Below are 71,416 nucleotides of genomic sequence, written 5' to 3'. Positions count from 1 at the left end.
AGATAAGTATTTTAGAAAACACATTGTTGGTACATTTCCCAAAGGTCTGGGTTGCCTTACCATGTATGATTGTAGTTGAGAGGTAAGTACAAATCAGTGGAACCTACCAGATTGAGTGGCAAGGGCTGAGAGTTATCCTGGAGGCAGCTTATAACTAGCCAAGTAAACTACGGCAGGAGGAGGCCCACCCAGAACGCTGTGAGATATAAATCCCCACTTACTCAACACCTATGTGCCACACCCACTAATGGACAACATTCAAGGCCAGTATCACTGTGCTACTTTAGTCGTGAGGTTCAGCAATGGGCTGAGGTCACATTGCATGTGGTAGAGCAAAGTCTAGATTGGAGGCTTTTCTCCAAAGTCCTTAGTATTTGCAAGTGTCTCTAGGTACCCAACCATGCTTTCAGAGCACAGCATCTGGAAGTTAGTAGTGGAAGAGATCAAACTTGAGGAGAAGCCTAAGTATTTACTTGAGGGGCTAGCCAGGGCCTTCTCCATGACCGGGGCCACGCGTGCTGCCTTGTCTAAACACCTCCATCAAGTGAAGCGAAGGAGAATAATCCATTGGAAGAGTGAATTTCCAGGAAGCGAGAGTAACAGGTGCGCCTGTGCACTGGTTTGCCACTGGAACAGCCGTAGGATGCAGGAGTCAGTTCAAAGGGTTCGCAGCCGGAGGAACTGAGGGTTTGGGAGGGCAGGGGCCAGGAAAGAGAATGAAGAAGGGCAAGGAGACGGTGATCATTACCATGGGTAATTTGTTAATTTGCATTAAAAATTAATTTTGAGATATAATTTACATACTTTATATAAAATTCAGTTTTAAACTGTAAATTCAGTGACTTTTAGTACATTCACAAGCTTGTGCAACCATCACTATTATCGAACCCAAAACACATTCATCAGCCCAAAAAGAAACCCTCCTATCCATTAGCAGTCACTCCTTGTTTCCTCCTCCCTCCAGGCCCTGGCAACCACTAATCTGCTTTCTACCTGGATAGATGTCTTTTCTTGAGATTTCACGTATGTCAAGTAACACAATATATGACCTTTGTGTCTGGCTTCTTTCATTTAGCACGTTGTCGAAGTCCATCTTGTTGTAGCATGAGTCAGCACTTCATTCCTTTTCATGACTATATAACATTCTATGGAATGGCTCTACCACATTTGTTTATCCATTCAACACTTGATGGACATCTGAGTTGTTTCCACTAGCATCTTACATTTATTGAGAGTTTATTCTGTGCCAGGCAGCACCAGGCTAACTTATTCACCCCATTTCACAAAAAAAAAGATAGGTTTGAAGAGTATCAAGTATTTGCCCAAGATGAAGAGCTAGCAATTGGGAGAGCTGTGGTTGGACTCAAGCAGTCACACTTCAGAGGTAGATTCATATCGTATTACTTTAGAAAGGTACAAAGGGTACTCAGAAAATCCACCCTTTTCCTGAAGTTCCCCATCCACTAATTTCTCTCCCCCCTTAAAGACATTACTTTGCCATGCTGTGAATCCTTCTAAAGGAATTATTTACACTCCAACATATATGAATAATTTATTGATGAGTCTGTCCCACTAATCTGAAATGTCACTTTTATGGTATAATAAATCTTCATATGTCTTTGTATTACTCTTCAGTACTGTCCTGCTTTACTGAGGCTTATTTTTATATTAGTCGTTTCTCTAGTTCCTTTTATCTTCTTTTTGATTTTGATTTTTTATTTTTTTTAAATATATTTTATTGATTTTTTACAGAGAGGAAGGGAGAGAGATAGAGTTAGAAATATCGATGAGAGAGAAACATCGATCAGCTGTCTCCTGCACACTCCCTACTAGGTATGTGCCCGCAACCGAGGTACATGCCCTTGACCAGAATCGAACCTGGGACCCTTCAGTCTGCAGGCTGACGCTCTATCCACTGAGCCAAACCGGTTTCGGCTTCTTTTTGATTTTTAAAAATGTTACTCTTTTCTCATGTTTCCTTTAAGGCATTATCCATTTTGATCATACACTCTTATTTTTATTTCTGAAAAAAATTTTTTTTAAAAAAAATATATTTTATTGATTTTTTACAGAGAGGAAGGGAGAGGGATAGAGAGATAGAAACATCGATGAGAGAGAAACATCGATCAGCTGCCTCCTGCACACTCCCCACTGGGGGTGTGCCTGCAACCAAGGTACATGCCCTTGACCGGAATCGAACCTGGGACCCTTGAGCAAACTACGGCCCGCGGGCCGGATCTGGCCCGTTTGAAATGAATAAAACTAAAAAAAAAACCCCCTTTTATGTAATGATGTTTACTTTGAATTTATATCAGTTCACACAAACACTCCATCCATGCTTTTGTTCCGGCCCTCCGGTCCAGTTTAAGAACCCATTGTGGCCCTCGAGTCAAAAAGTGTGCCCACCGCTGGTCTATCCACTGAGCCAAACCGGTCAGGGCCCGAAAATTTTTTATTGTTGATTCTGTTGAGTTCTATCATTTTACCTAGTGCTGATTTATGTAGTTCTTTCATCTTTCCTTACAACAGTAAAATATGTATAACACTAACACACAATTTACCATTTTAACCATACAATTCAGTCACAGTAAGTACATTCATTATATTGTGCAACCATCACTACCATCTAAAATTAATATAATGATGTCAAATGTCAGAGCAGGACTTCATAAAGATGGAGGGAGCAGGCCAGTTTTTGAATCTCCCCAAAGTATTTACTGACGTTGGGACTGGAAAAAGCCCCTCCCAGTCTCAGCTGCTGTTCTCAGCTTGGCCCGCAGTGCTCTCAGGTGATGACTGCTGGCACTGTGAAGGCCTCCTGTGCTCACGCCCATCAGATGCTTCCTCCTGTCGGACACTCCCTCTGGTGCGATGCTGAGACCAGGCAGGTCTGTGCCCGCTGGTGGTTGTCTGCTCCACCCTCTTACTTTGGGGCTTCTACTTTCCTGGTAAATGCTACCCATGGGCGTTTAGTTTGGATTTATCTAATGCCATCAGAGGGTTTGGGGAAATTAAAAAGCAATGCCACTGCCTCTATCTTCCTTAAAATCTGCTCATCCTTTGACATGATTATTTTAAATCTGACAGCCCTGAAATTATCAGTCCCCCAAAGCAGAGCTGCAGAGCCCATCTGCCCTACCCTCGTAGAACTCTGGGTCAGACAAGGCTTTCTGAGTCTCTTCTGTCTAAGGTGGCACCTCATGCTTGTATTTGCTCGGATCATGGTTTGAATAAGAAGGCAAAACACAGCTACCTGAAAAGCTCATGGGTAGAGGGACATTTGGCCACCATGAGAGGGGAATGAACCTGTGGGCAGGGGGAGAGTCTGTAGGCAGCCACTGGTCAGGAATGTGTACCTTTTCATTCCCTCTCTTCTTCTTTTATCTTCTTTTTTAGACATGTACAAAACTGCATCTCCCATCTGCCCTCCTCCCCAGCCAAACATATACACAAACAAAACAAACAACTGATCCATGCAGTTTTCTTCATCTCAATTCATGGTAATGCCATTTCCCAAGTTGCTCAGTCCGGAAATCTTTGAAATCATATGACTCCTTTCTTACACTCTCCATCAATTCATCCAGATCATCAGCAAATTCCATCTGCCTTACCTTCACATTGTATCAAGGACTTGTCCACTTCTGACCATTTTCCTCCACTTCCACTATAGTCCAAGTCTCCATCATTTCCTGCCTGGATTACTGGGACAACCTCCGAACTTGGAGTTTCCCAATCTTTGTAGATTCACAGAGCCCATGGTGTCTCACCTCTATGCAAAAATAAAAACAAAATAAAATAGTCCCATTTGTTAAGTGCCAACATTTAATGAGTATTTATGCCTGTAGTAGGCTGGGACATGGCCAGCCAAAGACAGCAGGTGCTCATCCCTGACACCTGTAAGTATTACTGTTTTACTTAGAAAAAGTGTCTCTGTGAATGAAGGGTCTTCAGGTGGGTGAGCTGGGCCATAAATGCAATTTATGCGCCCACATCAAATGGAGGCAAAAGGAGATCTGATGCAGACACAAGAGGGGAAGGTGATGTGACCATGGAGGCAAGAGGGCTCCAGGAAAGATTCCACACAAAAATAGAATCAAATGTGTGCATCCTAGCCACATTAACAGAAATGTTCAATGGTGTTAGAGATGTGGAGGAAGAATTGGTGATTAAGTCCATAGGGAAAGAGACAGACAAATGAGACCAGAATGAGGGGGACAAAAGTAGTATAAGAAAGGAAACATAATCATGTACACTATGGCTCAGAGCTGTGTATTTATCTCATACATAACTTGAACTTAGAATTTCTGATTTAACGAAAAGTTGGGGAACAACTATACTAAAAGGATGAGGTAACAGAAGTATGTGTGTCGTGGGTGTGAAAAAGCTAAATCCTCATCTTCCACTGTAAGAAGTCAATAGCATTAATGTATACAATATACACTACTTAATTATAAATTCTTTTATTTTTTCCTTGTATAATAGAGCATTACAATGATTTTTTTTTCTTTAAAACTAAGTATGGAAGTAGGTTGTATTTACCTATGAATTTCATTTCAGGACAGTAAAAGGCAAAATACAAAGTATGTGATATAAAAAGAGAAAATGGAGTGTGATGGGATAGAGAATCACTGTTCTACATGGTGAATTCAAATTTATAAAGGAATATTGAATTAATTTTTGCTTACCTTTTTTAAAGGAAGTTTGAAAGCAACGTTGGAGTCCCAGGCATCCTCCGTCCAACAGGGAGATAGTCTTGCCACCTGTTAATACATTTGTGTTAGCCAAATTCTCTCAGCCTTTCTCCCAGCACACACTGAGGACTCCTCAGTCCCCTCTTCTCTTTGCTCTGCTGCTCCACTTAGTCACCCGCACCAAGTTACCTGTACTTCCCCTCTTCCTGTTTCCCCATCTTGAAAACACGTACAAGGCAACAAACAGTGCAAAGGTCTCAACAAATAGGAATGCCTAACACCAGAGATGGCCAGGACTTCTATATCCCCGATCAAACCTAGCCTGGTCCTGAATACTAAGGTGGCATAAATACACAGATGTTAACTGAAATAGTTTAAACTCAATTCTTTCACTTCACAGTTCATTTTTAGTCCTCACACAACTGATGCCATCATTATTGGATCGGCAGGGAACTTCCAGTTCATACGGTAAAAAGAAAACCCCATAGAACGGTGACACTGAGCTGTGCTTAATGAGGCTAGGAGTCACAGTGAGAAGTAACATTTGAGCTGACTTCTGTCGGATGAGTTAGAATGAACTAAGGTTGATTTGGTGTGTCTGAAGCATTGGAAGTGAGGGCAGAAGTTGTACAAGTTGAGGCTGGAGAATCAGGTTGGGTTCTAGATAGTACAGCGTACAGAGTCTTAAAGGCCGAGATAAAGAGTTTTTTACTCTTTTTAAAATATATATATATATATATATATATATATATATATAATTTTAAATATATTTTATTGATTTTTTACAGAGAGGAAGGGAGAGAGATAGAGTCAGAAACATCGATAAGAGAGAAACATCGATCAGCTGCCTCCTGCACATCCCCCACTGGAGATGTGCCCGCAACCCAGGTACATGCCCTTGACCGGAATCGAACCTGGGACCTTTCAGTCCGCAGGCGGACGCTCTATCCACTGAGCCAAACCGGTTTTGGCAAAATATATATATATTTTTTATTGATTTTAGAGAGGGAGGGAAAAACATCAATGATTAGAGAGAATACCAATCGGTTGCTCCCATATCCCACACCTGGGATCGAGCCCACACCCCGGCACATGGCCTGACCTCCAGGTTCATAGGCAGACGCTCAACCATGAGGCACACCAGCTGAGAGGCTCAGTGACTGATGTTTTGAGGGATATTTATGAGCTATGGTCCAATTTGCCCACTAAAAAGATCTGTTATGGGAAGAATGGACTGACTGGAAGGAAACAAGAGATGGATATACATGCACTAGGAAGGACCTAACTGCAATCCGTCTGGCAAGTTGCAATCTGTGTAAGATGCTGGAGGAGAAGCTGGAAGTCAAAAAGCTTCCGGGAGACAAAACCAAGAGGCCGTAAAGAGGCACGAGGTGGAGGAAGGAAGGTCTGGAGGAATAAAGAAGGGTTCACTGGCCCTCAGCCTATGAACCAGGTCACGGTTGGGGGCGAGCAGGAAGCAGCAGATCAGTGATTCTCATCATTGATGTTTCTATTCCTCTCTTCCTTTCCCTTCCTCTCTGAAATCAATAAAAATATTTTTTAAAAGGAAATAAGCAATAAGCAAAGGATCCACATTAATAATTTGAACTTAGAGAAAAAGATCACTCAAATGAGCCGTTAGGAAGCAACGGTGTGGCCTTTTTCGGTTAAAACAATACAAACCAACTTTTTCCATGAAAAGTTCAGCGGTACTGGTGGGTTTCTTCCCCAATTTTCGTAGTCAATACATTTTAAAATGCCACAACTTCGGGAATTAAGGGGGACTCTATTTTGGTAATAAATGGGTGTCCCCAAAACTGACAGTCCCATCTTTTTTTTTTTTTTCTTAAAGGAAAGGTTTTTTTTTTTTTTTTAATTGATTTTTTTACTGAGAGGAAGGGAGAGAGATAGTTAGAAACATCGATGAGAGAGAAACATCGATCAGCTGCCTCCTGCACATCTCCCACTTGGGGATGTGCCCGCAACCCAGGTACATGCCCTTGACCGGAATCGAACCTGGGACCCTTCAGTCCGCAGGCCGACGCTCTATCCACCGAGCCAAACCGGTTTCGGCGACAGTCCCATCTTTAAAAGCAGTCCCTCTGCATTTTCCCCGAAGGGCAATGGCCAGGCCTCGCTTTTTTATATTTTTGCCTTTTTATTTTTAATTTATTTTTATTGAGCGTATTACAGATAACCTCACCACCACCCCTCTCTTGGCAGGACCTGGCTTTCTCAAGGATGGAAAAGTCAGAAACGCAGATGGTCCCATGCAGCTCCTGTGGGCGGGGCAGCTACAGGATCAGGGCCTTCGGCAAAGGGCGGACCGGCCGAGCGCGCGGCCAGACTGATGGCAGAGACCGGAGAGACGAAGCCCAGGCCGGGGTCTGGGGGCTGGAAGGGCCACGCCCAGGGGCCAAGCCACCTTACCTTTCGGGGATGTGGTTCCCGCCCTTCTTCTTGGCCGACGAACGTCCAGAAGAGGCGCGTCCCCGGCCCCAGCGGCTGTGGGCACGATGCCATTGGCTCATGTGGACCCCGAGAGACCGCCCGCCCGAAGCCAAGAGCGCCCACGTCGCCAGCCCAACTTCGTGGAGCCAAAACAAGGTCCTCCACCGGAAGCTCCTACACGGACACTGCGCACGCACCGCCCACCAGGCTCCTGGCTAACGCGCACGCGCCTCCCACCAGGCTCCTGCCTAACGCGCACGCGCCGCCGCCCGTGACGATGACGTCACGCGCAGGATGAATGAGAGGCGGGATCAGTAAACAGGACTCTAGTAGGGGCTGTGGCGCCCTCCTTAGCCGGCGGCCGGTAGCACAGGTCCATGAGTTCATGTACAGACCCTGCAGAGTTCAATGCTGCAGCCTATGCAGTGAAAAGTTAAGTCGCCCCTGCCCAGTTAGTTCCCAGCGCGGTCCTTCCACACATTTTCCAAGCGCTTACATTCACACTTATTGTCTAGTCTAGTGTATATAAATATTTATTAGTTCAAATATAGATACCCTTTATTTTAGATAAACACAGCATACTACATCTATTCTACAATCTAACTATCAAATTTTTATAATTTCCCCAAAAATATATGTGTAAATCTATTTTTTTAAGGTTGCATAGTATTCTACTGATTGTAAGTTTGTACCATTATTTATATAACTGGTGGACTTTTAGTTGTTTGCAGCTTTTTTAATCCTCCATTACAGGCAGGCTGCAATCTAAACATCCTTAAACATATATACAACTATGTCTAAATTCCTAGAAGTAGAATTTCTGGAATGAAGGATATGCAAACTTAAAGATTTGATAGATACTTCTTAATTACCCTTCAAAAATATTGTGTTAACCTACACTCCCACTCACCATGAAACTCTTATGGAGTATCAATCATGTGCCAGGAAGTATGTATTTACATTTTTAAAACTGACCCCCAAAAAAGAATAACTGAGAGAGCCCTAGCTGGTTTGGCTCAGTGGACAGAGCATTGTTCTGCCAACTGAAGGGTGTCGGGTTCGATTCCAGTCAAGGGCATGTACCTAGGTTGCAGGCTCAATTCCCCGCCCTGGTTGAGCTACGTGCAGGAGACAACCAATCCATGTGTCTCTCTCACATTGATGGTTCTCCCTCTGTCTCTCCCCCTCCCTTTCATTCTCTCTAAAATTTTATGGAAAAATATCCTGGGGTGAGGATTAACCAAAATACAAGCATAGAGAATTGTATCTGTTTCAAAACCTCTCAGTTCTTCTAGAAGTGAAACAACAAGTAACAGCATGTCCTAGAGTAGGTCTGGAGGCAGAATAAAATGCCAATGTTCAGATTAAACTATAGATAATTATAATAGCAAATGTTTTGGGTGTTTTAATTTTTAGTTTCTAAAAGTACCTTATATACACTGTTACTAATCCTTACAACCATTTGAGATCTGGGTAAACTGAGGATCAGAGAGGTCAGTTATTGAATAAAGGAATGAATGAATGTGTAAAAAGATCATTAGTTTTAACATTTCTGGGACAATCATATTCTAACAAAGTTTACATGCACTAGCATTTATAATTCTGAAAATTTCCACATAATTAAAAATAGGTAAGGGGGAGAAACTAAGATGGCGGCATAGATAAACACCGGGAAATTGCTGCATCCCACAACAATTGAAAAATCTTCTAGGAACACAAAACGGACATCATCCAGAACTACAGGAAGTCTGGCTGAGTGTAAATTCTACAACTAGAAGGAAAGAAAAGCACACTGAGAGCCAGAGGAGTTGCGGAAGTAAAGTGCAGAGGTACGGGGGCTCGTGCGCGCGCGGAAAGGGGCTGGCACCTGAGGACGGGGCTGTCTTTTTGAATTGGGAGGGAGTCACAAGCTCCCGATGGCTCTGAACTCCGGTTCCGGGAAGTCTCTGGGGACCCAGGACTCATACGGGGAGAAACTGGACTGTCTGGCAGCGGGTGAACTTGAAGGTAGCTTTCCCTCAGAGGTGCTTGCAGCTGTTACCGGGACACTGAGACGTGCAACTCCTTAGGGCAGGGCTAAGGATCCACCATAGCTGCTTGCTCCGCCCTTTGATTCCTTGAGACCCCGCCCCACCCAGGCTGCAGCAGAGACTTTTGCATATGAATGCCCCGGCCCTTTGCAACCTGATAATTACCTAACTGCAGCCGGGCCAGACAGACCCAGAACTTCCAAGAGAAGGCCCAAGGCCCCACAGCGGCTTGCATTGCTTCACAGCTGAGCCTCATCAGGGCACCTCCAAACTCCAAAAAAGGAAGGGGAATCTGCAGTTCTCTTCGTAGCTCCTGCTGTGTAACCTCAGGCAGAGGCTAAATTAGCACCTCCATAGATCTAAGAGCCACTGTACCCAGTGGTCAGAGGGGGACCATCCAGATCACAACTCTTCAGATCCATAAGGGACACACTCAGGGTGCAGACTCAGTGAGCACCAAAACCCCACTGAAGCAAGTCTTGCCCCAGAAGGGTGTCTTCAGCACAGAAGTTCTCCCACTGCAGACACAGCTGATTCTCACTGCCAATTGGCCTGGAGGTCAATTCCTCCCAGTGATCCTACAACAACCAAGGCATAACTACAACAAGACTGTGCACAAAGCCCACAAGGGGGTGCACCAAGAGTGTCCACCTCAGGTAACTGGGGAGGCTGAGACACTGGGCCCTACAGGACACCTAGCACACAAAGCCACTCTATCAACACAGGGAAGCAGCCAAAATGCGGAGACAAAGAAACAGGTCACAAATGGCAGAAATGGAGGAAAGCAAACGACTGGATATAGAGTTCAAGGCCACGTTTATAAGGTTTTTCAAGAATTTTATGGAAACCGCCGATAAATTTAGTGAGTCCCTCAATAAGTATACTCAATAAGTGAGACCCTGGAGGACATGAAAAAGGACCAACTAGAAATTAAGCATACACTGACTGAAATAAAGAATAATTTACAGAGATCCAACAGCAGACAAGAGGATCCCAAGAATCAAGTCAAAGATTTGAAATACAAAGAAACAAAAAATACCCAACCGAAAAAGAAAAAAGAAAAGAGATTCCAAAAATATGAAGATAGTGTAAGGAGCCTCTGGGACAACTTCAAGCGTACCAACATCAGAATTATAGGGGTACCAGAAGAAGAGAGAGGGCAAGATATTGAAAACCTATTTGAAGAAATAATGACAGAAAACTTCCCCTACCTGGTGAAAGAAATAGACTTACAAGTCCAGGAAGCGCAGAGAACCCCAAACAAAAGGAATCCAAAGAGGACCACACCAAGACACATCATAATTAAAATGCCAAGAGCAAAAGACAAAGAGAGAATCTTAAAAGCAGCAAGAGAAAGACAGTCAGTTACCTACAAGGGAGTACCCATACGACTGTCAGCTGATTTCTCAACAGAAACCATGCAGGCCAGAAGAGACTGGCAAGAAATATTCAAAGTGATGAATAGCAAGAACCTGCAACCAAGATTACTTTATCCAGCAAAGCTATCATTCAGAATAGAAGGTCAGATAAAGAGCTTCACGGATAAGAAGAAGCTAAAGGAGTTCATCACCACCAAACCAGCATTATATGAAATGCTGAAAGGTATTCTTTAAAAAGAGGAAGAAGAAAAAGGAACTCTTACCATTTGCCACAGCATGGATGGAACTGGAGAGCGGATAAATACCACATGATCTCACTCATTTGTGGAATATAATGAACAACATAAACTGATGAACAAGTACTGATCCAGAGATGGAGAGGCATTGATTGGACTGTCGGGACTTGGAGGGAAGGTAGGGGAGGGTGGGGGTAAGGGGGAAAGATCAACCAAAGGACTTACATGCAAGCATATAGGCCTAACCAATGGACACGGACAACGGGGGGGTGAGGGCATGAGGGGGGGAGGTAGAGGGTAACGTGGGGACAAGGACACATATGTAATATCTTAATCAATAAAAAATATATTTAAAAAATAGGTTAATATTAGTAAATTGCTATTTGGAAAAATATGTAAATTAGCACAGCTCAGTTTGCACAATTTGTACAATTAGTCACATTCAAATTTAGTGTCATAACCAAAATATTATTTTGGAATTTATGAAAAATATATTTAATAAGCATGTAGTGGCCAAAAAGTATTCGTGGTACAAATAGCTACAGACTTGAAAATATACAAAATGTGACATGAATCTATCAGAAACTGGAAAAACAATATTGATCATATATTTACAATTTGCTACAAGACACGAGCTTGAGATAGGAATATGGCACAGATTTGGTTATAGTTGACACAAGAAACTCCAGACCAAGGCACCATAGGGTTTCCAGAAAGTATGAAACCTAGCAAAGAGTAGGCCTTTGGATGGGAGTGGATCCAACATGAGGTGAAAGAATGCATTAATAGGTATGTCGTACACTGGAATGGGAAATATAGGAGCAAAGGATAATTGGAGTGCTATACAGCTAAGTGGTGACACTATAAAATCTAGCATGTAGAGGTTTGAGGGATTCCAGTCTTTAATTAAATTAAAAGTGTGAGTAACAAAGCATCCAGGGGTAGATGGGCTGGGTATATTTCAACAAAGCAAGTCTTAGTTATCCCAATGGGTACAAAATGCAGGAAGTGGGTATATGGGACAAGACAATACCTTAACTGCAAAAAAGAAGACTTTAGGTCAGGGTAGAGGTTGATGCTAAGTTTCAGAGTGTTGAACTAAAGTTCTTTAGGTTCCTCCTCCTACATTTAAGATTTCTTTTTAGAGTTAAATGATGCTGAGCCCCTAAGGCAAAGTTAAATGGCAGGAACTATGGAGAGAAAATAGTTATAGAGGCTGGGAACCAGGAAAGGCCTAATTAAGGGTTTGTCTAGGTAGAATTGAAAGGTGGAACTGAGTATTTTAACATCTAAACATTTGACTGCTACCAGAATTTATCTTACTACACTTCCTCCAATCTTACACCCATCCTAATCTGCAGTGGATATGGATTCTTCTGATTTCTAGGAGAAAACAGAAATTTTTTTAAAAAAAAGACTGGTCTGCCCTAGCCGGTTTGACTTGTAGATAGAGCGTTGGCCTGCAAACCAAAGGGTCCCAGTTCAATTCTGGTCAAGGGCATGTATCTCGGTTGCAGACTCGACCCCCGGCACTGGTTGGGGCTCCTGTGGAAGGCAACCAATCGATGTGTCTCTCTCACATCGATGTTTCTCTCTGTCTCTACCTCTCCCTTCCACTCTCTCTCTAAAAATCAATGGAAAAATACCCTCTGGTGAGGATTAATAAAAAACAAACAAACAAACAAAAAGACTGGTCTGGCTTGCAGATAGATATTTAGCATATACTGTTAGCCTCACATTACATATTCGTATCATGGAAGTTGGCAATCTGAGGTCTGAAACTTAGGGGAAAAAATGTTGAAAAAAATTGATAAGGCTCTGGCCAGCATTGCTCAGTGGTTAGAGCACTGACTCACACACCACAGGGCTGCAGGTTTGATTCCTTGTCTGGGCCATGTACCTCAGCTGCAGGTTCAGTCCCCTAGTCAGTGCAATTATACAAAGCAACCAATTGATGTGTCTCTTTCACATGGATCTCTCTCTCCCTTGCCTCCTCCCTCTCTCTAAAAACAATCAATGGAAACACTATCCTTGGGTGAGGAATAACAACATTTTTTTAATAAGTTTAAACCATATGTCTACACCGCAACACCCCTCAGTGAATTTCTTCTCAGGTAAGTATCATCCTATCATCCCCCATCTTTGAAAACACTCATCTCATAAAAGGAAAAGTACTCCTATAAATGAAATATGTCTCTTTGTAGATTCCATCTATGAGCTATATCGTCTCTTGGCTCTTGCCATCACACACTTCCTACTCATTGGCATAAAAAAGCCCCCAGGTAGGCACCCCTAAAAGCTTACCATCAAGAAAAATTACTAGATCCATAGATTTCCTTCCCCAAACCAGCTTACTCCATAGAGAGTGAGGCAAAAGTAGGTTTACACTTGTGACTACACGAAATAGAGATTACTCTTGTATTATTCACTAATTACTGTATTATTTCATATGTACAACTGTACACTTACTTTTGCCCCGCCCTGTATAACTCATTAGCAACTTAGCCCTAACTCAGAGTCACAGGAGTGGTTAGTGGGAAAAGCATTAACTAGGGGCAGAGAACAAGGGCAACCCAGGCCAACTCAGGCGAAGTGCACACCTCTGTTCCTTATGCTCAGGGCCGCAGTGTAACTCGCCGCAATGCCCTTTTCACTCACTCCCTGTGGACAAAACCAGAGCTTGATACAGAGCGTAAAAACAATCCCTATTTTACAAACATAACCAGTGAACGATACAAGTGACAAAAACAAAAATATATTTAGGATTATTCTCTCTAGTGGACAGAACTCTTGCTCTGTATACTTTCCCATTGCCTGTTCCCTATTCCTCATGCATGTCCTGTCTTTATTCTCCTCTTCATTTCTGCCTGGCCTTGCACCCAAGCATGGCAGACAGAGAATCCTAGAGGCCCAAAATTCTACAGTGGCTGTTTGCAAGGGGGAGGAGACTACAGTAACTGCCACACTGGATACACTTTATGTGAGAAGGAAAGGGGAAATATTGTGAATGCCTCTCATGTATAAAAATGCAGGATGGCAGGAAGCCTACGAAGCCCAAGGAACCGGAGGGAGCAGATTATGGGCAGAAGAACTGCAACCAAAGGCTAGAAGAGGAAAGGTTTGCAGTCAGCTGACTCCTAGCTCTTTGGTATCTGCCTCTAATGGGCAGAGTCCATTTTGGGATGTATCACACACTGAAAAGAAGACCCCTGCTGCTGCTGGAAGTTGACAGAAATTAACATCCGTGAGTGTAAGAATGCAAGAACAAAGCTTGTCTAGAAACACTGCCTACAATGAAGAAGAAGAAAGGGAGAGAAGAGAGATGCAAGTCCAATCTGGCCTGTCCCAGCCCAGCCCAAGGAAGGTAGGATTCAAGAAGAAACTAAAAGAGAAGAGCCTTGGACCACATCATTCTCCACAACATGCACTCAACAAACTTCATTTTACTCTTTAACCAAGTCGCAAAAGATCTCCCGCCCCCGCCACCCCCCTACCCCCCCAGTCCCAAATCCTCACCTGAGGATATTCTTTTCCATTGATTCTGAGAGAGGGAAAGGGAAGGGAGGGGGATGGAGATAGAGAAATACCGATTTCAGAGAGACACACTAACTGGTTGCCTCCTTCATGTGGCCCCACTGAGGGGCAAGGAGCGAATCTGCAACTGAGGTATGTGCCCTTGACTGGCAATACAACCCATGACCCTTCGGTCTGAGGGCTGACGCTCTAACCACTGAGCCAAAACAGCCAGGGGGCAAAAGAGCTCTTTAATTCCTCCCTTTGCTCCCCAAAGTTGCAGTAAATTCACTAGTTACTAGTAGATGGACAGATACAATTTCTGCACAATTGCAATGGTGCAACCTAGATAACCCTTTCTGTTCTCTCTCAGGATAGTAAATATATATATAGTGATAAATACATGTCATACAACATAATATAGAGAATAAAAGTACTAGTTAATTATATTAATGGATGTCTTTAAGAAATACTGAGATTATTTCCCTAACACACGAACCTGGGGAAAGTGAGACTATCCCATCTGTCTTGTCAATGAGCACATCTACCCCGGAGCCCAGCCACTTAGGGGATGGTTTAGCTCCTCTACTGCTCCCTCCATCCAATCTTGTCATCTTGTTGGGGATCCGACCTCCCTATTGGCCCTCGCATCCCTTTAAACTGCCTGCTTTGTGACATCATTCTCCCACCAAACCTACCACCACCTGGCAGAATCTTGGGGTTTCCATGGAGTTGTCAGTAAATACATTTGGATCATCGCAACTGACCAATGACCAGTATCCAGTGACAGTGTGACCAGTAACCTTCGTACTGGAAACAAGCGCTCGTTCGCTTCACCCACTCAGACATCCTCATCCCTTGCATCTACAATTAATAAAGTTTCCTCTTCTTCTCTGACCATGTCAGGTAAGGAAAGAAACTTTTAAAAGTTTCTCATTAGATATTTTTGCCCCGAAAGTTAGCAGTAGACTCAAAATGGCATAAAGAAGGGAAGTATTGATCTAGAAATCCAGAGACCTAATTTCACTTTTGATTTTGATACTTACTAGCTATGTGACTTGGGACAAGTCATTGACTCACAAAATCTGTTCATCCCTCATCTGTTACATTAGGATTTCAGATTGGTTGTTCTCTCTATTCCCTTTCTTTTCTAATGTTGAGTTTTAAAGACACCCATATAGAAAATAAAATCAAGACTTCTGGAATGCGTTTCAATAGAAACACAGAGTGTGTGTGTGTGTGTGTGTGTGTGTGTGTGTGTGTATATATATATATATATATATATATATATATATATATATATATATTTAATGTCTCTAGTATAAGGATCTCTTACCACTAATGTTTCAACTTTAGTATTTTCAGTTTAGTGCAGTTCAAAAAGTAATATTCACCTATTGTTGGAGTTTTCTATCCAAGCTAGGTGAAAGGGGAAAATAGGAAGAGAAGATGAAGAGTACTAGGCTATAGTGAGGCAAGTATTTAAATGTAAGAAAGGTTAGGATTGTTTTCATCAGGAAAGGCCCACAGGAACCAAGGGCGGGGGGGCACATAAGCATGAAGGAAGGGAAACTATAAGAATGAAGCAGGAGGGCATGGAAGAGCTCTCAAGAGCAAAAAGGGGTAGTTTTGCAATGGAATGTGGAAGGCAACCAAGGATTTTAAATTAAAGCAGAGAGCGTAGGGTGAAATCTGCTCAGAGTAGGGCAAAATAAAGTTGATTTTAGTCAGTGCTTACATTAATAGACTAGGAAGGAAAGTAAGGCTGGAATAGGGTATCAGTAGGCAAAGCAGCAGCTTATCAGCAAAGTCACATTCCGTTGTCTGTGTTTTTCTATTGCCTCTCTGCACACACAGATGACAGTTTTGAGTATCAATGTTTAAAAACATGTGTTTTAGAAATTATGGTTTCTGTAAGCAAGAAATTAATGAAGGTGGTTCTCTAGGGGGCTGGAGGAAAACATAATTTTCAGTGTTTCACTTCATTCTGATATTTAAACTATGTAGATGTTTTTTGTCACTTAAAAATAAAATTAAGATTAAAAATTGATATGTCCTAACCTGAATCAGAAAGACTAATTCCTTTGTGTGATAAGTATGTTCCACACTGAGAAACAGCCACCATCTCCCTTAGATCTTAGCTACCTAAGAAGGAAAAGAAAAGGTCAAACCCCACATCTCTAACTTCACATTTATCTAAAACCAATCTTGTGGGGTCTCTTGACAATTCCTACAGTAAATTTTTATTTAATTAAAGTCTAGTGATGATGGCTTTTAAGACTTTTCTGGATGTTGAAGATGATTAAAATCTAGGTTTTAAGATAAACATAAATTTTCAGGATACTCTTTTAAGTGTTTTTTTCTGTTTGTCATGTGGTTATATTAATTGAAATATATATTTCTACTAGACTTACTATCTGTTACTTGCTGGGTAATATTCAGAAAAAACATGAATAATCACATTAATGGAATTCTTTTTGCTCTGATTTATAACAATTTTTACAGAAATATCTGTCTACATATATTGGGGCTACTTATATATCCACATTTATGGCTTGTTATGCAGTTTTTACTGATATATCTTCTCTCTACACATGGCTAGAAATTTTTTCAAAATCATCTTGTATTGTGGGCTGTTCTTTGGTTAATAGTATTCACTAAAACAGCATAGGTAATATTCACTTTTATAACGTGCGTATAAAATAGAACATCATTTATTAGCAAATTTTTATGGTTTGATTTTTGCTATGTGCCCCCATTTTCATTAATGTTTATATATATTTTTAGTTCTGTGATATATATTGTTCATGATTTTTCTCTTTGTCTTTCCATAACTTAAATTTTCTTCCATATAAATCATATCCTATATAATAAAAGGCTAATATGCAAATCAACCGAACAGTGGAAGGACCCTTGGTATGACGCACACTGACCACCAGGGGGCAGACGCTCAACACAGGAGCTGCTCCCTGGTGGTCAGTGCGCTCCCACAGGGGAAATGCTGCTCAGCCAGGAGCCCTGAGCCGAGTGCAGTGGTGGGAGCCTCTCCCGCCTTCGTGGCAGCACTAAGGTTGGCCGGCTGATGGCTTAAGCCATCAGTTGGACATCCCCCAAGGGCTCCTGGACTGCCAGAGGGCGCAGGCCAGGCTGAGGGGCCTACAGACTGCACAAATTTTGTGTACTGGGCCTCTAGTGTAATATAACACTTACTCATGTATACATTACATATATACATGTACATATATACATATAGTACATATTACATATGTACATATATACATATAGTACATATCTGACTATAATGACTTTATGGATGAGTAACTCAAAACCTGGACAGTTTCAATAATGTTTTTCTTTCAAAAAGCACTTCTTGAGAAACTCACTCCCCCATGGCCATTTTGAGGTAGGATCAGAAACCAGGCTTGAAGAGGGTAAGAATGACACTTCAAATTTACCAACTGCACTGAGCTACATGTGAGTTCCAGGGAATAGCATGTGAACTTTCAGGCAACATGAGGCACTGAAGATTACAGCGGCAATAGCTGTACTGTTTTCCATGGGTAAAACCCCACATCTATACTAGAAGCCCCACTGCTCCCAGTTTGTGGCAGTTTAATGCTCAGAGCAGAGCTCTGGCAATGGAGTCAGGATACTTAGGTTATGTAACACAGTAATAATACTAGCACAATGAGAGAACTTGAACAAGTCTACCTGGCCTCTCTGAGCTTCAGTTTCCACACTCATACAATGAGAATGTTAGAACTCAGGGTCTCTAAAGAATCCTGGTTCTAAAATGCTTCGATTCTAGGAAAGAGCACACAAATCAATACTAGTAGAGGCTCCAGGGAAAGATAGGGCGGAGAGTGGTTGCCTCTACCATAGAGAATGTATTAACCACTTGGTTCTCTTGCACATTTTTGCTCACATTGGGCGCACAGGCAGTTAATACAGAAGAGTAGCAAACTGTCCCAGGACTTACAACCAGCATAAGCTGTTTGATTTTTGACACCTCAGTGAGTATTGGTATTAATCTTAAGATGATGCTATTCTTCAAACATGGTGAATCCCTTTGATTTTTTCACCACCCTCTTTGTTCCCCACAGAGAATTTCCAAAATCCACCTTTACTTGGAACTTCAAAGTCTCTGCAGCTCTCTCTTCCTGTGGGGAGCACTGCAGCCTCCCTCACAGGACGAGTCTGCAGTCTCCCCAGAGTCTCTGCTCCAGCCGTCACATCAGCATGGCTCCTACCATCAGCCTCTGGCACCTCTTTCCAACCTCTCATGGGTAGTGCCTACCTTTACCAACATTCTAGCACAACTATGTTGTCTGGAGTTCCTGGCCAGAGCCAGATCTCCACTCCAGCTGCTTCCAATCCTGGTATTTTTGAGTGGGTGCTCACAGGAGGCACTGAACAGAAGTCCTCATCCATCCGAGACTTCACGGTGACTGTCATTGACCAGGACACAGCTGTTTCTTCCATGTCGATGGCATCCCAGTACAATAAAACCTCAGATGCCACTAACATGGTCCCTCTGTATCCATCACTTTCTGCCAGTCTTGTTCACGGGGCATCATCTCAGATTCCAAATCAGGGACAGAGCTTGTCACTTCCCTACCAGGAAGGAAGTCAGCTCTATTACTACAATCAAGGCACACTGGGGCCTCTGCTCTCTGCAGAACGTGGCCCCTACCTGCAATCCTATGGCTCTGTGTCTTACACAGAGAGCAGGGCCTCTGCCCCTCAACCAGAAATGGTCATGGTACTAAAGGAGGTCCAGCCCACACATATACCACCGGCCTCCACCTCTGCAATCTACTACTCGGTGCCTGCTCAACCCATCACAGAGACACGTTTTCAAGGTGAGTTCAAACAGCAAGAAGGAAGAGCAACGGGGTCACCATTAAAGACTCGGGTCAATCTGCACCTGGGAAGTGGTGCGTCCACAGACAGGTAGACTTTAAGTCCTGTGACTTTGTAACTGCCACCCTCAGTCAGTGCTCCCCATTTCAGACTCTATGGGAACACCTCATAGAGATGGGAAGGTGGACCCTGGATTGGCCATGTATGAGAACTGAAGAGCATACAAAGGGGTCCCACACTATTCACTCCCTTACCTACTAGGCCCCCTCTACTACAACAGTTTCATGGACTCTCTTGATTTATTGCTTCGGTGTCTTTAGGAAGGATTTCAGAACTCTTACTGCGATAGTGGTAGTTTAACTTTCCCTCACTTCTTAATTCATGCCAGGTTTTAAGACCTTGTGTTCCATGATCTTGTCCAAAGCAAGCAGGCTAGAAATCTGCCCTTGCTTATGTGTTTCATCAGGAAGAGCTCCATTCCCTCCCCTACTCCATTGTGTGAAGTCTTATTTCCTCAGGAAAGGGGAGAGAACTAAAAGGATTCCATATGTATAATGCTAGCTTTGTAAAACATTTTAAATCACTTACTTTTTATTTATCACAACCCTGTCAAATACACAGAATACCATGAAACAATGACATCAATGATCCCCAGTGAGAACTAGAACAGTTGTCTCCTTTCTCATAGCACAGGGAGCTGTCCATGATCCTTAGGAAGAGCTGGTAGGAATGCCTTTCCCATTGTTGGAAGGAGCATGGTTGCTGCATTGGTGGTGACAGGGGAGTACCCATGGGTGGTGTCCAGGGACTGACTGGCTTCTCCTTGATTCGTTTGTAGTGATGGAGACTCCCCTGGGGATGAAGACTTCCCTCGGATTGCAACCTCTAAGCCAAACATTTTGTCTGCCACAAACCCCAGAAATCCCCAAGTCTTGTGGTGGCAGCAATATCCAGATGCTTGACAGCAACCCACCACCTGAGCTTGGGGACATTTCAATGGCAGCTCCAGTCCAGAGTCCTAGTATTTACCTGGCACTGCCTCCAGCTCCAAGCCAGGAACAGAAAGAGAATAGGAATTTGGAGGACATGGAAACCATGCTTTCAAAGCCTCTGGATGCTTACCAGATCCCAACAGAAAACCAAGATCCTCCACTGCTCCCTTTAGAAATCCCCGCCATTCCCCAGCTCCTGGCCTGCTTTGATCCCCTTGGCCAGGAGGAGCAGCCTGGTTGTGAAAACGCTGGTCTGGGAAAGAACAGCCTGACCCTTAAGGACCAAGGGACACTCGAAAATGGGACTGAATCCAATGATGGCTTTGCAGACATCGCTACACTGGTGGAGGATATTCACCTTCCAGTGGTCCTAAATTCCTTGGATGAACTTGATCAATCCCAAGGTCCCAAGGTGATCCAAACCAAAGATACCAGAGCCATCAATTTGAACAAGGTGCAGAAAACAAGTGTCACTAATGCTCCCTCTGATCAAGCCGGGAAGAATAAACATGAAGCCCCTGAGCTGATCAATGGTGATCCCATAGTCAAAATCCAGCCTGAGAGCCCAGATGGCATGCTCGTGGGAGAATTGGCTGTTTCAAATGCTGCAGCCAGTGACAGGGCTCCTGAAAACAGGGCCAAGAATTCTAACAAACCTCAGAAAGCTGCCCCCAGCAGGACCAGCAAAACCAAGAGCCATGGGCAAGAAAGGGCCAAAAGAACCAGAGAAAACAACCCCAAGAAAACTGAAGAGCGTAAGCAGTCAGGGAACAAAGTCAAGGCAGAGGAGAAGCCAAACATTCCGAAGATGAAACGGAAGAAATACCACCCTGAGCTGACCCAAGAGACCTTCAAAAAGCCCCGAAGCTCCCTGGGTATGCATATGCTGGAGTCTGTGCAGGTTTTTCATGCCCTGGGGAAGAAGAGTGATAAGAAAACTGAACTCTCTTCCTCCCGGGCCCTGGGACACTCAAGCAACCCCAAAGGCCCGCAGCCATCCCTAGCTACCAGACAATGGCTGGATAAGCCTCGTGAGGGCAAAGGTCCTGAGAAAGCTCCAGTCAAACGCGGGAAACCAGATGGCAGTGCTGACAAGGAGTGTTCATCTCCATCTGAATACGAGCTGCCACCTCCTGGGAAGGTCAAGTTGGTACCTTTGATTTTTCCAACTTTGGACAAGCCCCAAGCTCGACCTGTTCCTCGCAGGCCACTGTCCCTGGCATCACGCCGGCCTGCTGGGGCTAACCGTGCCCAGCCTGGTTCTAAGTCAGCTCAACCTACTGCAGTCAATTCATCCCAGCCAATGTCTGCATCTATGATGGGTCCTGCCAGACCAGCTCTGCCAATTTCAACCAGTCCTGATCAGCCTGGTTCTAACTCAGCTCAACATGCTGCAGTCAATTCATCCCAGCCAACCCCAGCATCTATGAGAGGTCCGGCCAGACCAGCTCAGCCAGTTTTGATGAACCCAGTCCAACCAGATTTGACCAACCCTGTTGAGCCTGGTCCTAATTCAGCTCAACTTACTGCAGTGAATTCATCCCAGGCAACTCCTGCATCTTTGCCAGGTCCTGCTAAACCTATTTCAACCAATTCAGTCCGACCAGGTTGGACCAACCCTACCCAGCCTAGTGTCCCTCAGTGTGATGCTTCTAGACCTGTGCCCTGCAAAACATCAACTTGCACTTCTTTCCAGCGGGAGCCGGTTCGCACTACGGTGAACAAGCCCTGGACCCCACCCAAACCTCAAAACCAATGGCTTCTCCACGATTTTGCCTATCAGCGAATTCCATGGAGGAAACCTGATATTTCTGGGCCAGTAATGTCAACGCCCATCACAAAGGAGCAGAGGCCAGAGAGGGAGGCTATGAAGAGGAAAGCTCAACTTGAGCGGGAGAATGCTGCCAAATTCACCTCGCTGGGCAAAGTGCAATATTTCATTGAGAGAGAGAAAGAAATGGAAATTTCTCGATACTATGGCTATGCAAAATAAGAGGTGCTAGGAGTGTTGGTGCCTCGTTGGATACCTACTGTTTTCCCATAGATAGATAGATGTAAATTTCTCTATTCTGGTATATTTTAAATCTTAACAAAATTGAATAAATAAATGTAGTGGAATTCATAGATAAGTAATAAAGAAGCCTTTTGAGTTTTGAGATGCTGTTAACTGTGGTTTTCTTTGGTGGGGGTGTGGATCAAAAGCTGCATGAGAACAAAAGAATTGGTAGTTGGATGGGCAAATGAGGGACAAGGGGTAAGAACTGAGGAAATAGAAAGAACTTTGTCTATGGCCACAAAGCCTAAAAGGGGAGAGATGGATTTATAAAAAGGAGCAGGAGGTGGGGGGATGGTAGAAGTGAGATGCAGGGTCTGGGGTTAGGGTTAAAAAGATAAAATCTGAACAGAGTTGAAAATGGTGGATGAGTCTAGACTGATCAGGAGAAATAGAAAGTCTCTCGTGGAGGCCGGTCTTAGGTCTCATGCCCACCAGATAAGTATTTTAGAAAACATATTGTTGGTACATTTCCCAAAGTTTTGGGTTGCCTTTTCCATATCTGAGTGTAGTTGGGGAAGGTGAGGACAAATCAAGGGAATCTACCAGATGAGTGGCAAGGGGGCAGCTGATAACTGGGGCTCAGGCTAGTGAACTGCTGTAGAAGAGGGCTCACCCTACTGGGTAAATCGCCGTTTACTCAATACTAATGCACCAGGCCCACTAATGCACTATTTATTATATTTAATTTAGTCTTCATTTCTAAAATTTTTCTTTTCTTTTTAATTCTGTCCTGAGTTCTATCATCTCATCTCTTTCTGATTTATGGTATTCTTTCACCTGTTTTTATTATAGTAAAACATACATACATAATTTATCATTTTAACGGTTTTTAAGTATACGATTCAGTCACATTAAGCACATTCATGATATTGTGCAACCATCACTACCATCTAAAATTACAATAATTATGTCCAAAGATGGAGCAGGACTTCAGAGAGGTGGAAGGAGCAGGTCAGTTTTTGAATCTCCCCAAACCCTTTCATGGAAATAGATAAACCCAAACCAAACACCCATGGGTAGCTTTTATCAGCATTTACTATTTCTAGAACTTTCCATCATTCCAAACAGAAATGCTGTCCCCTTTAAATAATATCTTCACATTCCCTCCCCCCTCCCACCATGTTCTTTCATCTTTTACACTGTTTTTCCACGTCTTTTAGCTCATTTTGAAATAGCAGGTTATTGTTTTTTGTTTGTTTGTTTTTAAACATATTTTCATTTATTTCTGAGAGGGAGAGAGAGATAGAAACATCAATGATGAGAGAGAATCACTGATAGGCTGCCTCCTGCACGCCTCCTACTGGGGATTGAGCCTGCAACCTGGGCATGTGCCCTTGACCAGAGTTCAGCCCAGGATCCTTCAGTCTGCAGGCTGACGCTCTATCCACTGTGCCAAACAGGCTGGGGCTAGCAGGTTATAGTTTTGATCTGTTTTGTGGGCCTGTCTTTCCTGACTTGTGTCATTGGTGAAGGAGATGCTATTCTGCTCCTTATTCTTCTTTTTCTCATATTATCTTTGTATGGGATTTGATCTCAATTATTTTGAGTTTTATTTTTAGGGGCAATCAGTTTTAACACCTTTACAAGAGGAGGTGAGGTTGAAGAAATCTTCTCTAACTTCCCAGAACTTTTGTGTATTTATTTTAATGTAGTATTGGATCATGGGACTTGCTTTCTGAGGTTTCCTGGCTCTGTTTCCCCTCCTCAACCTTCTCAAGGCACTTTCCCTTTGTGCCTGTGGTTCCTTCCAGCTGTGTCCCTTCTGTGTGGAAAGGCGCTCTGGTGCTCAGTGTCCAGGTATAGAGGCCTAGACTGCTCCAGTCCTTATACTTTGTCCATGGCCCCTGGTATTTACTGACGTCGGGACTGGAAAAAACCCCTCCCAGTCTCAGCTGCAGTTCTCAGCTTGGCCCGCAGTGCTCTCAGGTGATGACTGCTGGCACTGTGAAGGCCTCCTGTGCTCACGCCCATCAGATGCTTCCTCCTGTCGGACACTCCCTCTGGTGCGATGCTGGGACCAGGCAGGTCTGTGGCCCGCTGGTGGTTGTCTGCTCCACCCTCTTACTTTGGGGCTTCTACTTTCCTGGGAGTTTAGTTTGGATTTATCTAATGCCATCAGAGGGTTTGGGGAAATTAAAAAACAATGCCACTGCCTCTATCTTTCTCAAAATCTGCTCCATCCTTTAACATGATTATTTCACTAGTAAATGTGACAGCCCTGAAATTATCAGTCCCCCAAAGCAGAGCTGCAGAGCCCATCTGCCCTACCCTCGTAGGAGTGGGTCAGACAAGGCTTTCTGAGTCTCCTCTATCTAACATGGCGCTTCATATCTGTATTTGCTCAGACTGTTTTGAATAAGAAGGCAAAACACAGCTACCTGAGAGGCTCATGGGTAGAGGGACATTTGGCCACCATGAGAGGTGGAATAAGCATGCATGCAACTCATTTTCCCAACTTGACTTTTTTTTTTTTTTTTTTTTTTTTTTGTGATGTGAGATACCAGTCTGCAAACAAACTATAGGTGGAGCTCCAAACCTCAGATTCATCTTCATGTTGTTGGTTTTACTGTAGCCTTTTTCTCAAGGAACAGCTTCTTCATCAGGTAATTCCAACTCCAACAGAAAAGGAACATAATTTGCAGGCAGTAGTAAACCACAAGTGTAAAAGTTCCCAATACACTGCTGTATTTTCCTGATTTTAAAAAGCTTATCCCACATCTTTTTCGTCCCAAGTATTTACTTTTCAAATTATATTTGTCATTTTATATCCCCAAAGGGTTTACAGCAAAAGTTATAACAACACAAAGTTTTTAGTACACATTCCATTTGTGCTTTCAGAGTACCCTGATTCCCTAGTAATATTCAAGGTGGGCTGTATTAGTGTCTCAATGCATTGAGCTCACCTAGTATCCCCTTGAGAACCTTAAATGTCTTAAAAAAATTTTTCCCCCCTCTGGTGGCTCTAAGTATTCATCAATAAGTGCCTTAAAAAAACAAACAGGTATTGAGTTTTCCTTTTTCATTATTGTAGGCCCATCACTTGACATAGGTCCATGAACAAAATCAATAAATATTTGATTAATTAATGAAGGCATCTAGCCTTGGAGGCTTTCTGCCTCTAGTATTAACCACCTTGTGGAGAAGACTTGGTCCCCAGAGCATCAGGATCACTGTTTTTTATTGTTCGTCTCAGTTATCACCATAATTGGCTACCTATTCCTGTAATTCATTTTGGAGAAGTGAAATAACATTTAGTTCAACAACATTTGAACATCCAACAATCTTTATTGAGTGTCATCTGGGGTTGCAAGCTGTTCCAGGCACTGGAAATAGAGATGAGCAAGTCATAAAGAACTCCTGTCTTCCTGTAGATTATATTCTGGCAGGGAATGAGAAACAATAAATAATCCAGACCATAGCAGACAGTGGTAAGGACTATAAAATGAATTAAAATAAGACCAAGTGATAGTGGGTGACTGCGTGGTCAGAAAAGTTCTCTTTGAGGAGATGACATGTACACTGAGACACGAATGACAAGATGGAGCCAGCCACGTGAAGATCAGGGTAAGAGCACCCAGGAAGAGAAAACAGCGGTGCAAAGGTCTTGACGGGAAGAGCAGATGTTTAGACAGTGTGGGGAGAGAGTAGTAAGCAAGGAGAAGAGTGGTAGATGGGGTCAGAGAGATAAAGGGAACTGAGTCACTTGTAAGAAGGGTAAGGAGTTTAGATTTTTAATTTGAAGTGACATGGAAATAATTGGAGGGTTTTACACCCAGGAGCAATCATATCCGATTTTTGTTTTAAAAATAACATTAACTGCTATTGTGAAAATACATTGCAGTAGGTAAGAATGGGTGTCATTACTGTACTAATGAGATGTCCCCTCTAAGTATGGCACTTATCACAGGAGTAGCAAGTAGGCAAATGACATCTGCCTGGAGTCTCCCTTGTTTTTGCTCCCCCAGAAAGCTCCTCTAGGCCTGTTTTCTATATTATGATGCTATATATAAAATTTTTGCCTTCCGGGAGTCCCTTCATGTTTCAGAGGAATGAGCAGGTAGGAATAAGCATGCAAGAGTGCAGGAGTCTGTGATATTAAAGTATGCAAGAGGTCCTATGAAGACGGTTCAGGGAAAATGTTCATGGCCATAAAGGAAGCACCTCACTTCCTAGCCTGACCTTGGCCCACAAGGGGAGACACTGAAGCCATTTTCTGACAGAATACCTTCCATGCTTAGCCTTCAGTCTTTGGGGCAGGAGCAAGTAGAATAGTCTCATTTATGTCAAGAACCAACAGAATTGTTGTATCCTTAGTTTCCTGGTCACATGTACAAAACTGTCCACTTTTCAACTTTCCTGGTTAATCAGGAAGTGAGGAATTTCAGATGTTTATCTTGCCTGGGGTGTTCTTGCTTGTTGTTTCTGGTCCCTATAAAACCAAGAGTGCTGACCACTTGCCCCAGATGCCAAAAACTCTGGTCCATATTTACAAATACCTTCTCCGAAAGGACCAGGTACTGCTTCCCATATTTCTATACCCTCTTACTCATTATTTTAAAAACTGCCATCACCTAGTCATATTTACTTTCTAATATCAGGGACAGCATGTGTGTGGTGGTTGCTCTGTTTGTGATTATGCACATCCCTCTCTTATGTGCTTCCTAGTCATGGTTTCTTAAAGCCTTCTCATCATAGTTTGTAAAATCTATTACCTTGTTAAGTTAAACATCACAAAAAAAAAGAGCTATTTTTTGGAGAATGTGCTCAACGGGAGCAGATGGCCTTGCCCTACTCCCTATTAGCTCTGCTTCTGTCTGTACTATCACAATAGCAGTATGCACCTGCTGGATTTATTCACTGCTGTACCCCTAACACCTAGAACAGAAACTGGTACATAGTAGATGCTCAAGAAATATATACTGAGTGAGAGGTTGAACAGATTGGTTTTTGTCCTATGTTGTCTTCTGCCAGGATCCCGCCTGCCTTGTATGCCCTCCCTCTGACCAGCACTCCTAATGCATCAATTCCTTTAGGCTCAACCCACTATGTTTACATTCTGAGGGGAAAGAGGCAGTATACTAGTAGAAATAAGAGTTTTGAAGACACAGAAGAGTTTCCTTTACAACTGCCTCCCAAGAGTTATCTGCAGAAGATCCAGGAGAATCAACAGTGGATCCTAGCCCTGGCATGCATATTTATGCTTGTAAGGGGGAAAGACTCTGCTAAGTGCTTTCAGCCATTAGTCTGAAAAGCCAGTGACCACACAGGATCACTTCAGAGAAATCCACGAGAAACATACACAAAAGGGAGTGAGGAAAAGGAGAGATCTGGATGCTGGCCCGGTGGAAGAGGAACACCTGTGCAAGAGCTTTCAGCGAGACTTTGAAAGACAGGTCTTGTAATCACTAGCATCACTAACAAACTGCAGGGAGGCTCCCAAGAGAGGAGGCAGGTACACTGGAGGGGAGTAAAGCATCCCGAGAGAGTTAAACCTTAAAACCAAAGCATAAAGTTTCAGAGGTGACATACAAAGTAGCCTGAGACAGACCGACTAGCTGGCTTGCAGGACCCCTTTGGGAAGAGACTGTGCATGTATGCACACACCCGCACAGCACACACAGAATATGCCACTGTTTGTATTTGGTGGAAGCAGCCATACTGCGCTGGGCACAGGGGCAGAAACGACCTCGCACAGATATTTATGTCCCCATTGCTTTCGACAGTGACCCTTAGAGGTTAAACACTCATGTTCAATAAACTTTATTGGTGCTCTCACGTTAAAAACGAGTCTCATGTTCTCTTCTAGGCAATAAAAGCAATTGCCTAATACCCCCAACCATCCATTTTGTGTAGAAAGTAACGCAAACAAGCTGAAAACTTCCGTTCATTTCCCCTGATTTAGAAACCCTGGTTAGTTTGGCCAGGTACTCTAGATCAGCAATGCTTCCTTGAATGCGGGAATTGTTTGTGATTTGTGTGAGTGTGACAGAGGAGCTATATGACCAGAAACCCCGACCAAAAATCAAAATCATCCTAAAAACAGAAGTTATCTTTTTTTTTTTTTTTTGGCAGGGCCCACATTTCACATTTTATTGCACTTTTTCCACAATCACTGAGTCCTGCTGGGCTGTGCCCAGGGCTCCAGAGCCAGGACCTGGAAGGTGAGGCTGCGCAGCAAGCCATTCCCGTGGAGGGGCTGCCCCAGGGGCCCCGTGAGGGTGACCTTGTGGCCATGGTTGGGAGACCCGTCGAGGACTGAACCCCACACCCAGCGCCCACGTAGGTGGCCCTCAGGTCTTCCCACCGCCTCCAGGATGCTGAACCCAAACAGGGCAGAAGTTATCTTGGTCATCGGTTCCTTTAAGTACTTAGTCCCCCTTCTTCGCTGTGGATTTCCTTTACCAAGATGGCCGCCGTCGAGCGCTCTCCTCATTGGTCGGATTTTCTGCAGGTGGCCCCGCCCATCAGCTCGCCCCCTACCCCACCCCTCTCCACCCCCCGGTCCTAAATTCCTGGGAATGAAATGAAACAAGCCAGCGAGAGTGGGCGGGGCGGGCGCCGGAAGTGACGTTTGCGGAAGTCCGAGTGCGGTCCCCAGGGACAGGTGGGGAAGGGTCCGGGTGCCCCGGCTCTGAGCTGGTCTGACTCAAGGGGAGCAGCCGCCGTGAGTGTGGGGCCTGGAGCCGTCGCCTCCCCCGGGCCCACTGCCCGGCCCGCGCGCGAGGCCGCGGCCGGCTCCCTGCTCCCAGCCAGGCCCGGCGTGGCGCGGCTGCTCGCACTCCAAAGACCCGAAGCCCTGGGATGATTTTGTCCCGGGTTGGCAGCTTGGGCTTGAGTGGCTTCCAGGAGGAGGCCTGAGGCAGTTGTCAGGCGGTCCCTGTCCACCCCTCTCCGCTCACTCCTACGGCTGCTTTTCTCCTCCTCCTGTCTTTCCTCCTCAGCCCTTTTCCACACCTTCCCCCATTTTCCCGCGGATGCTGAGCTCCGCTCCGGGGAGTGGCTCGGCCCTGCAGTTCCCGGCCCCACTCGCTGGCCTCAAGGGGAGGCTGCGTTCGCGGCTCCGAACATCCTCTCGCGAGAGGTACTCAGGCGTGACAAGCATCCTCTGCGTCCGCTAGCTTGAGGGGTCCTGGGCTGAGGGTGCTCAGGAGGCAAGTTGGGGACCTTTCAGATCTGCTGGCGGCTTCTGAGCCCCCGAGAAGGCCTGTGGGAGATGGGACGCCTTGCGTCCCTGGTCGTCCCCACAGCTCTCGTAGGATTAGCGAGGGTGTGTTAGAAAGGAGGCTGAATGGAGGGAGTGTGACCTAGAGAGAGAATTGGCCAGGAGAGCACGAGCTCCGAGGAGCAGGGGTGGGAGTGGGAAAGGAAACTGGAATGTGAGGATTTCTGGGCAGATGAGGATCCTGACTGAAGCCAGTGGTCTCCTTTGGGAAGGGCTAAGGTTTGAGATTGAAAAGACAAATGGGGCCAGTTGGCACAGGGCCTTGAATTCCAAAAAGGCATTCTGCTATAGCTTGTAGCATATCCAGCAGCTGGTTAGGATGCGCTGTAATTCAGTGTGTATCAAGTACCCCGGTTCTTTTTGGAGATGATGTAGAGTGACATCCGGTTGGAAGCTGGGATCTGATTCTCACAGCGGCGGCATCTAGAAAGATTGTAGAGTTAACCGCAGTTTGAGACCCAGGGAGGGAAAACGCCCAGGTGTTTTTGCCAGGTGTTTTTGCGTCCAAGTTAACCTGGTGCCCTTTTGTTATTCAAAGAGTGCTTAGCCTTTGAAGACAGATTTGAATAAATTCTTTTCAAGACCTAAATTCCTTTCCCTGAATATGAGGAATGATGTAGATTGACTGGAATAGTGGTTTGGTGAGCAAAGTTAGGATTGTGAGCATTCATCCCCAGACCAGTTTCCCTAACGAACCTTGTGCTCAAATATGAAAAAGCACACCACAGGGACATGCCAGTTATTCTCAGGCCGAATAAAAATCATCAGACTTGAAGTGGGTTAGCATCATGGAAGTTCCCTAAGTGTACTCTGCCAGGTACCAGGGTAGATGGGAGTAGGGAGCTGGGAGGAGAAATAATGCCAAAAACATAAGATGCTGCCCCTCCCTTTAGGGTGCTGAGGACAGGGCCACTCAGTGACCGAGTCATTCGTGTGAAGGGTAGAGCTGAATCCCCTATGGCCCGTTACAGTTATACTCCTTGTACCACCTAATGATGGCACAGGGCCTGAGATGTTGAGTCTGCCCATCTTCTCATCATTGTGATAGAGGCTTCCTTGAGGGTCTCAACCTCCTTGTGGGAATGAGACCTTATTTGGTATGAGCCATAGCATATGGTGTTTTTCTCTGAATGTCTTCATAAGGTAGAGGTTTGTGGAATAGACACACTGTGTGCTGGGTTGTGCTGGGATGATATGGGCCATGCTGTTGATGCCACCCTTTTTCTCCTTCCTGTCTCAGAGCTTCTTGGTAATGATGTGTGACCATGGAGATAGGAGCCTCGCTCCCGAAGACCGGGTGAGGGCTCTCTCCCAGATGGGTAGCTCAGTGGAGATAAATGAAGACATCCCACCCCGGCGGTACTTCCGCTCTGGAGTCGAGATGATCCGAATGGCATCCATTTACTCCGAGGAAGGCAACATTGAACATGCCTACATTCTCTACAACAAGTATATGACGTAAGGCACCTCCAGTTTCTTTTTCCGGTGACTGATGCCTCACTCGTCCTGTTTTTGTGCTCATTTATTTGTTCAGAATTGCTAAAACTAGAGAACTTTATGTCATCATTACCATTAATCATTTCTGCTGGTAGTTCCTACATATTGGCTGTCCTTGACATTCAAAGACATGAGTACTTAAAGTGTTATTATCATGACTCAGTAATTTCATGAGTAAGAGACTAATTCTTTGGCCTGTGCCCACATGGCCCAGCTGTTAGTCAAGAGAGTTGGTGGTTAAACTGTACCTGTTTTGTATTGATGAATGCTTTTCCTCTCTCTTAATCATAGGATTAATGTTGAGGTTTTGCAGAGTCAGAATTCCTCACCTCTATTTATTTTGTAGCAAATTGAGTGATTCAGGAAAAAGTTTTTTTCTTACCTTTTTTTTTAACTTACATGATGCAAATCATCAAATAAGTATTGACTACCTACAGTTGTGTGGCTCCCTTTAGTTGCTTAGCATCTTAAGTAGGGTAGGTAGCATAAATAAAAGAAATTCTGTGCAACTAACAAGGAATAACTCCTAAATTCCCAGTCATAATGATGTGTCATTTAGGAAGGGAGTAAAGTTAAAGGGTCTCATATAATTCCTACTCTTCTTCTTTGATAATACCAGGGCCTTTGATAATACCAGTGTATTTGTTTGGCTCTTTCTAGTTCATAGAGTATTTAACCTGCATTATTTCATTTGACCTTCACAGTTCTGTGTGCATTTAATAGTGTACATTCTCCTCCCCTTCTACAAATGAGGAAACAAGCTCAGGGTTTAGGGATATGCTTTGTTCCACAGTTTGGAGAGACACAACTCAATGTAGGTTCTGTGCCTTTTGTTTTTCCTTTAGGCAATGTTCTGTTGTTTTGGTTTTTGTTTGTTTGTTTTGTTAATCCTCACCTGAGGATGTTTTCTGAAGGGCCTTGTGAGTTCTGTTTCTTGACATAGGAAGTGCTTTGAGGGCAAGGACCATATTCATTCAACAAATCTATATTGTGTATACCTACTATATACTTGGCACTGTGCTAGTACCTGGATACTTAGTAGATAAAATGGCCCTTACCCCTATGGGTGTACCTTTTTAGTTATGGGAGAAGACGATAAAGAGGTAAGCAGCCCTGACCGGTTTGGCTCAATGGATAGAGCATCGGCCTGGGGACTGAAGGGTCCCAGGTTTGATTCCAGTCAAGGGCATGTACCTTGGTTGCGGGCACATCCCCAGTAGGGGGTGTGCAGGAGGCAGCTGGTCGATGTTTCTCTCTCATCGATGTTTCTAACTCTTTATCACTCTCCTGTCCTCTCTGTAAAAATTCAATAAAAATATATTTTTTTAAAAAAATAGGTAAGCAAATAACTAGTCACAAAATGAGGAAAATGCTATGAAAGCAACAGAGAGCGTGCTGTGACCGAGAATAAGCAATATCTAATTAAATAGGGTAGTCAGGGTAAAGTCTGTCTGAGAAGATGAGATTTAAACTGAGACTTGAAGGATACAATAGAGCTGGTCATGGTGTTTGGAGGGTAGCAAGAGAGGAAGAAGGATGGCTCCAGATGAGGTCAGAGAGGCAGGCAGGACCAGATCTTGTAGAACCTTATAGGTTTGTGTTTTATCTTGAGAGCAATAGAAAGCCACTGAAATGTTTTAAGTGAGGTTGTGACCTAATCTTATTTTTTATTTTTTTATATTTTAAAAATATAAATTTTGGCTGCTGTGTGGTGAATGGTGGAGTATGAGAGAACACAGGGTGATTAGTCAGGAAACAGCCATTCAGAAGTGGGGCTGGTGGCTTGAAGGGGCATGGATTTGGTACACTGGAGGTAGAGTTCATGGGACTTACTTATAGTTTGAGAAAGACGATGGTATGAAGATTGACCTCGGCTTTCTTCCTTTTGTAATTTAGGATGTGGTGGTCTATTTACTGAAATGGGAAGAATGGTGTTGAAAAGAGTTCAGGTCTGGGTTTTCTTTCTTTCTTTTTTTTTTAAATATGTTTTTATTGATTTTAGAGAGAGAGGAAGGGAGAGGGATATATAGAGAGAAACATATTGGCTGACCCCCACTGGGGATAGAGCCCGCAACCGGGTATGCACCCTGACTGGAAATCTATCCAGTGACCTCTTGGTTCCTGGGTCGACACTCAACCACTGAGTCACAACCATCCAGGCCTGGGCTTTCTTTGACATGTTAAGATGTTAAATTTGAGATGCCTGTGAGATATCCAAGTAGAGATGTCCAGTAGGAAGTTGAATATACCAGTCTGAACTCAGAGAAGTCTAAGTGGGGAATACAAATGCAGGAGTCCTCAGCACGCAATGGTTCTGAAGCCATGAGAACCACTGAGACCTTCTAGCACAGATGTTGTTAATCTGGGGCCAGGAACTCCACAGGGATTCATAGCTAGAACTTAGTGTCCATGAACTTGGTTGGGAAAAACTTTTCTTATTTTTACTAACCTCTAACTGAAATTTAGCATTTCCCTCAATTTTGAATATAGGCCTCAAATGACAGTAGTATTAATAATATAGGCATACCTCGAAGATATTGTGGGTTCAGTTCCAGACCACTACAATAAAGCAAATCGTGCAATAAAGTGAGTCACATCAATTTTTTTATTTTCCAGTGCATATAAAAGTTCTGTTTATACTATACTCTGGTCTATTAAGTGTGCAGTAGCCTTATGCCTAAAAAAACACAGTGTACATACCTTAATTTAAAAATACTTTATTGCTAAAATTGCTAGCCATCATCAGAGCCTTCAGCCAGTTATAATCTTTTTGCTGGTGGAGGGTCTTGCCTCTGTGAAGCACACTAAAATGAGATATGCCTGTATTTGTAATTTTGTCACCAATAGAAATCAAGATATTTTCATATCACATTATAATTTTTACTGATATCTCAAGGTAGCATTTACACTTATTACTACCTCATAATTATAGTACAGTTATTAAATCTGTGACAAGATCCTGTTTTTAATGCGGTAATAATACATTAATAAATGCATTAAAAAAGCACATTAGTAAAAAAGCACACATCAGAATTTTTCATATTTTGAAAATGATTTTTCAGTAGAATTGGCTTCTTTTGTAATTCTTTGTATTTATTTTTTTAATTAGTTATATTTTTAAAAAGATTCTGAGGAGGAATCTGTAGGTTTCATCAGATGCCAGAAGGGTCTGTAGCACATAAAAGGATCAAGAATCCTTGATAATAAGACTATAGAATGAGAAAAGGAGCCCCTAGGACTGAGCCCTGAAGTTGGTTAGTGGAATGAGGGCCAGCAAGGGAGACTTTGAAGGAAAGTTCGAGAGGCAGGAAGAAGTCCACGCGAGAATGGGACCGTGAGTCAAAAGAGGTCAGTGTTTGCAGAGAGGAGCCAGCTGGATCAGATGGGTGAGGATTTGGATTTGGTAACATGATGGTGATTTTGATAAGCAATTTCATAGCAGGATTAAAGAAATACTTGATTAGAGTGGGTTGAATGGTGAATGGTCAGTAAGAAAGTGAGTATACTGTCATCAGGCTTTTTGTAAAGAACCACATAGTAAATATTTTTGGCTTTGCAGGTCATTTGATCTGTGTCACAACCTCTGTTTTGTAGTGTGAAAACAGCCATAGACAGTACATGAATGAAAGAAAGGGTATGGCTGTGTTTCAATGAAACTTTATGTATAAAAACAGATGGTAATCTGGACTTGACCCACTAACACAGTTTGCCTAGACATGGCATAGACAACTCTTTGTAGAAGTTTGGATAAGAAGTAAAGTGGAAAAATGAGGAAGTAATTGAAGGGGGATAAGGATTGTATAAAAATGTGGTGTGTGTTTTAAGATGGGAGATTCTAGAGCAGTGGTTCTCAGCCTTGGCTGCACGTTAGAATCACCTGGGAATCTTTTTAAAATCCTGATTTCTGGGCCTCATTCCCTGGAAATTCTGTTTCTTTGTTATTAATGTTGTGGCCCCACCCCATAACAAAGAAACAGAATTTCCAGAGGATAAGGCCCAGAAATCAGGATTTTAAAAAGATTCCCAGGTGATTCTAATGTGCAGTCAAGGTTGAGAACCACTGTTCTAGAGCATCTTTTTTGCTATGGAAAAGATCCTATGGAGAATGAGAGGCTGCTGTTACAGAAGAGAGAGCATTTAATTGTAGCAATAAACTACTAAATAGGCAAGTGGGTGGTAAGATTAAGAGGACAGAGATTCTTGCCCGGCCAGCATGGCCCCATGGTTGAGCGTCGACCTATGAACAAGAAGGTCACAATTCAATTCCCAGTCTGGGCACATGTCCTGGTTGGGGGCTTGATCCCCAGTGTGGGGCATGCAGGAGGCAGCCGATCAATGATTCTCTCTCATCATTGATGTTTCTATCTCTCTTTCACTCTCCCTTCCTCTCTGAAATCAATACAAAAATATACTAGTATATTTTAAAATGAGTAAAAGGGGTTCTTAAGAAATTGATATTTTCTGACTTGATGTTACTTTGAGTGGCATGAATACTAGTATTAGTGTTAACAGCGAGACTGATATGGGGAGTCTGTCCCTGTATATGGTTCCCCTTACTAGTATATGATGAATTGGGACCATTTAATATGATGAACTTGGCTTGGAGGAGAGTTGAATGAGAGAGAGGTGGCTTGTAGCAGCTCATGTACTTAAATTTGTTCGATTTGGGGTTTAATTTGGATTTTGTTGGGTGGGCTTGACCTGGATCAATAAATGTAGCTTTATTTTTCTTACAGATATCATTAAGACCCTAATTCTGATTCTTGAAACATCAGTCCCTAAGAGTAGGAAAAATGTTCTAGCTCTATTCTCATTCTATTTTTCTACTGCGTTTTACTTGGTCTGTTTCTATCAGTAACAATGGCTCATTTTGGCAATTATTACAACTGAGGAGACAGGAGGGAGGGGGCAGGCATTCACGTCACCACTCCTCTGCCACCCCCACTATTGAGAGTCATTGTTCTTGTTCTAGACCTTTTGTGGATCCTTTAATTCGGGGGTTTAAAAGGTATGTTTGTTCTTTTCCTTGGAGCAGTTCAGGCATCTGAGTGATCTCAAGCACATTCCCCGCCTCAGAGGTTTTCCCTGCTGTAGGAATGCTTTCCCTTTTGCAGACCCTGGGGTAGAAGAAAGATCTTCAGCATATTAAAGCAGCACATATTTTCATGATGAGCACAGACAGTAATCCGGGCAGTGGATTCTTTCACAGCTTTTTATGGTCATTGACTAGACTACATAGAAGGGAGTTACAGAGCAATTCCTGCCTGCTCTCTGAGCCTCCTGAAACACAACCCACTTTCTGAAAATGGTCTGTCACCTGTCCTGAAAATGGTTACTACTGGAATTGGGGTTTATAAACCAAAGAGGTCTTCATCTCTGATTATGCTCACCTTGCTGATTAACTTTTTTTTAAGATTGGAAGAAATGAAATGAGAGTCCTTAGTACATTCATGTTATATAATTTCTGCTTGACTTTTTGAATTAATTATTTTTATACAAAATTAATATTTGTTCATGGCTAAAACTATTTTTTTCAAAACATACAGCAAGGGAATATTAAAGTGAAAAGCCTCATCTACCAGAGGTAACTACTGTTATATACAAGAAAATGTTTATGCCCGTGCAAGCACATGGGCTCACATGTGTATCCTTGTTTCTTAAAGCATGAATGAAATCATACAATATATTTTGTTCTACATCTTGCTTTCTGAACAGTCCTATCTATCTTTCCATATCAGGACATTCTCATTCATCTCACTTTGCCTCAGGGCTATTTCTTCTGCCAGAGCTCTTCATGGCTCACTCTCTTCCAGTTTTTACCTAAATGCCACCTTGCCAGTGATGCCCTTAGCTGGCCAATCTAAAACCTTAATCCCTATTCCCCCCCCTCCCCCCATTACCCATTTCCCTTCTCTAGCAATGACTTTTCCTTGCACTGATTATCCACTTTTTGTTTGTTTGTTGTTTGTTCTCCCACTGTAGTATATGCTCTTTGGGGAGGATTTGTGACTGTGTCATTCACTGTCAAATCCCTAGCCTTTACAGTAATGCCTGATCCCACAGCCAATGCTCTGTAACTATTTGTTGGATCAATGGATGGGTGATTATGTTATTTATCACATTTGGGTACACCATAATTTATTAAATAATCCCATCGATGGACATTTAGGTTTCTAGTTTTCCCTGCTTTTATGAACAATGCTATATAAAATAGTCTTATACATATACCTTTGTACTATTGTGTAGGATATATTCCTAGAAGTGGAATTGTGAGTTTAAAGGATAAACACATTTTGAATTTTTTTTTTTAAATATATTTTATTGATTTTTTACAGAGAGGAAGGGAGAAAGATAGTCAGAAACATCGATGAGAGAGAAACATCGATCAGCCGCCTCCTGCACATCCCCCACTGGGGATTGCCCGCAACCCAGGTACATGCCCTTGACCGGAATTGAACCTGGGACCCTTCAGTCCGCAGGCTGACGCTCCATTCACTGAGCCAAACCGGTTTCGGCCATTTTGAATTTTTAATAGTTGTATCCCACACTCTCCCTTCCCTAAGAAAAAAATAGTATCAAATTATAGTCCTGCTAAGAGTGTATAAGGACACTCATTTTCCTGTACCCTTGCCTGCACTGGTTGTAATTAACCTTTAAGACTTTGCCAAGCTGAAAGATGAAAATGATATCTTCATTTCAATTTCTTTCATGATAAAGTTGAATACAATACCATATATTTATTCACCGTTTGTGTTTACTTTTCTCTTTATCTCTTTTCCCCGAATTGTTCTATTAGGTGGTTTTCCTTGGGTTTTGCCAATGATTCTCTCTGTTTTGGTATATATCCTCTTTCTAGGCTGTAACCAGATCTAACCCCAGGGAACAGTATACATCTGGGCCACAGCTCTTCTGTGCTTTGAACGTTTCTAGCCGTGGTGCTAATACCTTCATCTCTTCTTCTTGTTCATGTCTTTTATTTGTTTGTTTATTAGTAAAAACAGTCACATGAGCACATAGTAGATGCTAGCTATATGTTAGGCACTGTGCTCAGCTCTTTATTTTTGTTATTTCCTTAAGCATCCCCGCAGTCCTATCAGGTGGTACTGTTTTTCTCTACTTCTAATATATATATACACATATATGTATATGTGTATATATATGTGTATGTATATATACATATATGTATATGTATATATATGTATATATATACATATACATATATATTGAGAGAGAGAGAGAGAGAGAGAGAGAGAGAGAGAGAGAGAGAGAGAGAGACTGAGGGATGGTGAGCTTAGGTAATTTGTCTGAGGTCACAGTAAATGGCCACACCAGGAATGAACCTGGGCAGGATAGCTCCAGAGCCTGTCCTCCGAACCACTAAGCTCTCTTTCCTCTAGTATGGGAAAGGGGTTATGTTGCCCAGTTTTTTTAAAATATATTTTTTATTGATTTTTTACAGAGAGGAAGAGAGAGGGATAGAGAGTTAGAAACATCGATGAGAGAGAAACATCGATCAGCTGCCTCCTACACACCCCCTACTGGGGATGTGCCTGCAACCAAGGTACATGCCCTTGACCGGAATTGAACCTGGGACCCTTGAGTCCGCAGGCTGACGCTCTATCCACTGAGCCAAACCAGTCAGGGTCCAGTTTTTGTTTTTAAGAGTCCCTTCTGCCCATATGTCCCCATTCAGAAAATGGACAACAGTTGAAACAAGAGAAGGTTTTCATGTATAGGTCGGAAACTTTTATCCTTACTTATAAACTACATTCTATTACTCCCACTCTTGTCTTATCCACCCTATTTCCCCTGCCCCCTACTTTGATTTGTGTGTGTGTGTGTGTGTGTGTGTGTGTGTATATATATGTTATGTATAAGTTATGTATATACTTCCTATATTTCTTTAGATTTTCATAAGTAAAATATATATAAGTATATATAAATAGATATAGATATACATATATATAATTGTCCCCTTTCTTACAAGGAAGCATACTATATACACTTTTTATTTACCCTTTGATTTTTTTCATTCAGCTCATCCAGAAGTTTAAGTCCATTCTATTAATCAGATCTTTATTGAGTGCCTCTTTATACAAGGCACTGTATTGGTGTTGGAGTAATACACAAAGAGGCATGAGAAAGAAATCTCTTGGCCTCCGGGACTTTACAGTCTCTTCCTTCAGGTTGAGAGCATAAGCGAACAGAAAGTGAGGTGTTTATATGACACAGTACATCCTTGGCTGATTTAGCTTCAATACAAAGCACATTCAGCCTGCTGAGGTGGTGAACATGAACCTGGGCTTTAGGGTCTCGGTGAGAGAGTTACCGAACTGGAAGTCTCTTGAACTTAAGAACTGTGTCTTATTCATCTTACTATCCTTTGAGGACTTTATGATTGAATAAATCTACTTGTTTTAGATTTCAAGGCAGCTGTTTTATATCTTTTTCATGAACCCACAGGGAAGATTTTTAAAATCATTTTGATTTGAGAATTTATCGCAGCATGAAAGGTCTTGGATTGAAAGGAGGAGGGCTCTATAGAGGGTTTGTTTTAATGGTGAGGAGAGTAGGGGTTGTCGTCTTTTCCCCCTACTGAGGGTTCCTCCTCTGTTTTTCTCCTGTCCATGGGCAGAAAATGGAAGACTCAGTTAATCCCAACTATAGCAGAGCATAACTGTGAGCAAGCTACCCTCAACATATTTGTTTTGGGTCTTGCCTTGTATTTATTATGACTTAATTCTATTAAAAGATCCCGTTGGCCCTGGCTGGTGTTCTAAGTGGTTAGAGCATCGGCCTTTGCACTGAAGGGTTGTGGGTTCAATTTTTGGTCAAGGCCACGTACCTGGGTTGCAGGTTTGATCTCCAGCCCTGGTTGGGCATGTGTAGGAGGCAGCCAATCCAAAATGTCTCTCTCACATAAATGTTTCTCTCTTTCTCTCCCTCTCTCTCTCTCTAAAAAAAAAAAAAAAAAATGGAAAAAATATTCTTGGGTAAGGAGTAACAAAAAAATGTTTAGAAACACCCCTTTGTTCAGAACCCCTCCAACAGGAACCATGTGGAGGCAGTGTGGTGTAGCAGTTAAAAGAGTAGATTCTAGAGCTGACACTGAAATTCTGAATTCGCCACTTTGGGCTCTGATAAGATACGAGATTTCCATTTTTTTTTCAGTGTCTCCAAGTAGACATCCTAAATGTTAGAGGTCTGTGAATTGAGTCCATTTATTTTTCCCACTGAGCTTCACAGCCAAGGACAAGAACTGAAAGAGAAAATGTAGCACTTACATTTTTCTGAGCACTTTTCATCAGAGATCATAGTGTATGTCATACATATAACATGAACATGTTATATACAGGTATTGTCTAAGCTTCTCAGTGTTTATATGGTGCAAGGAATATTCCTTGAAGGAGCATGAATCCCAAAGGAAAACAAGCCAAAGTTAAAGGTCACATGGGGCTACGAGTAGAAATAGAACATGGGTTTTCCTTTAGCTTCCTGCCCTTGGCTGCTAAACTCTTCTCTGAAGAATTATTTGTGACTGAGATATTTTCATTTGAAAGCCTGAATGTTTTCCAAGAAGAAAAGAATGTCTTTGGCAATGTATTTTTGGGCAGAGGATAGGCTCCCCCCGCCCCCATGTTTTTGTTGTGGGAGTTTGGTGCTTGCGACTGGGGCCTGATTTGGGAGAAAAGAGAAGCACTCTGTTGCCCTTTATAGGCTGGCCGTGGTTGGGGAAACATGGCCTCCTGCATGGGTCTGTTCCCCTTGTCTGCACATCTGGACCCCGTCATGCAGTGGCTTCAGGAAAGAGAGGTGCATTGCTTCAGAGTCTTTTGGACATTTCTTTGTATCCTAACCGTTCTGATCTGTTTCCTTAGGCTCTTTATTGAGAAACTACCAAAACATCGAGATTACAAATCGGCCGTCATTCCTGAAAAGAAAGACACGTTAAAGGTGGGTCTTCATTTTCATTGTCACCCATCTAAAAGCTTTGCAGTGGCACACACTAACTTCAGGGTAAAGTGGTAGTGGCTGCATCTGAGCATCAAATCCTGCAATAGGAGATGAGGCCATTTCACCAGATCAATGTGAAATAGCAGGTATGGTACCATAGGGAGTATTTCAAATTGTTTTTGGAAATATGTTGCCACTGCCAATTTGACTTTTCTATTTAATTAGCTTGGACTTATTCTAATTTTCAGTATTTTTGTGTATCTGTCAGAAATTAAATGAGATTGCATTTCCCAGAGCAGAACAGCTGAAGGCAGAGCTGTTGAAACGATATACCAAAGAATACACAGAACATAATGAAGAAAAAGTGAGTATATAATAACAAAAAAGGAAATTAATTTTTCTTCTTAGGCTGTGCCCTGTGGTACTTTACTATTTTTGGCAAGTACCAGAACTCAGAAAAGTAGAATGCAAGTATTTAAGCTGAGTACTCTAACACAGATTTAGCCTGCCTGTCCACCTTTTTCCAAGCCATTTTCAAATCACTCCTGTTAGGAAGAGTCAGTTCACGCATGCGGAGGAACTCCCAGGGCGCCATCAGTGGTCTGTATCAGATGCGAGCGCACCCTGCCGTCACTTCCACATTATGTTGCAGCGCTCTGCTGAGCTCTGTTCTGGACTGATGGGGAAAACCAGCAGAGAGGCGAACAGTTATGAGGCATATATTTCTTTATTTTTTAATCCTCACTGGAGGATATTTTTTTCATTGACTGACTTTTTATTTTTATTTTTTATTTATTTATTTATTTTTAAATATATTTCTTTATTAATTTCAGAGAGGAAGGGAGAAGGAGAGAGAGAGAGAAACATCAATGATGAGAGAGAATCATTGATTGGCTGCCTCCTGCACACCCCCTACTGGGGAACGAGCCCGCAACCCAGGCATGTGCCCTTGGCTGGAATTGAACCTGGGACCCTTCAGTCCGCAGGCTGACGCTCTATCCACTGAGCCAAGCCAGCTAGGGCATGACTGACTTTTTAAAAGAGACTAGAAGGGAGAAGGGAAGGAGGGAGAGTGAGAGAGAAACATCTATTAGTTGACTTCCAAATGACCCCCAACCTGGGCTGGGGATCAAACCTGCAACCCAGGTACATGCCCTTGACTGGGAATCCAACCTGCGACCCTTTGGTACATGGGCCAACACTCTAACCACTGCTCAGTGATTTCACTGGCCAGGACTGTGAGGCATATATTTCTAAAGCACTGAGTGAGTGAAAACCTTAATGGAGGAGATTAGTACTTAATATTTCTTGTTCATTAAAAATGTCATTCTGTGTTGAACTGATCACCAGAACATTTCAGAGGTTTCATTTTGGGTTAAAAATTCAATAGAAACCCCAACATAGCAGGTTTAAGTTTGGAATTGGTTCTATTTTATAGCCTTACTTGGGATCTAGAATGTATGCATGGCACAGTTAGAGAATAAAACTGTATATGATACCAGTTATGAAATGCAGACAATAAGTTGCATCAAGATTTCAGTAAAGAAAATACATTAGTTAGAGTCATTGGGAAGGTTACTGAGAGGAATGGGACATTAGCTGTCCTTGAAGAATAGGTATATGGTGGCTAGATAGACGGGAGTGGGTGACTTCCATGTATGTAGAGGTACTGAGGGAGCATGAATCCTGTGTTGGGAAATCAGGCCAGAGCAGAAGCACATTTTGGGAAGTCCCCCTGCTGAATAGCCTTGTCCTCCTATTCTTTCTTTGTAGAAGAAGGAAGCAGAAGAGTCTGCCCGGAACCGGGCCATCCAGCAGGAGATGGAAAAGGAAAGACAGAGGGTAGCACAACAGAAGAAGCAACAGTTGGAGCAGGAACAGTTCCATGCCTTTGAGGAGATGATCCGGAACCAAGAACTAGAAAAAGAGCGGCTGAAAATTGTACAGGAGTTTGGGAAGGTGGACCCTGGCCTAGGCGGCCCACTGGTGCCTGACTTGGAGAAGCCCTCCCTAGATGTGTCCCCCATGGCACCTGTTGCAGCCGCACAGCCTTCAGACTGTAATACAGCTGTGAAGCCTGCCAGGCCACCTGTGGTGGACAGGTCCTTGAAACCTGGAACATTGCACAGCTCAGAAAGTGAGTCCTTTTGCTCATGTCCTCTTTCATCTCTGCTGCAGCTAAACAGTGCGTCATTCTGGGGGATTCTGCCTAAAAGATGACCTTTATGATCCCACTCATTAGGCTGTGGTCACAGCTCCCATTTGATCAGTATTGCTAGACTGCATCCTGTCACACTGGCTGTATTATGAAAGTGGCCTTTTCTTAAGCCATATAATTTACCTGGATCTTGATCAATTTTCTGAAGAAATAATAATATCCTTGAAAGTCCCACCCTCAGCTTTAAAGGGTGATACAGAGATTTGAAATGTTCAATGAACTAGAGACTACTATTGGCCCTTTGTAAAGGACACTTGAAATTTATTTTGCTTGTTTGTAGTGTGACAGCTGACTTTAAAGGGGGCCACTACTGAATTGTACTTCACCTGAAAACATTCCTGATCCTAAAGGAACTTAGTCAAGGTGAATATTGTATATAGTAGGTGATAATTCAGTCCAGCCATAAACACCATCGATAGTCTTTCTTCCTCTCACCAGTGATGGACTATCTGAGAAAGTAACAATAGCTTCACATTGATAAGTATACCTTAATTATTAGAATAGATCGTTTTGGTTAGGAATATGCTTTCAAGTAGTCATTTAAGGAAGTCTGCTTTGCAGAAGATCCACTTAAAAGGACGATGTATGAGTGGGCCAGGGGTGCTAGACTCTGAAGCCTGGCCTTTAGGGTTTTCCCTCACATACTCGACAGACTTATCTCTCACACTGTTTCCTCATGCATATTCTATACTTTGGTCAAATTGGACTCTCATATTCCCATAACAGTCCCTGGACTATCTTATCCAAAGAGGTTTGTTAACATTTGCCCTGAACCTAAAATCTCTTTTCTTTCTCTCTGTCTTCCCTAATTTTCTTAACGTTTTCCCAGATCTTCTTCCCTTCAATAAAATTGATTCTGTTCTTAAAACTCCCAGAGCTCTTATTATCTGTAAAGGTCATTACCTGGTAGTATAGTCCTTAGTCAGTAACTAGGCTTTAACTTCTGGCCGGCTTAGGGCTTGAGTGTTACTCCTTTCTGTGTTCCCTGTGGGCTGAGCACAGAGTCTGTTTGGTAAGTGATTATTGAGTTGAAAAGACAGTGCCAAACCTTAATTCAGAATTCAGATACCCGCATCAGACTGCCACGTGACTGCTTGGCTCCTGGTCTGACATTGTTACCTCTCCAGCGGTCCAGATCTTGCTTTTAAGTGTGCAGAAGCAGAACATCCTTTTTCACTTTTTTTTTTTTAATGAAAATGTGACTGTGAAAGATCCCCCCTGATTTTAGCCTGCTGGCTCTCTCATGGGTTTCTCCCTGGTGTTCGGGGACTGGGTCCATGCTTGGCATTCTGAACAGGCTTATAAGCTGCTTTGTTTGCGCATGCCTTTTATGAGGACCAGAAGGATTTTTTTGTTTTATCATTTTCACTTTCTTCTAAGTTATTAAATTCAGAAGTAAGTAGTTGCCCATATTACTTTCTGTTATCTAGAATATATCCTGGTGTGTTTCTTTGAAAGGCATACCCTTTGATATTTTTATCTTAAATAAATGAGATAATTAAAATAAAAGTAAAAATTTAATTGAACAAGGAGGTTATTTTTTATTCCTTTGTATTAGATGATGACAGAATTCCTGAATAACTCAGAAACTTTTAAAAAAATATATATTTTTATTGATTTCAGAGAAGAAGGGAGAGGGAGAAAGAGATAGAAACATCAATGATGAGAAAGAATCTCTAATCAGCTGCCTCTTGCACGCCCCCCACCAGGGATCAAACCTGCAACCCGACCAGAATCGAACCCGGGACCCCCCAGTCTGCAGGCTGACGCTCCATCCACTGAGCCAAACTGGCCAGGGCAGAAGAAACTTATTTTAAGTAGTAGTTTACCCTTGTCTTAACTTGAATGATTGAAGTCTCTCTCTTTTTCTTTTTTAAAAAATATCTTTTTATTGGTTTTTAGAGAGAGAGGAAGGGAGAGAGATAGCGAGATAGAAACATTGATGAGAGAGGAACATCATTGATCAGCTGCCTCCTGCACGCCCCCGACTGAGGATGGAGACTTCAACCTGGGCATGTGCCCTGACTGGGAATCGAACCAGCGACCTCTTGGTTCCTGGGTTGATGCTCAACTGCTGAGCCACACCAGCTGGGCTGAAGCCTCTTTTCTTTTCTTGAAATCTTGTACTCCCAATAGCTATGGTCAGAGGTTGGAAAAGAGACTTTATAACCCTCTCTTTTCTTCCATTTAGGATGAGATTCCCTCTCACTGCCTGAAGTTGGGGGCAAAGGGGATGTGGCAGTGATAGGACATTGCTCTCCCAGGGTTGCCAACTCTGAATGTGCTTGGGAAGTCTCTGCCCGTGGTCTCAGATATTTCCCTTTTCTCCGTTACAGCTCCTACAATTGATGGGCTGCGCCACATGGTGGTTCCCGGGAGGCTCTGTCCACAGTTCCTCCAACTAGCCAGTGCCAACACTGCACGGGGAGTAGAGACATGTGGAATTCTCTGTGGAAAACTGGTAAAAACAAATGCTTTGCTGAGCTGAAACTGTTTCTTCCCCCCTTGGCCTCCTGTGGCTCTGAGAGAAGATAAACAGGGTCGGTTACTCTTTGTACCAATCCCTTTGCCCAAGGAACCATGGACAGCAGTGTAATGCAATGTCACTTTGAATTTGGTGACCATATCTGATTGATTTTCTGAGTCTCTTGAATTTAACTGATTATTTTAATGCCAGTAGTAAGAAATACCTATTTCTACACTTGGTAGGAAGATCCAGTCATTATCTATATACCATTTTTCAAGCACCTGCTTTATGGTAGGACCTGGGGGTATGAAATACATACGACACGTAACATGTGTCCACAGAAAGAACCCAAGCACTTTGGCAAGGTGGGAGATACATACCAAAGGTAAGTAGCATGCTGAATAGTGTGTACAATACAAGCACTAAGAACTTTGAAGAAGGAAAGAATATTGAATGGAGGCACTTAGAGAATCCATTACTCGCTGCTGAATGAATAAGTATGAATAAATGAATGAAGTGGAATAGACTTGGACTGAGCTTTAAAGGATGAGAAGGACTTAGAGAAACAGTGATAGGGAAACTCCTTAAGACATGAGCAAAGGAAGAGGAATGGTACTACATGCGGAGCTTCCTGAGAACCACCAGTAGACCCATTTCACTTCAGAAGAAATCCCCATAGGGCTGTGGGCATCTGTGACTTGGCAGAGTGCCCCCAAGAGAATGCACATGAGCAGCCATGGTTGTGAACCACAAGGTGGGGGACTCAGGGAGCAAGGTGTAGACTGGGGTGGGATGGGCCTTCACTTATATAGGTGTTGAACTTTCCACTGCTGTGACAGAGTGGGGTTGCATAAATGCCTGGGAATCAGGATGGGCTGTTTTCTTCATTGACAGATGAGGAATGAATTTACCATCACCCACGTTCTCATCCCCAAGCAAAGTGCTGGGTCCGATTATTGCAACACGGAGAACGAAGAAGAGCTTTTCCTCATACAGGATCAGCAAGGCCTCATCACACTGGGCTGGATTCATGTAAGCAATGCCGCGCTCTCGGGTCAGTCCCTTCTCTCACGATGTTGTAAACATGCTGCCAGTTTTTTTCTTAGAACAAAGTGCATCGCATTCAGATTTTTTAGATGATTGTGTCTCCTTCCCTTGGATGCACACTCGACTTCCCTAGTATACTTGACTGCTTGTGCTCCAGCATTGATTTCTGGGAACTACTTAGGGCTTTAAAATTTTTTAATTAATTAATTATTATTATTTTTTTAATAAAAATGAACTTGTTTTCTTAATGTCCCAGATTTCTTGTGAGTGTGAATGGTGATGGCCTAGAATATAAGTGGATATGGGCTATGCCTACTTCATACATAGTCTATATGTTCCTAAAAGTATAGAGCTCAGAATATTTTAAATGAGTCAAGGAAGTTAATTCAGATGTTTGCATTTGGTTTTTCTTAAAGCAGCCTATACCTTTTTGTAAACCAGAAGGGCCACCAATATAGGTGATTTTCAAGTGTCTGCATATCTTATGTAATCTTTTGGTAATATTCAGGTAAAATAAAATTCTAAAAATTATTTCTTAATTTTTCTTTCTTTTCCTTTCCTTTTCTTTTCTTTCTTTCTTTCTTTTTTTTTAAAATATATTTTATTGATTTTTTACAGAGAGGAAGGGAGAGAGATAGAGAGCCAGAAACATCGATGAGAGAGAAACACCGATCAGCTGCCTCCTGCACATCCCCCACTGGGGATATGCCTGCAACCCAGGTACATGCCCTTGACCGGAATTGAACCTGGGACCCTTCAGTCCGCAGGCCGACGCTCCATCCACTGAGCCAAACCGGTTTCGGCCTTTCTTTTCCTTTTCAATTCCTCACTCTCAGACCAGGCTGCTTTTCATGCTGTGTGCCAGGGTTACATACGAACAAGTCAGCTCACTTCAGGGTTTGGGAAGATGACTCATACTTTATGTTAGAATTTGGGAAATACTCACCTGGGAGGCAGTCCCATGTGCCTCTGTCCTGTATTCAGTTTAAGTACATAAATATTTGCCTTCCATTGTGTATCCCCATTGGATAAAAAACTTATTTCTTATCTGCCAGGGGTTATAGATTTAAGTAAGATATGATTCTGGTTTCATGAAGGAAATTAGACACATAGACAAGTTATAATTCTTCACATGAGGCAGAATGGGCCAAGTGCCTTGAGCAAAGAGAGCCCTGTGGAATTCAGAGGAGGGAGGGATCGCTTGGTATGATTTACTAGAATTTTGACAAGATGGGCCAAGGGAGAGTTCTGTATGGAAGGGAAGGCATTGGAATAGGCAGGCGGTGCCTGGAGCTTTGAGTGTCCAGTTTGCTGGAGTTTATGGTTCATGCCAGGAAATGGTGGTAGATAAGCTTTAACATGATACATTGGGTAGACAAGCAGAATAGTTCTCCTTTTTAGTAAGAAGAGACTCCTAAAGGGTTTTTTTCCCTGTATTTGTGATTCTTCTTTTATTAACATAGTTGACATATAATATATTCATTTCAGGTGTACAGTATGAATTTACATCTGAGTAGAGCAAACCATACTTTCGAAAAATTAAAATAAAGGCAGTTTTAAGATAAGTTGAGGCAGAGAGATTATTTAAGAGATTCGTGTGGTGATGAAATCTAATTATGAGAGCTAGGATGATAGCATTGTGCTTGGGTAGGAGGAGATGAATGTAGGATTTCAGAGGATGTGGGGAATGAGTAAGAGGATGATGAGTAAAGGTCAGTGATGACTTAGAGATTTGGGGCCTGACTCGTGGGAGTGGCAGTGATCATCTCATAAGCAGAAACCGGGCTCCAGGAGGAGAACTTACTTTGGAAGTGGAATAAATGGTGTTCAGTCTGAGCATGTTGAATGGAAGGTACTAGTGAGACATTAAATCGGTGGAGATAGTTATCAGGCTGTTGGAAATGTGGCTGGGGCTTGGGAGCAAGGCCAAGGCAGAAGTATCTGGGAACCTCTGCATAGAGCTGATCTTGGAAGTCTAGGAACTGGAGGAGAGTGGGGAACAAGAAAAGATTCGCTGGAAGCCTTGGGGACAGGCTACCTAGAGGGACATAGGAAGTAGGCAGTAATGAAGCAAAGAGATGTCAGAGAAAGATGAGTGTAGTGCCAAGACACAGAAACCAAAGGAGGAGGAACGTTTTAAGAAGAAACTTCAGGCCCAGCCTGCATGGCTCAGTGGTTGAGCATTGACCTATGAACCAGGAGGTCACAGTTAGATTCCTGGTCAGGGCACAGGCCCGGGTTTTGGGCTGGATCCCCAATGTGGGGCGTGCAGGAAGCAACCAGTCAATGATTCTCATCATTCATGTTTCTCCTTCTCCCTTCCTCTCTGAAATCAATAAAAATATATTAAAAAAACAACAACACAGAAAAAGAAGAAATTTCAGGATGTTAACTATGTCACATGCTGCAGAGAGCTCTAGAATGATGAAGACCTGGATGAGCCTGTTGGATTTGGGGAAGTCACTGGTGACCTCAATTTAATTGGTTTTAGGCAGCAGTGGGAGTAGATTATAAAGGCTGAAGGAGTAATGGGAATGGAGGTTATGCTGATAGTGAAGTGCACACCACATTTTTGAAGAGCCTAGTCCTAAAGGAAAGGAAAGAGAGGGGATTCCTAGTGGCTTCAGGAGTGGCCAGGTCAAGAGAAGATTTGCTTGATTTATAGTTCAGTATGAAGGACTTGAATATGAGTTTTGGTTTGATTTTGTTTTTTTTAAACCTTTACATTTGAAGTATAATATATATAAGAAAGTACATAAACTAAATTATGAACCATTTAACAAACATCTATGTACACAAACTACAAGAAATAGAACATTGTTCAAGAAATAGAGCCTGGTTTGAAAAAAAAAAAAAAAAAAAAAAAAAAAAGCCCTAGCCGGCTTGGCTCAGTGGATAGAGCGTCGGCCTGTGGATTGAGGGGTCCCAGGTTTGATTCCGGCAAGGGGCACATGCCTGGGTTGCAGGCTCGATCCCCAGTTGGGGGCATGCAGGAGGCAGCCGATCAAGGATTCTCTCTCATCATTGATGTTTCTCTCTCTCCCCTCTCCTTTCCTTTCTGAAATCAATAAAGAAATATGTTTGAAAAAAAAAAAAAAAAAAAGAAATAGAGCCTGGCCGGCGTAGCTCAGCAGTTAAGCATCGACCCATGAGCCAGAAGATCAGGGTTCAATTTCTGGTCAGGACACATGCCTGGCTTTTCGGGATAGATCGCTAGAAGGGGCGTGCAAGAGGCAGCCAATTGATGATTCTCATCATTGATGTTTCTCGCTCTCCCTCTCTCTGAAATCAATTTTTTTTTTTTTAAAAGAAATAGAACATTGCCAGAAGCATGCTCCCACCCCCCACACCTTGTCTCCTGCCCAGTCACACTTCCTCACTCTCCTGACTTTTTTGGAAATCCTTGTCTTTCTTTATAGTTTTACCACCTAAATGTGTATTCATAATGAGATATTTAGTTTTGCCTGGTTTTGAACTTTATATAAATAGAATTATACTAGCATAATATGTATTCGTTTGTGTCTGGCTTCTTTTGCTCAACATTTTTAAGGTTTGTTTTCATTCTTGTCTGTTAGTTGTCTGTGTTTTTAACACCAGTGAGCCAGTGGAGGAGATTTTAGAGGGCAGGAAAGGAGCAAATCAAAACTATGGAGGTAGGAAAGTACCAAATCAAAACTAAACAAAGGACATTCATCTTCATACAGGGGAGAAAACACTCATTCCTCTGAGACAGAATTGAAGGCAGAGAGAAAGAAACAGATTTTAAACAAATTCTCAGCCAAAGATATGTTTTTTTTAAATAAATTGATTTTTAGAAAGGGAAACATCGATGTGAGAGAGAAACATCATCAGTTGCCTGACCAGGGATTTAACCCGAAACCTAAGTATGTGCCCTGATTAGGAATCAATCCTGCAACCTTTTGGCATATTGGGCAGTGCTCCAACCAACTGAGCCACCTGGCCAGGGCAGAGAAAATTTTGAGGTTATATTTGCAGGGGTTAAGGAAAGTCAGTTTAGGTGATCTTGATTTCAACAAGGTTGGAGTCTAGAGTCACCACCCAGTGAGAAGAGACAGGGGTTTAAGAAGTGGGGGAGATGGGAGAAAGTCTGGAGTAATTACTGTTTAGGACTTCAGAAAGAACTTAACGGCAAATGAACAAAAGGATTTCTAATATCAGTGAGGCCCCAGGTAGGAACAAATTTAGATCCTAAATTGATAGCATTTCCTCCATGATATTTCTGTCCCATCCCTTCCTAACTTGGGATTAAAAATAAACAAAAGCAGACCATAAGTGTGCTCAGATCTTACAGTTAGCAAGAGGAAAATGCAAAAGATCCAACCTGCAACTCAGGTACATACGTGCCCTTGACCAGGAATGGAATGCTCTAACCACTGAGCACACCAGCCAGGGCAACACAAGGTTTTTATTTAGTTTAACAAAAGAAAATGCCAGCAACAAACCAGTTCTCTGTATGGTCATGTATTGATTACCAGCTATTGTGGAACCCCAAGCCTAATATTCAAGCTCTCTTCCACCTGGTCTCAGACTGACTTTGCTAGCAGTGCTCTCCTGTGGCTGCTCTGCTCCCATCCAGGCGCCCAGGCTGCCCTCAGTATCCACTCCCCTTGCTCATTTCTGTTCCTTTGCTATATTGAAACTCAATTGTGAAGGGAAGGAGAGAGAGAGAGAACGCATAGTAGTTAGAGGGAAACAGTGGCTCAAGGCAAGGTTTTTTTGTTTTGTTTTGTTTTAATCTTCACTCAAGGATATTTTTTCCATTGCTTTCCATTGGAAGGGAGAGGAAGGGAGGGAGAGAGAGGGAGAAACATCATTGTGAGAAAGACACACATCAATTGGTTGTTTCCCACATGAGCCCCAACTGGGGGTGGGGATCCAACCTGCAACCCAGGTACATACCTGCCCTTGACCAGGAATGGAATGCTCTAACCACTGAGAACACCAGCCAGGGCAAGGCAAGGTTTTTTTTATTTAGTTTAACAATTATTTATTGAGCCCCTGATATGTGTCTCTGTATTGTCTCTCTAGTTAACCCAGCTTTAGAATGGAGGTCTGGATCGGCCTGTGTAGGCCTCATTCATTCCAGTTAGAATTCCTGGCTCTGAGAAAAACTGACTTTGGGTGGTGGGCACGTGATGCAATGTACAGATCTTGTAACATATAAACCCATACCTGTAACCTACGTGTTCATATTGACCAGTGTTACCCCAATAGATTTAATTAAAAAAAAAAAAAGAATTTCTGACTCTAACCATGGGATAAAATGTGTTGGTACAGGCCATTTGTCCTTAGCAGTCTATAGGATCATATTATTGTCAGGTAGAAACTGTTTTTCCCCTGTCGTCACCAAAATCCATACCCGCCCTGTGAAGATCTGTGTGTGGTTTCCTGTCAGCATCCAGCTAACACATTCCTGTCCTGCAGACCTCTTCCACAGTGTTCTGTGGAGTGGTGCTTCTCAGACAAGGCGGCACAGAGAATCATTTAATGAGCTGTTATTTATTTTTTTTATTATTATTTATTTATTTTTAATCCTCACCTGAGAATATTTTTTCCATTGATTTTTTTTTTTGAGAGAGAGTGGGAGGGAGGAGGAGTGGGGGGAGAGAGAAATACCGATATGAGACACATCGATTGGTTGCCTCCCGCTCACACCCAACTAGGGCTAGGGATTGAACCAGCAATCCTTTGGTCCATAGGCTAGCACTCTAACCACTGAGCAACCCAGCCAGGGCTAATGAGCTTTTTAAAAAAACAGAAGTTTTTCTCAGGATGGATGTTTCTAGGGGTGGAGCACAGGGGCCTGTGCTTTCGACAAGCTCCTGAGGAGCTTCATTTTTTTGCACAGCGGGTTTGAAAACACTGGTCAAATATACTTAACTGATTTTCTGTGCTTTTCTGTTAGTGAAGGTTGGTGGACTTTTTGAGTCATACTGGGTCTTTCTTTTTCTTTCTTGTTATCTAAAATCACACCCCCTCATAGGTGAACATATATCGTTACATGGTTGTTCATTTGTGTACAAAGAATGTGCTTAATTAAACAAATAATTGAGAACAAATGAGATAAACTGAATGTACATTTAGATGGTGTTCTAACTTCACATTTCAATATCGTGGTCCTTTTCTGAAACAAGACAGGTTCCTTTGTGTGACTTACCTGCTCACTGAAATCCCAGTCACCCCTGCCTCTATATCCTTGGAGGATATGCTTTATCACTGGACAGCCTTTGCCCCTTTTGCCTTTAGAGCCCCAGACTCATGTTTGACCTTTTAACACCTCTGTCAGGAAGAAGAATCACTCGTCTAACTGGTTAAGTCCTTGACTTTTACCATGTGGAAGTATTGTTGGGCATCTGTTCCACAGAACGATGACTCTCACTGTGCAGAGAGGGCCTGTGAGGAGTTAAATAAGTCTAGATGGTCAATTAGAAATTATGAGTCTCTTCACATACTCACGTTAAACAACAGTTGTTTACATTGCTGGAAAAGAAATTCATTACTTATCATGAACTTCAGGTGTCCCCCTCATGGCTGCAATGGCTTTGAACTTGAGAAAGAGACTGTGGCCACTAGCTGCTGAGGACTATTTGACTCTACCTTCCTGCATGGGCCAGGGTTAGCCGTGAATTCTCATTGAGGGCGTCTCTGACTTTTTTTCTCTTCTCAGACTCATCCCACACAGACTGCCTTCCTCTCCAGTGTTGACCTGCACACTCACTGCTCCTATCAGTTGATGTTGCCGGAGTCAATAGCCATTGTTTGCTCCCCTAAGTTCCAGGAGTAAGTACATAGGACATGGTGGGGGGGAGGGGCATTACAAGGAGGCAGTAGGGGGAAGCCTCAGAGGAAAGGGTCTCTATCCCTAAGACCTTGTTCTCTGTAAAATATATAGATTGTGGTATTAATTGACTGTTCTAAGAGGCTTCTTCTTAGGCTCCATATCCTGATAAACCTGGTACACTTGTTTGAAAAGATATCCAAGCAACAGCTTAGGTGCTTTTCTTTTCTTTTTAATATATTTTTATTGATTTCAGAGAAGAGGGCGGGGGGGGCGAGAGAGAAATATCAATGATGAGAGAGAATCATTGATCAGCTGCCTCCTGCATGCCCCCTAGTGAGGATTGAGTCCGCAACCCAGGCATGTGCCCTTGACCAAAATCAAACCTGGGACCCTTCAGTCCACAGGCTGACGCTCTATCCACTGAGCCAAACCAGCTAGGGCTAGGTCAGCTAGGGCTAGGTGCTTTTCTAAGAAAAGGACATAAGAAATTTGAAGTGTTTGACTTGAAGCAATAGGAATTTTAAGAGATTTTCTGTCAGAGAATTTCAAAATCAAACATTATCTCAGTGTTAACTTCTTTTTCATTCTAAATCCTGTCATTTACTGTGAATTCCCCTAGCAAACCACTGTGGTGGCAGTGATGACTCATTCTCTAACTCTGATTCATTCACCAGAGAAGAGACTTACCAGCCAGTATACTTCTGAGGTGGTTTCAGAATGAGCTCTGCCCTGCTGTGTGTGTGTGTGTGTGTGTGTGTGTGTTAGGGATTGGGGGGCCACATTTGCTTGATTCTGGGTCTGCTTTTTCTTTTTCCAGAACTGGATTCTTTAAACTAACTGACCATGGACTAGAGGAGATTTCTTCCTGCCGCCAGAAAGGATTTCATCCACACAGCAAGGATCCACCACTCTTCTGTGTATGTATCTACATAGAATGATTCGGGGCTGTGCCTCAAGCAGAGAAGACAGTCAGAGCTGATGAGGTGCATTGCCTTTCTGACCCACATAGAAGATTAGCCTTATCACCTATCTTCCCAAATCTTCCTCATACATGGGAGGCAGTGTGGGATGGAAACAGATTGGAGTCTTAGCTCTGCTACTTAAGAACCATGTGTCTTTGATCAGGCTACGTAACCTTCTTGCGCCTCACCTTTCTACCTGTAAATGGGGATGATAATAATAATCCCTGCTTTATAGAGTTATTGAGAGGGTTAAATGAGATAATATGCAGAAAATACCTAGTGCAGTAAGCTGTCTTATTAACTGTTAGTTTTTTCTCTTTATCAATATCAGTTGCTAGGCCTATCTATATATATAAAAGCCTAAGCAACCGTCAACCGTTCGACCATCTGACTGGTAGCTATGATGCACAATGACCACCAGGGGGCAGACGCTCTGACTGGTATCTACGACGCATACTGACCACCAGGGGGCAGGTGCTCAATGCACCCGGAACCAGAGAGGAGGGAGCCCGATTCCTGGGTGTGTCACCCAAGAACCGCCCTCTCGCAATCTGGAACCCCTCGGAGGATGTCGGAGAGCCGATTTTGGCCCGATTCCTGCAGGCCAGGCCAAGGGACCTCACCTGTGCACGAATCTGTGCACCATGCTTCTAGTACTTCAATAAAAGATTTGAAATCATAGGAAAAAAGCCACAATAAGTAAAGTATATTTGATTCTGGAATTTTACTTAGATAATAGGGACTTTATGACCTTCTTAGGAAGTTTTTCCCCTAAGTTGAATTGTGTGAATAAAAAGTTTCAGTTGCTGATAAGTTCAATGTGTTGCAGTATGCCCCTCTACTGTGATAGTGTCACTCCACTCCATGCTGGGCATGGAGTGTTATTTCTTTTGGGTTCATTGAAAAGTGACCAATCTGGAAAAGAGACTCAGAACATTGTCGTGTAAAGGGAACTGGGGGTGTTTAGAAGAGAAACTCCAGGGAGAATCTGAGAACTGGCTTTACTGTTAGAAGAACTGTTGTATAAAAAGATATTGGGTGTATTTCTTATGACTCAGAACTAAAACTTAGACCTCATGGAATGACAGTTTTCAGCTGAGAATGAGAACAACTTTCTGACAGATCTATAAGAAAAAAATAGGTTAGTCTGTGGAATTGTGCACCTGAAACCTGTATGATTTTGTCAACCAGTATCACCCCAATAAATTCAGTAAAAAGGAAAAAAATATTAGGTTAAAAATCCTTAAAGTATAGGTTAGAAAAACAGGTTAGTCCACCTTGGAAAGTAATAAATGTCTAGGGGCCAGGATGTTAAAACAGAGGCTGTGCAATCCCCCAAAATGTCCAGATTCTCAGTTATAAAGCCCCTTTTTGCATGCCAAAAGGGAGCATTCCCCATGTGCAAGGAGGAGTGCTTTATTTTCTGATTGACATAGTGACCCAAAAAACGGCAATGAAGTCAGCAATTCTTTTAGGTAAACATACACCTTTTGAATGACTCTAGAGCAGCCGTGGGCAAACTACAGCCCACGGGCCTGATCCGCCCGTTTGAAATGAATAAAACTAAAAAAAAAAAAAAAAAGACCGTAGCCTTTTATGTAATGATGTTTACTTTGAATTTATATCAGTTCATACAAACACTCCATCCATGCTTTTGTTCCGACCCTCCAGTCCAGTTTAAGAACCCATTGTGGCCCTCGAGTCAAAAAGTTTGCCCACCCCTGCTCTAGAGTATAGATACATTTGAAAAATAAACAAGGATAGATAGGCCCATGTTGGAAGTAATGATTCCTAGACCCTTTACTGTAACTGCCAGTTAAGTAGCAATCTGGCTTCCAAACTGGGAACCACTAGCCAGAATGAGCATTGTTAAATAAGAAACTTTAAAAAATGACTTCAGAATGTTCCAGGACTTCCCCTTTCTTTCTTTTTCTGTTACAGAGCTGCAGCCATGTGACTGTTGTGGACAGAGCAGTGACCATCACAGACCTGCGATGAGATTTGACCCAAACACCTGTCAAGAACTATAAAACCACATCAGTGTACTGTAGCCCCTTAATTTAAACTTTCCATAAAGTTCTGGAGGCTTTTTTAGGCAGAATAGAAAGTGAGTATCACCTGGGAGAGAACTCTTTCTATTTCTGATTTGAAAAGAAATATTTGAATATATATTTTTAGGCAAGTCTGGAAAATAGCACAATCATGCTAAAGCAACTTTTCAGTCTGCCTGTAACTAAGAAATTAACTTGAAAGAAGGGTATAATGAACACTAATATACTCTTTGTTCTAGATTCCCCAATTGTTAACATTTTTTTCTTTCAGCTCTCCTAATTTCTCTGCCAACTTGTTTATTGTTTACCTTTGGACTAATTAAGGACATCTTTGCAGAAATTTGGAAGCCATTCAGAAAATCTCTGGGTTTTTGTGTGGTTTATGGCAATGTTAATAAAGTTTATTATGAGAGCTAGGGACAGCTCCCTGTGTCTGACCAGATGGTGAACTTGACAACCCTGAAGGATGATTTTGTTGGGAATTACTAATATGTTATTTAACAAATATTTCAGGATATTTTTTCCTCTACAATAAAAAGCAATTAATTTATTTGTTCATGTGTGCTCTAGAGCAATCTATTTGATCAAGCTTCGTCTGAACAGGCTGACTAAAAGGTCTAGTTTTAGGGAATATGAAATTTGAGATGTACTGCTGTGCAGGTGTGTCCCAGTTCACCTTTAATTGTTCTGTGTTTCTTGTCTACCTGTTGCCATCACCCAGGGCTGTGAAGTCATCTGTGCATTTTGGTGCTGTCTCAACTTCCTCCCTAGGTCCTAAAAGCTTTCAGATGACGATAATAGAGCCTTTATTTGGAGTTCCAGGTTACACTCCACGTAAATGATTGTATTCCCGTGCCCGCCTCCCCCACCACCACCAATTTTTTGTGTTGATTATTCTTTTCTGAGTTGGGCAACATTTAGGAAGGTGTTTAAAGCTGCAATTGATCCTGTGCTTTTCTTTCTATGAGCTTGTGTTCTAAGGTGGCCTGGAAGTGATGGTATTGTTTGTGACCCTCAGGTGGGGGCAGAAGAGTAAATAGTTTGGATAGGAGAGGAGTGGTTTTTTTTAATATCAAAATTCTGTAGTGAAAAGTCTGCAAATGTATGAAGTTTTGCTTCATTTGAAAATTTTATGTCCGGAATATGTTCAGTGTTTATCATTTAGGTTAGTGGTCACGGAACTTTTCTCCTAAAAGCCAACTCTCTCTATTCTTGTTCTTCTATTGGGTTCTTAACCTGTGGGATATTGGAAATTATTTCTCCTGCAGTTCTAGCGTGGGTAGGAATGTGGGGCCAAGTGAGGAAGCGAGAGTGCCTCGCCTGTCACTATCCCCCTTTCCCTGTGTGGCCCTGAGGCAGCCTGGACTGCTCCGCCTTGCCCTAACAGTCCTGCTGTTGCCTGGTCCTGTACAGTAAATATGCACACATTTTGAATAATGATCTTAAAGTTTATACAATTTAAAAATTAATAAGTTAATCATAGAAGGTTACCCTTTAGAAGGTAAAAGAAGGAAAGCATGAGAAAATAAATACATATATAATCATTTGTCTTTATTTAGAAATGAATGATAATGCGATATCACAAATTAAAACTTCTGGAATTTCTACATATTGTAGAGAAGGAAATTTAGATGCTTTAATTATTTAATAAGAAAGAATCAAAAGAAATGAATGAAGCATTTGCTTCAAATTACAAAAAAGAATATTGAAATATATGAGGAAAGCCAAGAAGAGAGAAATATTAAAGCATATATTACTGAATTTAAAAATAGGAGAATTGGCCCTAACTGGTTTGGCTCAGTGGATAGAGCGTCGGCCTGTGGACTGAAGGGTCCCAAGTTCGATTCCGGTCAAGGGCATAGACCTTGGTTGTGGGCACATCCCCAGTGGGAGGTGTGCAGGAGGCAGCTGGTCAATGTTTCTCTCTCATCGATGTTTCTAACTCTATCCCTTTCCCTTCCTCTCTGTAAAAAATCAGTAAAATATATTTTTTTAAAAAAAAGGAGAATTGGTAGATAAGTTCATAATGTCATTCTTTAAAAAACAAACAAACAAAAAAAAAACACAATAAAATTGCCAAAGACAGAAAAAAAACTAGAAATGAACAAGGAGATACAACAAATGCATGTTACAAGAAAGTTCTACGTATAATTAGGCTACTTAATTTGCTACACAATGAAATACATGGCTTTCTAGTAAAAAAATAATTATACGTGTGAATGAAACCACAATTATCTTAAATAAAAGACTAAAAAATCAATACTAATGACGTGGAAAAAAGTGTGCAGGTATTATCTCGTGATGCTTCTATGAGTGAGTTCTTTCCAACTTTCAAGAAACAGATCATCCTTATGCCATTTTTTATTGTAAAAAGAAATCACATAATTTAAAATTTGCCATATTAATCTTTTTAAGTGTAATGTTCAGTAGTGTTAAGTTTACTCACATTATTGTGAAACCAATCTCCAAAACTTTTTCATCTCACAATACTGAAACTCTGTACCCATTGAACCACATCTCCCTTTTCCTCCTTTCCTAGCCTCTGGCAACTACTCTTCTCTTTTCTGTCTCATAGAATTTGACTTCTTTAGATATTTCATGTAAGTGGAATCACACAGTATTTATCTATTTGTGACTTGCTTATTTTATTTAGATAATGTCCCAGGATTCATCTGTGTTGTAGCATGTAACAATTTCCTTCTTAAGGCTGAATAATATTCCATTGTATCTATACAACACATTTTGTGTATCCATTCATCCCACAGTCGACAACTGGGTTGTGTCCACTTCTGGTTATTGTGAATAGTGCTGCTGTGGACATGAATGTATAAATATCTCTTGCTGTTTTAACTACTGTAAATCATAGGAAACAAGAAAAGCAACCTAATTCATTTTTGTGAGCATACCTAATAAATCATGCACACACACATACACACGCTTCACACCATTTTCAATAACATAGATGCAAAACTCCTAAATGAAGCACTAACAAATTTATTAATAGTGTAAAAGAATAATGTATCAAAACTGCCAGCATTTATTGTGCATCTGCATTTAGAACTTGCCCCTAACCCCCAGCTAGTAAGTGGCAGACTAGGAAGGCAGCCCAGATCTGCCTGACGCCAGAGCCCCGGATGCACATGGTTTGTTGAGAAGGTATTGATGGCCCTATAAAATGCTTCCACTGATATAGCACATCACAGAACTAGGTCAAAGGAAAATAACAGACCTGAGAGTCTCTCGTAGATAGTAAAGTATTTGAAGATGAAAATTAACATTTATTCTTTTTTTTCAAGAGAGAAAGGGGGAGAGAGAGAGAGAGAGAGAGAGAGAAAGAGAAACATTAATGATGAGAGAGAATCATTGACTGGCTGCCTCCTGCACACCGCCCCCCACTGGGGGTCGAGCCCACAACCCAGGCATGTGCCCCTGACCAGGATTGAACCTAGGACCCTTCAGTCCTCAGGTGGACACTCTATCCACTAAGCCAAACCAGCTAGGGCTTATTCTTTACTTTTAAAACTCCCCTAATAAGTTAGGAAAGAAAGAAGCTTCATTAACATGATAAAATATATTTTCTGAAACAACACCCAGCATAATTTTTTTTCTTGCACAGGGGCCACGCTAATCTTCTCTATATCGTTCCAATTTTAGTATACGTCCTGCCGAAGCCAGCACCCCAACATCATTTTTAATAAAGAAGTAATATTGTCAGGAACAGACCCATCCTAACTACTGTTAATTCAGCAGTGTCCTGAAAGGATCATCTACTAGGCACTATGAGGAAGCAGGATAGAGAATTTACTACTGGAAAGGAGACATAGCTTTTAGAGGCAAACTAAGTTTCTACCTAGAAATCTGAAGGTAATCATGAAAAACAGACCTTACTGCCCTGGCCGGTGTGCCTCAGTGGTTGAGTGTCAACCCATGAACCAGGAGGTCGTGGTTTGATTCCTGGTTAGGGCTCATGCCTAGGTTGCTGGCTTGATCCCCAGTGGGGGGCAGCTGATGAATGATTCTCTCTCATCATTGATGTTTCTATTCCTCTCTCTTTCTGAAATCAATAAAAATATATTTTAAAAAATAAGCATTTCCCTGAATACCAGTGAAGTTAGAAATATTTTTTTAAAAATTGGGGGAAATTTTCTTACCAGATAGCTCTTATTATAAACCTATAAGTTAAAATACTATCATACTGGTGGAGGGCTAGACTGAGTATGTGCAAACTTCATTGCTGAAGGAGATAAAACTTAAAGAGATTAAGTGGTGGAAGCCCACAGAACTATAAATGAGTTGTCTCAGACCTCCAAACCACATTCTTAACCACAATGCAAGACTGCCCTCCTAAAACATACAGAGATACATGCATTAGTAAAACCTGTGAGAAATGAGTACACCAAAATGTTAATATTAGTTATCTGTAGGTGATGGAATTATGGCATGATCTTTTTTCCCCCTCTATACTTTGAATTTTCCAAATATTCTACAGAGAACACTTTTATAATTGGACAGAAAGGACAATTCTCCTGTTTTCAGAAACCAAAGCCCCACTGCCTCTTCAGTGTGGGAGTCCAGCCAAGACCTTGCTGTTGGACATCATCAGTGAAAGGGCCTTGGGAATGCTCCTGGGCTCAGCGGCGAGGCCTGTCATATATGGAAACCTTCCATGGGGATGACCTCACCACTGGAATTTATGCAACATAAACCCTGCCTGTGAGAGCCAGTAGAGATCGCGCACAAAAACCTGGAGGGTGAAGCGCCGAGAAAGAACTGACCTGATGAGAGAGCTGTGGCCTTACGACCTGAAGAAGTCCAGTGTACCCACCGGGCGTAGCCAATCTCTGTGACCAGTTCCTGGGGAAGGATTACTTTTCCCTACCTCAACCTCCTCCAGATAAAGAGCTCCCACCATGGCCCAGGGTTATTTCTTTATCCTGGGCCTGAGTGAGAACGTAAGATGTTGTTGTTGGACACACAGTAATGGGTTATTGGTGATGATAGAAGTAGAAACATCTCCGGGACTGAAAAAAGAAGAGACCATTCTTAGCTATTCCCGTCATTCTTTTTAATTAGCTTCCCCACCCCTGGTAACCTTGTTTTTTTGTGTGTTTTTTTTCATTAACCTCACCCACCCGAGGATATTTTTGCATTGATGTTGAGAGAAAGAGAGAGAGAGAGAGAGAGAGAGAGAGAGAGGTATTGGTTGCCTCCCACATGCGCCCCACCAGGGCCGGCATCAAACCTGTAACTGAGGTACATGCACTTCCTTGGAACTGAACCCAGGAACCTTCAGTCTGTGAGCCAATGCTCTATCCACTGAGCCAAACCAGGTAGGGCCTCACTCCATCTTTTAAAAAGCCAACAGGATTGCCCTAGCCAGTTTGGCTCAGTGGATAGTGCGTCAGCCTGAGAACTGAAAGGTCCCAGGTTCGATTCCTGTCAAGGGCACATGCCTGGGTTGTGGGCTCGATCCCCAGTAGGGCGCATGCAGGAGGCAGCGGATCCATGATTCTCTCACATCATGGATGTTTCTATCTCTCCCTCTTCCTTCCTCTCTGAAATTAATAAAAATATATTAAAGAAAAAAAGCCAACAGTTCCATCAAAATATGGTCCAGCCATCTACAGCGCTGGCCCCTTTCCCATATGGAACAGCTCTTAACACGCCGGCCCATCTTACTTAAGCATCTGCGTCTAGAATTTCTCTCACTCAGTACTGACAGCATTAGAGACAAAAAGTCCCCATGAGTGCTTTATTTAGCTCAAGTTTGAAGAATTGTCTGGGCATTGAAGGACCATAAGTGGTCTCTCAACTGGCCTCACATGTATAAAAATTGGGGTTGTCAGTTGTGTCAGGAGCTGGAAGAAGCGAACTTCCCAGGTGTTATTCAGCTATTAGCCGCACACAAACTCACTTTCCAGGGGAGTTGCTTCCACACCCCCTCCGGAGTCCGCCCTGGTCGCTGGACTCCATTCTCAGCACGAGGTGTTAGCAAAGTAACATATTCTTAAGACAGTGAAAAATGGTGTCTGCACTTGAACTTTCATGAGGTCCCAAGTGGCCTCTTCCTATTTCTGGTTTCTCACATCGTCTTCACTGGGCTTGTTCAAGGTTATTTTGGCTACCCAAGAATTCTTACGCCAAATGTAGGAAAAGCAGGACCTGCATTTGTGGCAACGTTTTGAAATTCAGACTCATTTTAAATTATTTGCATTATGTTGTTATGAGAGAACCTTCCCTTCAGAACGCAAGTGATGCTTCCAGTAGTCCTCAGCTCATGGCACACTGCAAGTGTATTTACCCCCCTCAGCACTCGGAGAGGGTGTGATGCTGAGGCTGTAACAAAGGCTCTGGAGCTGGAATGACCTGGGATGGGGTCCTGGCTTCTTCACTCACTGGCTGTGTCACTTCAATAAGTGTTTCAGCCTCCCTGGCAAAAGCCCTCAACTCTAAAAAATGTGAATAAGAAGAAAATGCATACATAGGGCTTAGTACAACGTGTAGCATGTAGACCCCACTCAATACATGGCAGCTGTCGATAATGATAATAGTAATAATAATGAGGCCTGAACACACAAAAAAAGAAAAAAAAGAATAAATAACAACAACAACAAAAAGAAATAGAGGCCTGAAGCCAGTAGTCTGCTGTAAATCACCCTTTGGGACCCATTTTTGCCTAGAGAGATGGGCAGAGGATCCTAACAAGCCAGGCTCAGCTGAATCCCGCTATGCTGACGCCTTTCCCAGGGAAACCACAGTCCCTAATCTCTTAAAAGCCACCTTGCTGGGTGTGCAGGCCCAAGTGTCAAGTAGAGCTTGACTTTTAAAAGACCAGCCAGCAAGGCGGCTCCAACCCTACGTTTTAAAGCCCTCCAGTCCCTCTTCCCTCATCACTCTGCTCCCCTAAGCCACTCCTGTCTGCAGGGATGAGGACAGGGGCCTGGAGCATCACCACTCAAGGGCTTGCCAGGAAGGAGGAGTGTGGGCGTTTGGGGAGAGAAGTGCCTCATAATAAGTAAGGGAGGAAGCTGGGATCCCAGGGCACCTCCCAAGCCAGCCCCAGGCTTGAGACACTTGGAAAGTGAAGAGGAGCTGGTCTGTTTCCAGCTCCCCCAGAGCTGGGGTCATCCCAGAGGGCAGGTGGGAAAAGGCAGGTGTCTTTTTACTTACTGGCTGGTAGATTTAAAGTTTTCCCCTTTGGCTATCACTTCATTCAGCGCTGACTGCTGAATGCTGGCTCTCTTGTAGTGCAAACCATGCTCCCAAGCCCCAAGCTGCACACTTTCTTCATGTGAGAAAGCTGGTGTAGTTCAAACACTTTCACTCTCCCTATCCCCACCCTCTCCAGGGGGATACCACAGCCCCTCTTGTGGGTGGCGTATTGGCCCATTGGACTGTGAGGCAGCCCCATTCCCACTGCCTGCCTGGTCTCTCATCACCTTCCCCCAGTCCTATCAGGTAGGCTCGGGGGAGATCAGTTCAGCCGCTGAAGGAGACGCAGAACCATTGTGGGCACCTGGATCTTTCAAATTGTCCTCTGGGAATCTCCCTTACCTGGCGGGAGGTGCGGCCCTCCCCACAGAGAAAGGAAAGAATCCCCTCTGCCCACCACACTGCTCTCCCCACAGGCTGAGGACGATGAAGGGAAGACAGTCTCTTTTCTCCAGCTTCTTGCACAGACACCTCGGGGCCTATCAGTAACCCTGGGGGAGGTGTTGGGCTCCATTTGTGGCCATCTCCTGGAGCCTGGTGTTTGCAGCTGGGGCCATAGAGACAATTTCAGGGGAACAGGTAAAAGTTAACCCAGATTTTCTGTACACAGGTAAAAGTTAACCCAGATTTTCAAACCCTCTATTTCCTTCCTGATTTTTTGTGTCTCCTTGTTCAATTGGTTACTGAGAAAATTGTGTTAAATCTCCCAGCATGGCCCTGCTTGGTGACTCAGTGGTTAGAGTGTCTGCCTGCTCACCGAAGGGTCTTGGGTTTGATTCCCGGTCAAGGGCACATACTTGGGTTGCCGGTTTGATCCTGGCCATAGTCTGTTCCTGTTTTGTTTAGAAAAATTTATTCCCTCTCTCTCCTCTTTATAGTATGAAATGTCTCTATCTTTAGGACTGCTCCTTGCCTTAAAAGCTACTAGGATGTTTCTATAACTTCCTTTTGATTAGTGCTTCACTTTCAGTCTTGCATTTTAAGTGCATCTCTTTGTCGATTCAATATCATCAAATAGCCAGTGTAACAGCCTTTATTTTTAAATAGAAATATTTAGTCAATTTAAACTTATTGTAATTGCTGATATGTTTGGGCATAAGTTTACCACCTCGCAAATTGCTTTCTGTTGTTCCCACCTGTTTTATCTTTCTGTTTCTCTCCTTTCTTGATTTCTTTTGTTATTATTCTAATTGGTTTTTCCTCTATTCACTTATTAGTTATATATTCTTTTTCTTTAAAAGATGACTGGATATTAAAGCATTCATCCTTGACTTATTAACATTTCATGTAAAATAGTAACTTTTCTCCTTACAAGACAATGCAAGGATCTTAGAATACTTTAACTCCATTTATCCCCACTCCTGACTTTAGTGTTACTGTTTATTGTGCATTATAATTCTACATATATTTTCACCTCCAAAAGACATTACTTCTTTTGTTTTGTATAGTTAATATTCATGCAGATTTATGCACATATTAATCCTTTCCATTGTTCTTTACTCCTTCTGAATTTCTGTGCTTCCTACTGGGATAATTTTTCTTCTTCCTGAAGAATTCTCCTTAAGGCAAGTCAACTGGTGATAAATTATTAGTGTTAGGTTCTCTGGAAATGTCTTTATTTAATTTTTCAGGATATTTTCACAGGGTTTATAATTATAAATTGCATCTGTTTTCATTCAGCATTTTAAAGACATTATTCCATTGTAAAACCATTGGCTATAAGTCGTATTGCTGTTCTTTTGAAGGTAACATATTTTCCCCTATTGCTTTAATTTTTTTTTTTTTTTTTTTTTTTTTTTTTTTTTTTTTTAGTTCTTCCCCCCACCTCTCACCATGGTCCAGGATTATATGTCTAGGAATGGTTTTCTTTGTATTTATCCTAATTGGGATACAAAATACTTCTAAATTTGTAGCTTAATGTGTTTTACCAGTTTGGGAAATTTCTTGGCCATTATTTTTCAAATATTCTTTCTGCCCCATTCTTTCTCTCTTCTCCTTCTGGGATTGCAATTACACATAATTTAGACCTTTTAACCATATTCCAAATTTATCTTTTTTGTTTTTTATGTTTTTTTCAAAATATAGAAATCTGTTTCTATTGTTTCCTTTTTTTTCTCTTTCCTTCCTATTTCCTGGTATTCCTGATAATTTTTAAATTGAATGCCAGATAGTGTGGCCAAAATTGTGTAAAGGCTCTTACTAGTATTATCTTCCTCGAGAGAGAATTTACTCTGGATTTTGGCAGGTAGTGATCGATCACCTTATTCCAATCTGGAACTGAACTTGTTCAAAGCTGGGTTCAGTCATTCCAGGCCTGCTCTATTTCTGCTTGCCCTTACATGTTCGATGAGACCCACCTCCGTTATAGAGAATAATCTGTGTTACTCAGTCTACTGATTTAAATGTTAATCTCGTCTAAACATACCTTCCCAGGAACATTACTATTTGACCAAGTATTTGGATACTGTGGCCCAGCTAAATGGACAATAAAATTAACCACCCGGGTCCTGGTGGGAAGCCCGGAACGCTCACCAGTGCTCCTCCTGCAAAGTGGGCCCTGAACGCCAGTCTTTTCCTCCCCAGCCCCATACGTCTGCCAAAAGTGCTGGTGACCTTCTCAGTCGCTTAGTTACTGCTTCTTGCTCAACTTCTTGGCCTCTGCCCTGTGCTGCTTTGATACCCAAAGATGTTTCAAGAGGAACATGGCTTAGAATGTCAGGTTCACCCCAATGACTTTTCTCTCCCTAGAAACCTGTCTTCTCACATCCTGTCTGCACTGGCAGTTCCCTGGTGCTTTCAAACAGGTGTTTATTCATATTTTATCCTAGAGGGGAGGTCATTGAGATGCTGAAAAGATATTTTATTAAGTTTAATTCCCAAGTAATAATTCTTAATAAACCTAAAATAAGATAATACTTTATTAATGTAAAGGCAGTGCACATCATATTGAATAATGTTTAATGGGGACACAGAAGAGTAGGGTTCTGAGTGGTGTAGTGGGAGAGAACATGCGTCAGTATTATCCATGTAACTGACAGAGCAGAGTTGCCTGGGTCCCATCTCAGATTTAATGAATTAGAACCTGCAGGGGCTGTAGGGGATGGGTTAAGAAGAACGAACTAGAAACATTCTCATTAAAGAAAGGATGCCAGCTGTAAGGGCAAAACATCAAACATTGTTCTAAAAGTTCTAAATAGTGACATAAAGCCCTAACCAGTTTGGCTCAGTGGATAGAGTGTTGGCCTGCGGACTGAAGGGTCCCGGGTTCGATTCTGCCTCTCCCTTCCTCTCTGAAATCAATAAAAACATATTTTTAAAAAATAGTGACATAAAAATAAAATAAATGAAAGGTAGAAATATTGGTTAAAATAAATATTTTTTTTCAGATGATAGGTTACCTACCTGAAAAAGAAAACTGTCAAACGAATGAGTTTAGCAATATGACTAGATATGTGTGTATAATAATGTATTATATGTGTATATAATATATATATTTCCCACAGGTCAGTAATCAGTTAGAAAATATAACAAAAATGTTAACATAATAGCAACAAAAAAAATATAAAAACCTAGTTAAAAACAGAACTGTGCAGGATCTATATGATGAAAATAGATGTTATTGAGGGACATAAAGTTTTAAATAAAAGGAAAGACACAAATGGAAAGTCAAACAATGTAAAGATATGAACATTTTCTAGATTAGTATATAAGTTCAGTGTAAATCCAATTAGGATCTCAACCTTTTCAGGGGATGTGGTAACAGAATTTCACAGAATGATTTTAAAGTTTTCCTGGGAGGATAAATGAGCAATAATAACCAAGAAATGCTTGAAAGAGTGATGATGCAATATTTAGTTCAGCAGATATTGACACCTAGAGTTATATTTAAAATGGTGAGATACTGGTGCAGAAATAAACAGACAAAAGAAGAGAGCAGAGAGTATAGAAAGAGGGAACATTTCAAATCAAGGACATGGTGTTGACTAATTTAGAAATGACGCCGGCTAATTAATAAATAGTGTTGGGAAGTAGCCCTTGAAGGAAGAGAGAAGGCAGGAGAGTTTGATCCCTATCTCATTGTTTAGGATACGTTTAAAATACATTTCCGCTGGATTAGAGATGTCAAATATAATAAATAATCAACATGCCAGAATAGAATGTAGGTGAATATTTACATAATTATTAGTTGAGGAATGCTTTCCCAAAGATAGATATCAGTATCTATCTTTAGAAAATATAAGACAGGTATATCTTTCCCAAGATAAGACAGATATTATTTTTTTAAAAATATATTTTATTGATTTTTTACAGAGAGGAAGGGAGAGAGACAGAGGGTCAGAAACATCGATGAGAGAGAAACATCGATCAGCTGCCTCCTGCACATCTCCTACTGGGGATATGCCCGCAACCCAGGTACATGCCCTTGACAGGAATCGAACCTGGGACCTTTCAGTCTGCAGGCCGACGCTCTATCCACTGAACCAAACCGGTTTCGGCAAGACAGATATTATTATGATAAAATTTAAAACTTTGTCAGAGTAGTGTTTACCTTGGGAGAATTATTAACTGAGAGAGGTTACATTATACACTTAAAATTTGTGTACTTTTCTGTATATACATTATTCTTCAATTAAAAAATAACTAAAACTTCTGTTTGGAAAAAGATACCATGACAATAATTAAAAAAATAAACTAGGTGGGGGAAGGGGAGAGAGGGGATGGGGCTGGGTGGAGGTGGGCAAAGGGGGGTAAAATGAGGGGCACTGTAATAATGTCAACAGTAAAAATAAATTAATTAGTTAAAAAAACACCAAAGGCCAAAATAAAATTTAAAAAGACAAACTAGAAATAAATATTTATAGAATTTATGACATACAAAATGTTAATTAGTATCTTAATATATAAAGCACTCTAATAAAAATGCAAAAAGTATAAACAGGCAGTTCACCACTCTCTCTAAAAATCAATAGGAAAAATAGCCTTCAGTGAGTATTTTTTTTTATTGTTTTATTGCTTAAAGTGTTACAAAGAGTATTACATATGTCTCCTTTTTTTTTTCCCCCGCCCTTGACAATGCCCTGGCCTCCCCTACCCCCCAGTGTCTTATGTCCATTTTCAGTGAGTATTAACAACATCAGAAGGTCTGAGGTTCTCTAGCTGTGTTGTAAGGAACTGAACACTCTCATACCTGAGAGGGAGAAGAAGTTGCAATTACTTTCTGGACATTTGACTTAACAAAATAATTTGTAATTAAAATGTGAATTCTACTTGACTAAGAAATTTCTCTTTTTTGAAATGATCTAAAAAGATAATTTCAGGTACACAGACCTAAGTCAAAATACGAATTACCGTATTGTTTAGAATAGTGACAAACGGGGAACTACTTACACAGCCAAGCAGTAAAGAACTCGTTCTATAAATACATTGAAATATATGCAGCCAATAAAATAAATGATGTTGAAAACCTATATTAGTGGACACAGAAAAAAGAAATTCTAAGACATTTTAAGTGATAAAAGTGAAATTTATTTATTTAAAAATATTTTTACTGATCGACCTGTTGCTTCCCGCATGCACACAACCAGGGACTAAACCTGCAACCTGGGCATGTACCCTGACTGGGAATCAACCTGGTGATCTTTTGGTGCACGGGACAATGCTCAACCCACTGAGCCACACCAACCAGGGCAAAAGTGGAATTTCTTTCTTTCTTCATTTAGCAGATATTTATTTATTTATTTTAAAATGTATTTTATTGATTTTTTACAGAGAGGAAGGGAGAGGGATAGAGAGTCAGAAACATCGATGAAAGAGAAACATCGATCAGCTGCCTCCTGCACACCTCCCCACTGGGGATGTGCCCGCAACCAAGGTACAGGCCCTTGATCGGAATCGAACTCAGGAACCCTCAGTCCGCAGGCCGACGCTCCATCCACTAAGCCAAACCGGTTAGGGCTAGCAGATATTTATTGAGTACCCATATGTGCCAGGCCCTCCTCTAGGCATGGGAGATACAACAGTGAGCAAAAAGAAAAGAAATCACTGCTCTTCTGGAGCTGACATTCCAGTGACAAAGGAAAGATAATGAAAAGTGAAATAAATTGTGTAGTATGTAAAGTAGTGTGCACACTAAGACACCATTTTCTAAATGGGTATATGTATTGAGAAATGTCTGGACAGATTTTAGTTCATGGTGATTATCTGGATGATGGGGATATTTATTTTCTACTTCATTCTCCCCCCCGCCCCCGAAGTATTTTGAATAAGTATTCCTTTTAAATCAGAAGGAAATAAATGAATTTATATTTTGACAAAAATAAAATGACAAAAAAATCATTTTTAAAAGTTTCTGAATAATTGACATTTGCTATTTCCTTCCCTCAAAGAAATTAAAAGATCAACAACTGTCAAGTGGGAGAAATTTATTGATATTAAAAAGAAGTGCTCAAATGCAACTCAAAACCACAATGTGGAATAACAGAAACTCTTCATTCATTGCTGGGGGAACACAAATGGTACTTTGGAAAACAGTCTGGAAATTTCTTACAAAACTAAACATACTCTCTCTCACCATGTGATCCCACTGTATTCATCCTAATTAGTTACCAAATAATTTAAATTTTTAATTTTAAAATAAGAGGATGCTAAGCGTCCCCTTTTGGATTAGGAAAGATTAGAAAGATGGATAATTGCCAATGTTCCACAGGGTTCTTTTGGGCACAAGGACAGCCAGCTGAGCACAGTGGCTCAGTTGTCACCTATTTTCATATTTTTATTAAAAAAAACCATCTATTGCATGTATTACTTTTATAATCAGGGGGAAAAGCTAAACAATTCTTAGGTGAGGAGCCATGAAAATTAATGTTTCCCAATGTAATCAACAAATGTACATTGATGCTCAGTGTCTGAAGCGTGTGAAGAAGATGGTCTCAGACGCTGCTGGCAGGAGTGTAAACTCACAACCTTCTTGGAGGACAATTTGGCGGTTTCTATCGATATTTCAAATGTGCCTGCTTTAACAAACCGCTTCACTTTAATTTACCATAGAGATACACTCACACATGCACAAAGGCACATGGGAAGTTTTATTAATTGCCGCAATGTTTGCATAAGTAAAAACTTAGAAGTAACCCGAGAGCCCATCAATAGAATATTGGTTACATAATTCATGGTATATCCCCAGTATGGAAAACTATGGTGAGGTTTTAAAAATTATAGGAACTGACTTGGAAAGACATCCAAGAGTATTATTAAAAAAACACAGCAAGTTTCAGAACAGTTGTAAAAAACATATGTTACAGCATAATTCCATTTTTATAAAGTAATATACATAGATTACAAAGAAAGTAATATAAAAATGATAGAAAGAATACGCATCATACTGTTAACGTTGGCCATCTCTGACTCAGGTCTGTGTGAGGTTTGCAAGGGACGTTTGCTTTCTAAAATAAATATTTTTGTGCTCTTTGATTTTTTTGCATTGATTTTTGAAATCAGGAAAAACAAAAAACAAAGAAAGAAATGTTAAGAGTGTGTTGGCTCCTACGAAGGGGGCAGGGGGAAGTACACTGGCACCTGGTTTAGCCTGACACCTCCCCCTCCTCCTTCTTTCTAACCGAAGTCAAGGGGGCCTCCCCTCCCTAAGGTTTGTGAAACGCCGACTGCTGAGCAGTACCCCCAGGATTTCTGATTCAATCCCTAAGGATTCCTAAAGGGTTTCAGTTTCTGACCTCTGCGCTCTGTGGACCCTGAATCACAACGACCTCCCTTTGA

The 71,416-nt window shown here is 42.1% G+C and overlaps 2 protein-coding genes, 1 long non-coding RNA gene and 1 other non-coding gene across 6 annotated transcripts; 2 read left to right on the top strand and 2 right to left on the bottom strand.

Annotated features, from left to right (window-relative positions):
* Positions 1-2,434: 2,434 nt before the first annotated feature.
* LOC118668851 lies at positions 2,435-7,337 on the bottom strand. Its single transcript, XR_004971783.1, has 3 exons — positions 7,122-7,337; positions 4,686-4,760; positions 2,435-3,769 (listed from the first exon to the last, which is right to left on the bottom strand). It is a non-coding gene; the product is annotated as an uncharacterized LOC118668851 (long non-coding RNA).
* A 6,476-nt stretch (positions 7,338-13,813) lies between these two features.
* LOC118669396 (uncharacterized protein C2orf78-like) lies at positions 13,814-22,148 on the top strand. Its single transcript, XM_036335513.1, has 5 exons — positions 13,814-13,905; positions 15,091-15,206; positions 18,404-19,162; positions 20,002-21,525; positions 21,763-22,148. Exons 1-5 carry the CDS (start codon positions 13,814-13,816, stop codon positions 22,146-22,148), a joined length of 2,877 nt encoding a protein of 958 aa, XP_036191406.1.
* Positions 22,149-28,758: 6,610 nt separating this feature from the next.
* On the top strand, positions 28,759-56,987 carry LOC118668849 (STAM binding protein). 3 transcript variants are annotated; one of them, XM_036334103.1, is made up of 10 exons: positions 28,759-28,815; positions 30,674-30,891; positions 40,809-40,884; positions 41,153-41,248; positions 42,658-43,021; positions 45,439-45,563; positions 46,464-46,601; positions 53,305-53,417; positions 54,236-54,335; positions 56,322-56,987. In XM_036334103.1, the coding sequence occupies exons 2-10, from the start codon at positions 30,686-30,688 to the stop codon at positions 56,376-56,378; spliced, it is 1,275 nt and encodes a 424-aa protein (XP_036189996.1). In that variant the 5' UTR covers positions 28,759-28,815; positions 30,674-30,685; the 3' UTR covers positions 56,379-56,987. The 3 variants fall into 3 exon arrangements, with proteins under 3 accessions (XP_036189996.1, XP_036189994.1, XP_036189995.1); XM_036334101.1 differs by having other exon boundaries at positions 28,779-29,292; XM_036334102.1 differs by having other exon boundaries at positions 28,793-28,875.
* Positions 56,988-59,998: 3,011 nt separating this feature from the next.
* LOC118669519 lies at positions 59,999-60,109 on the bottom strand. The gene has a single exon (XR_004971997.1). It is a non-coding gene; the product is annotated as a U6 spliceosomal RNA (small nuclear RNA).
* Between the last annotated feature and the right edge of the window lie 11,307 nt (positions 60,110-71,416).

This window comes from Myotis myotis, unplaced genomic scaffold, assembly GCF_014108235.1.
Source record: "Myotis myotis isolate mMyoMyo1 unplaced genomic scaffold, mMyoMyo1.p scaffold_m19_p_14, whole genome shotgun sequence".
Lineage (NCBI taxonomy): Eukaryota > Metazoa > Chordata > Mammalia > Chiroptera > Vespertilionidae > Myotis > Myotis myotis.
This window is presented reverse-complemented; position numbering and strand designations above follow the sequence as displayed.

Bases quoted from the DNA above. Each gene is read 5' to 3' on its own strand.
- LOC118669396 (XM_036335513.1), top strand. From the start codon at position 13,814: ATGCAGGATGGCAGGAAGCCTACGAAGCCCAAGGAACCGGAGGGAGCA. The intron at 13,906-15,090 runs GTTTGCAGTCAG...ATCCAGTGACAG, and splicing joins CAAAGGCTAGAAGAGGAAAG to TGTGACCAGTAACCTTCGTA. The intron at 15,207-18,403 runs GTAAGGAAAGAA...TGTTCCCCACAG, and splicing joins TTCTTCTCTGACCATGTCAG to AGAATTTCCAAAATCCACCT.
- LOC118668849 (XM_036334103.1), top strand. From the start codon at position 30,686: ATGATGTGTGACCATGGAGATAGGAGCCTCGCTCCCGAAGACCGGGTG. The intron at 30,892-40,808 runs GTAAGGCACCTC...CTGTTTCCTTAG, and splicing joins CTCTACAACAAGTATATGAC to GCTCTTTATTGAGAAACTAC. The intron at 45,564-46,463 runs GTAAAAACAAAT...CTTCATTGACAG, and splicing joins GAATTCTCTGTGGAAAACTG to ATGAGGAATGAATTTACCAT.